This window comes from Vigna unguiculata, chromosome 11 (assembly GCF_037176805.1).
Source record: "Vigna unguiculata cultivar grain cowpea cultivar isolate G323 ecotype 2 chromosome 11, ASM3717680v1, whole genome shotgun sequence".
In the NCBI taxonomy this organism is placed as follows: Eukaryota; Viridiplantae; Streptophyta; class Magnoliopsida; order Fabales; family Fabaceae; genus Vigna; species Vigna unguiculata.
The window spans coordinates 22,909,765-22,981,853 of record NC_140802.1 but is presented as its reverse complement, the minus strand read 5'-3'; positions in this window follow the sequence as shown (position 1 = coordinate 22,981,853).

The window sequence follows — 72,089 nt, the reverse complement described above, 5'->3', positions numbered from 1 at the left end:
AAAGAAACTGCATCAACACGGCGCATTAGTCATCCACCATTTGACCCATATGCAATTCACATCATACCCTCCTTCTTCGAGAAGATTTGTCCCGAATCTTAAGACACTAGTTTTAAAGTAAGTTTTTATTACGATCTTGTGAAGGAATTTTATTTTTTCACAAGTTGAAACTAACTCTCTTCTTCCAGGATCAAATTCAACTTGATATTTGTTACTTTCCAATGGTTGCAATCCGTCGATAACATTTCTTGGCAACAGTACCCCACCTTGATATGTAACAATAAATAATTCCACGCGTTGTGTTTGACGAATTTGCTTCTTATCGACGGGCCAAATGCATGATAAAGCACTATGAACAAGCTTCCTTTTCAAACATGGAAGTTCGTGTATTTCCTTCACATGCTTATCCTTTTTGTTCCTGTAAAATGACATCACAAACTGTAGAAGAAAAAACATTGACGAATAAACTCTCTCTAGTTCCATTTCTTTTTCTTTATTTTCCCTTCCTTCTGCAGTTTCTATTACTTCTTTTTCTATTCTTTCTTTTTCTGTTTTCTCCTTCAGCCTACGTTGATCCTTACTGACTTGTCTTGGTGTCATAAACTTCTACTTCTTTTGATGTCCCTCATGCCTCAAATAAAGGGAACGTTCATCAAGATGGAGTGTTTTAAAATGAAGCCATGCCCATCCCAAAAGAAGATGACAAGAGTCCATGGGAGCAATATCACATAATACTTCTTTCACACATTGCCATGTACTGAATTTGATCCATGCTTGATCCAGATGAAAGGTTGCTGGTAAGTGGAGTTTCTCCACCAAACTTTGGTTCACAACATTGTTTTCGCTTCCGTAATCGAATGCAACTAAACATGGATGGCCTTCGGTTAAACACTTTGTGTAATAAACTTCCTTTCCTATTCCAAATCTAGATGGCCAGGCTGTGAATACCAAATGATGTGAATCCACAGCGTTCGATTCGTTTGACTGATCTATCGTTGTTGGAATGCTAACAAGCAAGAAATTTGAGAAATTATTTAAAACGAGAAAATGGAAACATAAAAGAAGATGGAATGAAAATTGATAGACATCACACTTCCAAGAATGGAAGATAAGCCTAAGAGTTGAAACACGCAAAGGGATAAAGGACCTTTGATTAATTAAACTCATGGATTCTTGAATCACTCAAGAACTTAGGAGAATCACTCTCACTAAGATAGATGAGATAAAACTCGTTTATTTTCTGAATAAAACTCAGCTTGCCTTCATTGACGAAAATGGTTCAACCTATATAGGAGCTTTAACCATTAGAATTACAAAAGACACATAAATTTCAATATCATCCCGCTTAAAGCTATTAATTAATGATCCACTCAAGCTAATAATGATCCGCTACTTAATGGTTGATTGTAACTGAATTTAAGGCTACCAAAAGTCATCCACAAACTTTGAGCAAAGGTCCTCTTGATCTTCCAAAGGTTGGTTCTTAAGTTGGCATATGGACCCTTATTTCAACTTGAAGATAAAGCAAAACTAAAGCCCATTAATTGGTTAAGCACAAACACAATTTGGTCAGCCAATTTTACAAAGCATTGGGCCCTTGTTTAAATAAAAGAAACTGCATCAACACGGCGCATTAGTCATCCACCATTTGACCCATATGCAATTCACATCATACCCTCCTTCTTCGAGAAGATTTGTCCCGAATCTTAAGACACTAGTTTTAAAGTAAGTTTTTATTACGATCTTGTGAAGGAATTTTATTTTTTCACAAGTTGAAACTAACTCTCTTCTTCCAGGATCAAATTCAACTTGATATTTGTTACTTTCCAATGGTTGCAATCCGTCGATAACATTTCTTGGCAACAGTACCCCACCTTGATATGTAACAATAAATAATTCCACGCGTTGTGTTTGACGAATTTGCTTCTTATCGACGGGCCAAATGCATGATAAAGCACTATGAACAAGCTTCCTTTTCAAACATGGAAGTTCGTGTATTTCCTTCACATGCTTATCCTTTTTGTTCCTGTAAAATGACATCACAAACTGTAGAAGAAAAAACATTGACGAATAAACTCTCTCTAGTTCCATTTCTTTTTCTTTATTTTCCCTTCCTTCTGCAGTTTCTATTACTTCTTTTTCTATTCTTTCTTTTTCTGTTTTCTCCTTCAGCCTACGTTGATCCTTACTGACTTGTCTTGGTGTCATAAACTTCTACTTCTTTTGATGTCCCTCATGCCTCAAATAAAGGGAACGTTCATCAAGATGGAGTGTTTTAAAATGAAGCCATGCCCATCCCAAAAGAAGATGACAAGAGTCCATGGGAGCAATATCACATAATACTTCTTTCACACATTGCCATGTACTGAATTTGATCCATGCTTGATCCAGATGAAAGGTTGCTGGTAACTGGAGTTTCTCCACCAAACTTTGGTTCACAACATTGTTTTCGCTTCCGTAATCGAATGCAACTAAACATGGATGGCCTTCGGTTAAACACTTTGTGTAATAAACTTCCTTTCCTATTCCAAATCTAGATGGCCAGGCTGTGAATACCAAATGATGTGAATCCACAGCGTTCGATTCGTTTGACTGATCTATCGTTGTTGGAATGCTAACAAGCAAGAAATTTGAGAAATTATTTAAAACGAGAAAATGGAAACATAAAAGAAGATGGAATGAAAATTGATAGACATCACACTTCCAAGAATGGAAGATAAGCCTAAGAGTTGAAACACGCAAAGGGATAAAGGACCTTTGATTAATTAAACTCATGGATTCTTGAATCACTCAAGAACTTAGGAGAATCACTCTCACTAAGATAGATGAGATAAAACTCGTTTATTTTCTGAATAAAACTCAGCTTGCCTTCATTGACGAAAATGGTTCAACCTATATAGGAGCTTTAACCATCAGAATTACAAAAGACACATAAATTTCAATATCATCCCGCTTAAAGCTATTAATTAATGATCCACTCAAGCTAATAATGATCCGCTACTTAATGGTTGATTGTAACTGAATTTAAGGCTACCAAAAGTCATCCACAAACTTTGAGCAAAGGTCCTCTTGATCTTCCAAAGGTTGGTTCTTAAGTTGGCATATGGACCCTTATTTCAACTTGAAGATAAAGCAAAACTAAAGCCCATTAATTGGTTAAGCACAAACACAATTTGGTCAGCCAATTTTACAAAGCATTGGGCCCTTGTTTAAATAAAAGAAACTGCATCAACACGGCGCATTAGTCATCCACCATTTGACCCATATGCAATTCACATCATACCCTCCTTCTTCGAGAAGATTTGTCCCGAATCTTAAGACACTAGTTTTAAAGTAAGTTTTTATTACGATCTTGTGAAGGAATTTTATTTTTTCACAAGTTGAAACTAACTCTCTTCTTCCAGGATCAAATTCAACTTGATATTTGTTACTTTCCAATGGTTGCAATCCGTCGATAACATTTCTTGGCAACAGTACCCCACCTTGATATGTAACAATAAATAATTCCACGCGTTGTGTTTGACGAATTTGCTTCTTATCGACGGGCCAAATGCATGATAAAGCACTATGAACAAGCTTCCTTTTCAAACATGGAAGTTCGTGTATTTCCTTCACATGCTTATCCTTTTTGTTCCTGTAAAATGACATCACAAACTGTAGAAGAAAAAACATTGACGAATAAACTCTCTCTAGTTCCATTTCTTTTTCTTTATTTTCCCTTCCTTCTGCAGTTTCTATTACTTCTTTTTCTATTCTTTCTTTTTCTGTTTTCTCCTTCAGCCTACGTTGATCCTTACTGACTTGTCTTGGTGTCATAAACTTCTACTTCTTTTGATGTCCCTCATGCCTCAAATAAAGGGAACGTTCATCAAGATGGAGTGTTTTAAAATGAAGCCATGCCCATCCCAAAAGAAGATGACAAGAGTCCATGGGAGCAATATCACATAATACTTCTTTCACACATTGCCATGTACTGAATTTGATCCATGCTTGATCCAGATGAAAGGTTGCTGGTAAGTGGAGTTTCTCCACCAAACTTTGGTTCACAACATTGTTTTCGCTTCCGTAATCGAATGCAACTAAACATGGATGGCCTTCGGTTAAACACTTTGTGTAATAAACTTCCTTTCCTATTCCAAATCTAGATGGCCAGGCTGTGAATACCAAATGATGTGAATCCACAGCGTTCGATTCGTTTGACTGATCTATCGTTGTTGGAATGCTAACAAGCAAGAAATTTGAGAAATTATTTAAAACGAGAAAATGGAAACATAAAAGAAGATGGAATGAAAATTGATAGACATCACACTTCCAAGAATGGAAGATAAGCCTAAGAGTTGAAACACGCAAAGGGATAAAGGACCTTTGATTAATTAAACTCATGGATTCTTGAATCACTCAAGAACTTAGGAGAATCACTCTCACTAAGATAGATGAGATAAAACTCGTTTATTTTCTGAATAAAACTCAGCTTGCCTTCATTGACGAAAATGGTTCAACCTATATAGGAGCTTTAACCATCAGAATTACAAAAGACACATAAATTTCAATATCATCCCGCTTAAAGCTATTAATTAATGATCCACTCAAGCTAATAATGATCCGCTACTTAATGGTTGATTGTAACTGAATTTAAGGCTACCAAAAGTCATCCACAAACTTTGAGCAAAGGTCCTCTTGATCTTCCAAAGGTTGGTTCTTAAGTTGGCATATGGACCCTTATTTCAACTTGAAGATAAAGCAAAACTAAAGCCCATTAATTGGTTAAGCACAAACACAATTTGGTCAGCCAATTTTACAAAGCATTGGGCCCTTGTTTAAATAAAAGAAACTGCATCAACACGGCGCATTAGTCATCCACCATTTGACCCATATGCAATTCACATCATACCCTCCTTCTTCGAGAAGATTTGTCCCGAATCTTAAGACACTAGTTTTAAAGTAAGTTTTTATTACGATCTTGTGAAGGAATTTTATTTTTTCACAAGTTGAAACTAACTCTCTTCTTCCAGGATCAAATTCAACTTGATATTTGTTACTTTCCAATGGTTGCAATCCGTCGATAACATTTCTTGGCAACAGTACCCCACCTTGATATGTAACAATAAATAATTCCACGCGTTGTGTTTGACGAATTTGCTTCTTATCGACGGGCCAAATGCATGATAAAGCACTATGAACAAGCTTCCTTTTCAAACATGGAAGTTCGTGTATTTCCTTCACATGCTTATCCTTTTTGTTCCTGTAAAATGACATCACAAACTGTAGAAGAAAAAACATTGACGAATAAACTCTCTCTAGTTCCATTTCTTTTTCTTTATTTTCCCTTCCTTCTGCAGTTTCTATTACTTCTTTTTCTATTCTTTCTTTTTCTGTTTTCTCCTTCAGCCTACGTTGATCCTTACTGACTTGTCTTGGTGTCATAAACTTCTACTTCTTTTGATGTCCCTCATGCCTCAAATAAAGGGAACGTTCATCAAGATGGAGTGTTTTAAAATGAAGCCATGCCCATCCCAAAAGAAGATGACAAGAGTCCATGGGAGCAATATCACATAATACTTCTTTCACACATTGCCATGTACTGAATTTGATCCATGCTTGATCCAGATGAAAGGTTGCTGGTAACTGGAGTTTCTCCACCAAACTTTGGTTCACAACATTGTTTTCGCTTCCGTAATCGAATGCAACTAAACATGGATGGCCTTCGGTTAAACACTTTGTGTAATAAACTTCCTTTCCTATTCCAAATCTAGATGGCCAGGCTGTGAATACCAAATGATGTGAATCCACAGCGTTCGATTCGTTTGACTGATCTATCGTTGTTGGAATGCTAACAAGCAAGAAATTTGAGAAATTATTTAAAACGAGAAAATGGAAACATAAAAGAAGATGGAATGAAAATTGATAGACATCACACTTCCAAGAATGGAAGATAAGCCTAAGAGTTGAAACACGCAAAGGGATAAAGGACCTTTGATTAATTAAACTCATGGATTCTTGAATCACTCAAGAACTTAGGAGAATCACTCTCACTAAGATAGATGAGATAAAACTCGTTTATTTTCTGAATAAAACTCAGCTTGCCTTCATTGACGAAAATGGTTCAACCTATATAGGAGCTTTAACCATCAGAATTACAAAAGACACATAAATTTCAATATCATCCCGCTTAAAGCTATTAATTAATGATCCACTCAAGCTAATAATGATCCGCTACTTAATGGTTGATTGTAACTGAATTTAAGGCTACCAAAAGTCATCCACAAACTTTGAGCAAAGGTCCTCTTGATCTTCCAAAGGTTGGTTCTTAAGTTGGCATATGGACCCTTATTTCAACTTGAAGATAAAGCAAAACTAAAGCCCATTAATTGGTTAAGCACAAACACAATTTGGTCAGCCAATTTTACAAAGCATTGGGCCCTTGTTTAAATAAAAGAAACTGCATCAACACGGCGCATTAGTCATCCACCATTTGACCCATATGCAATTCACATCATACCCTCCTTCTTCGAGAAGATTTGTCCCGAATCTTAAGACACTAGTTTTAAAGTAAGTTTTTATTACGATCTTGTGAAGGAATTTTATTTTTTCACAAGTTGAAACTAACTCTCTTCTTCCAGGATCAAATTCAACTTGATATTTGTTACTTTCCAATGGTTGCAATCCGTCGATAACATTTCTTGGCAACAGTACCCCACCTTGATATGTAACAATAAATAATTCCACGCGTTGTGTTTGACGAATTTGCTTCTTATCGACGGGCCAAATGCATGATAAAGCACTATGAACAAGCTTCCTTTTCAAACATGGAAGTTCGTGTATTTCCTTCACATGCTTATCCTTTTTGTTCCTGTAAAATGACATCACAAACTGTAGAAGAAAAAACATTGACGAATAAACTCTCTCTAGTTCCATTTCTTTTTCTTTATTTTCCCTTCCTTCTGCAGTTTCTATTACTTCTTTTTCTATTCTTTCTTTTTCTGTTTTCTCCTTCAGCCTACGTTGATCCTTACTGACTTGTCTTGGTGTCATAAACTTCTACTTCTTTTGATGTCCCTCATGCCTCAAATAAAGGGAACGTTCATCAAGATGGAGTGTTTTAAAATGAAGCCATGCCCATCCCAAAAGAAGATGACAAGAGTCCATGGGAGCAATATCACATAATACTTCTTTCACACATTGCCATGTACTGAATTTGATCCATGCTTGATCCAGATGAAAGGTTGCTGGTAACTGGAGTTTCTCCACCAAACTTTGGTTCACAACATTGTTTTCGCTTCCGTAATCGAATGCAACTAAACATGGATGGCCTTCGGTTAAACACTTTGTGTAATAAACTTCCTTTCCTATTCCAAATCTAGATGGCCAGGCTGTGAATACCAAATGATGTGAATCCACAGCGTTCGATTCGTTTGACTGATCTATCGTTGTTGGAATGCTAACAAGCAAGAAATTTGAGAAATTATTTAAAACGAGAAAATGGAAACATAAAAGAAGATGGAATGAAAATTGATAGACATCACACTTCCAAGAATGGAAGATAAGCCTAAGAGTTGAAACACGCAAAGGGATAAAGGACCTTTGATTAATTAAACTCATGGATTCTTGAATCACTCAAGAACTTAGGAGAATCACTCTCACTAAGATAGATGAGATAAAACTCGTTTATTTTCTGAATAAAACTCAGCTTGCCTTCATTGACGAAAATGGTTCAACCTATATAGGAGCTTTAACCATCAGAATTACAAAAGACACATAAATTTCAATATCATCCCGCTTAAAGCTATTAATTAATGATCCACTCAAGCTAATAATGATCCGCTACTTAATGGTTGATTGTAACTGAATTTAAGGCTACCAAAAGTCATCCACAAACTTTGAGCAAAGGTCCTCTTGATCTTCCAAAGGTTGGTTCTTAAGTTGGCATATGGACCCTTATTTCAACTTGAAGATAAAGCAAAACTAAAGCCCATTAATTGGTTAAGCACAAACACAATTTGGTCAGCCAATTTTACAAAGCATTGGGCCCTTGTTTAAATAAAAGAAACTGCATCAACACGGCGCATTAGTCATCCACCATTTGACCCATATGCAATTCACATCATACCCTCCTTCTTCGAGAAGATTTGTCCCGAATCTTAAGACACTAGTTTTAAAGTAAGTTTTTATTACGATCTTGTGAAGGAATTTTATTTTTTCACAAGTTGAAACTAACTCTCTTCTTCCAGGATCAAATTCAACTTGATATTTGTTACTTTCCAATGGTTGCAATCCGTCGATAACATTTCTTGGCAACAGTACCCCACCTTGATATGTAACAATAAATAATTCCACGCGTTGTGTTTGACGAATTTGCTTCTTATCGACGGGCCAAATGCATGATAAAGCACTATGAACAAGCTTCCTTTTCAAACATGGAAGTTCGTGTATTTCCTTCACATGCTTATCCTTTTTGTTCCTGTAAAATGACATCACAAACTGTAGAAGAAAAAACATTGACGAATAAACTCTCTCTAGTTCCATTTCTTTTTCTTTATTTTCCCTTCCTTCTGCAGTTTCTATTACTTCTTTTTCTATTCTTTCTTTTTCTGTTTTCTCCTTCAGCCTACGTTGATCCTTACTGACTTGTCTTGGTGTCATAAACTTCTACTTCTTTTGATGTCCCTCATGCCTCAAATAAAGGGAACGTTCATCAAGATGGAGTGTTTTAAAATGAAGCCATGCCCATCCCAAAAGAAGATGACAAGAGTCCATGGGAGCAATATCACATAATACTTCTTTCACACATTGCCATGTACTGAATTTGATCCATGCTTGATCCAGATGAAAGGTTGCTGGTAACTGGAGTTTCTCCACCAAACTTTGGTTCACAACATTGTTTTCGCTTCCGTAATCGAATGCAACTAAACATGGATGGCCTTCGGTTAAACACTTTGTGTAATAAACTTCCTTTCCTATTCCAAATCTAGATGGCCAGGCTGTGAATACCAAATGATGTGAATCCACAGCGTTCGATTCGTTTGACTGATCTATCGTTGTTGGAATGCTAACAAGCAAGAAATTTGAGAAATTATTTAAAACGAGAAAATGGAAACATAAAAGAAGATGGAATGAAAATTGATAGACATCACACTTCCAAGAATGGAAGATAAGCCTAAGAGTTGAAACACGCAAAGGGATAAAGGACCTTTGATTAATTAAACTCATGGATTCTTGAATCACTCAAGAACTTAGGAGAATCACTCTCACTAAGATAGATGAGATAAAACTCGTTTATTTTCTGAATAAAACTCAGCTTGCCTTCATTGACGAAAATGGTTCAACCTATATAGGAGCTTTAACCATCAGAATTACAAAAGACACATAAATTTCAATATCATCCCGCTTAAAGCTATTAATTAATGATCCACTCAAGCTAATAATGATCCGCTACTTAATGGTTGATTGTAACTGAATTTAAGGCTACCAAAAGTCATCCACAAACTTTGAGCAAAGGTCCTCTTGATCTTCCAAAGGTTGGTTCTTAAGTTGGCATATGGACCCTTATTTCAACTTGAAGATAAAGCAAAACTAAAGCCCATTAATTGGTTAAGCACAAACACAATTTGGTCAGCCAATTTTACAAAGCATTGGGCCCTTGTTTAAATAAAAGAAACTGCATCAACACGGCGCATTAGTCATCCACCATTTGACCCATATGCAATTCACATCATACCCTCCTTCTTCGAGAAGATTTGTCCCGAATCTTAAGACACTAGTTTTAAAGTAAGTTTTTATTACGATCTTGTGAAGGAATTTTATTTTTTCACAAGTTGAAACTAACTCTCTTCTTCCAGGATCAAATTCAACTTGATATTTGTTACTTTCCAATGGTTGCAATCCGTCGATAACATTTCTTGGCAACAGTACCCCACCTTGATATGTAACAATAAATAATTCCACGCGTTGTGTTTGACGAATTTGCTTCTTATCGACGGGCCAAATGCATGATAAAGCACTATGAACAAGCTTCCTTTTCAAACATGGAAGTTCGTGTATTTCCTTCACATGCTTATCCTTTTTGTTCCTGTAAAATGACATCACAAACTGTAGAAGAAAAAACATTGACGAATAAACTCTCTCTAGTTCCATTTCTTTTTCTTTATTTTCCCTTCCTTCTGCAGTTTCTATTACTTCTTTTTCTATTCTTTCTTTTTCTGTTTTCTCCTTCAGCCTACGTTGATCCTTACTGACTTGTCTTGGTGTCATAAACTTCTACTTCTTTTGATGTCCCTCATGCCTCAAATAAAGGGAACGTTCATCAAGATGGAGTGTTTTAAAATGAAGCCATGCCCATCCCAAAAGAAGATGACAAGAGTCCATGGGAGCAATATCACATAATACTTCTTTCACACATTGCCATGTACTGAATTTGATCCATGCTTGATCCAGATGAAAGGTTGCTGGTAACTGGAGTTTCTCCACCAAACTTTGGTTCACAACATTGTTTTCGCTTCCGTAATCGAATGCAACTAAACATGGATGGCCTTCGGTTAAACACTTTGTGTAATAAACTTCCTTTCCTATTCCAAATCTAGATGGCCAGGCTGTGAATACCAAATGATGTGAATCCACAGCGTTCGATTCGTTTGACTGATCTATCGTTGTTGGAATGCTAACAAGCAAGAAATTTGAGAAATTATTTAAAACGAGAAAATGGAAACATAAAAGAAGATGGAATGAAAATTGATAGACATCACACTTCCAAGAATGGAAGATAAGCCTAAGAGTTGAAACACGCAAAGGGATAAAGGACCTTTGATTAATTAAACTCATGGATTCTTGAATCACTCAAGAACTTAGGAGAATCACTCTCACTAAGATAGATGAGATAAAACTCGTTTATTTTCTGAATAAAACTCAGCTTGCCTTCATTGACGAAAATGGTTCAACCTATATAGGAGCTTTAACCATCAGAATTACAAAAGACACATAAATTTCAATATCATCCCGCTTAAAGCTATTAATTAATGATCCACTCAAGCTAATAATGATCCGCTACTTAATGGTTGATTGTAACTGAATTTAAGGCTACCAAAAGTCATCCACAAACTTTGAGCAAAGGTCCTCTTGATCTTCCAAAGGTTGGTTCTTAAGTTGGCATATGGACCCTTATTTCAACATGAAGATAAAGCAAAACTAAAGCCCATTAATTGGTTAAGCACAAACACAATTTGGTCAGCCAATTTTACAAAGCATTGGGCCCTTGTTTAAATAAAAGAAACTGCATCAACACGGCGCATTAGTCATCCACCATTTGACCCATATGCAATTCACATCATACCCTCCTTCTTCGAGAAGATTTGTCCCGAATCTTAAGACACTAGTTTTAAAGTAAGTTTTTATTACGATCTTGTGAAGGAATTTTATTTTTTCACAAGTTGAAACTAACTCTCTTCTTCCAGGATCAAATTCAACTTGATATTTGTTACTTTCCAATGGTTGCAATCCGTCGATAACATTTCTTGGCAACAGTACCCCACCTTGATATGTAACAATAAATAATTCCACGCGTTGTGTTTGACGAATTTGCTTCTTATCGACGGGCCAAATGCATGATAAAGCACTATGAACAAGCTTCCTTTTCAAACATGGAAGTTCGTGTATTTCCTTCACATGCTTATCCTTTTTGTTCCTGTAAAATGACATCACAAACTGTAGAAGAAAAAACATTGACGAATAAACTCTCTCTAGTTCCATTTCTTTTTCTTTATTTTCCCTTCCTTCTGCAGTTTCTATTACTTCTTTTTCTATTCTTTCTTTTTCTGTTTTCTCCTTCAGCCTACGTTGATCCTTACTGACTTGTCTTGGTGTCATAAACTTCTACTTCTTTTGATGTCCCTCATGCCTCAAATAAAGGGAACGTTCATCAAGATGGAGTGTTTTAAAATGAAGCCATGCCCATCCCAAAAGAAGATGACAAGAGTCCATGGGAGCAATATCACATAATACTTCTTTCACACATTGCCATGTACTGAATTTGATCCATGCTTGATCCAGATGAAAGGTTGCTGGTAACTGGAGTTTCTCCACCAAACTTTGGTTCACAACATTGTTTTCGCTTCCGTAATCGAATGCTACTAAACATGGATGGCCTTCGGTTAAACACTTTGTGTAATAAACTTCCTTTCCTATTCCAAATCTAGATGGCCAGGCTGTGAATACCAAATGATGTGAATCCACAGCGTTCGATTCGTTTGACTGATCTATCGTTGTTGGAATGCTAACAAGCAAGAAATTTGAGAAATTATTTAAAACGAGAAAATGGAAACATAAAAGAAGATGGAATGAAAATTGATAGACATCACACTTCCAAGAATGGAAGATAAGCCTAAGAGTTGAAACACGCAAAGGGATAAAGGACCTTTGATTAATTAAACTCATGGATTCTTGAATCACTCAAGAACTTAGGAGAATCACTCTCACTAAGATAGATGAGATAAAACTCGTTTATTTTCTGAATAAAACTCAGCTTGCCTTCATTGACGAAAATGGTTCAACCTATATAGGAGCTTTAACCATCAGAATTACAAAAGACACATAAATTTCAATATCATCCCGCTTAAAGCTATTAATTAATGATCCACTCAAGCTAATAATGATCCGCTACTTAATGGTTGATTGTAACTGAATTTAAGGCTACCAAAAGTCATCCACAAACTTTGAGCAAAGGTCCTCTTGATCTTCCAAAGGTTGGTTCTTAAGTTGGCATATGGACCCTTATTTCAACATGAAGATAAAGCAAAACTAAAGCCCATTAATTGGTTAAGCACAAACACAATTTGGTCAGCCAATTTTACAAAGCATTGGGCCCTTGTTTAAATAAAAGAAACTGCATCAACACGGCGCATTAGTCATCCACCATTTGACCCATATGCAATTCACATCATACCCTCCTTCTTCGAGAAGATTTGTCCCGAATCTTAAGACACTAGTTTTAAAGTAAGTTTTTATTACGATCTTGTGAAGGAATTTTATTTTTTCACAAGTTGAAACTAACTCTCTTCTTCCAGGATCAAATTCAACTTGATATTTGTTACTTTCCAATGGTTGCAATCCGTCGATAACATTTCTTGGCAACAGTACCCCACCTTGATATGTAACAATAAATAATTCCACGCGTTGTGTTTGACGAATTTGCTTCTTATCGACGGGCCAAATGCATGATAAAGCACTATGAACAAGCTTCCTTTTCAAACATGGAAGTTCGTGTATTTCCTTCACATGCTTATCCTTTTTGTTCCTGTAAAATGACATCACAAACTGTAGAAGAAAAAACATTGACGAATAAACTCTCTCTAGTTCCATTTCTTTTTCTTTATTTTCCCTTCCTTCTGCAGTTTCTATTACTTCTTTTTCTATTCTTTCTTTTTCTGTTTTCTCCTTCAGCCTACGTTGATCCTTACTGACTTGTCTTGGTGTCATAAACTTCTACTTCTTTTGATGTCCCTCATGCCTCAAATAAAGGGAACGTTCATCAAGATGGAGTTTTTAAAATGAAGCCATGCCCATCCCAAAAGAAGATGACAAGAGTCCATGGGAGCAATATCACATAATACTTCTTTCACACATTGCCATGTACTGAATTTGATCCATGCTTGATGCAGATGAAAGGTTGCTGGTAACTGGAGTTTCTCCACCAAACTTTGGTTCACAACATTGTTTTCGCTTCCGTAATCGAATGCAACTAAACATGGATGGCCTTCGGTTAAACACTTTGTGTAATAAACTTCCTTTCCTATTCCAAATCTAGATGGCCAGGCTGTGAATACCAAATGATGTGAATCCACAGCGTTCGATTCGTTTGACTGATCTATCGTTGTTGGAATGCTAACAAGCAAGAAATTTGAGAAATTATTTAAAACGAGAAAATGGAAACATAAAAGAAGATGGAATGAAAATTGATAGACATCACACTTCCAAGAATGGAAGATAAGCCTAAGAGTTGAAACACGCAAAGGGATAAAGGACCTTTGATTAATTAAACTCATGGATTCTTGAATCACTCAAGAACTTAGGAGAATCACTCTCACTAAGATAGATGAGATAAAACTCGTTTATTTTCTGAATAAAACTCAGCTTGCCTTCATTGACGAAAATGGTTCAACCTATATAGGAGCTTTAACCATCAGAATTACAAAAGACACATAAATTTCAATATCATCCCGCTTAAAGCTATTAATTAATGATCCACTCAAGCTAATAATGATCCGCTACTTAATGGTTGATTGTAACTGAATTTAAGGCTACCAAAAGTCATCCACAAACTTTGAGCAAAGGTCCTCTTGATCTTCCAAAGGTTGGTTCTTAAGTTGGCATATGGACCCTTATTTCAACATGAAGATAAAGCAAAACTAAAGCCCATTAATTGGTTAAGCACAAACACAATTTGGTCAGCCAATTTTACAAAGCATTGGGCCCTTGTTTAAATAAAAGAAACTGCATCAACACGGCGCATTAGTCATCCACCATTTGACCCATATGCAATTCACATCATACCCTCCTTCTTCGAGAAGATTTGTCCCGAATCTTAAGACACTAGTTTTAAAGTAAGTTTTTATTACGATCTTGTGAAGGAATTTTATTTTTTCACAAGTTGAAACTAACTCTCTTCTTCCAGGATCAAATTCAACTTGATATTTGTTACTTTCCAATGGTTGCAATCCGTCGATAACATTTCTTGGCAACAGTACCCCACCTTGATATGTAACAATAAATAATTCCACGCGTTGTGTTTGACGAATTTGCTTCTTATCGACGGGCCAAATGCATGATAAAGCACTATGAACAAGCTTCCTTTTCAAACATGGAAGTTCGTGTATTTCCTTCACATGCTTATCCTTTTTGTTCCTGTAAAATGACATCACAAACTGTAGAAGAAAAAACATTGACGAATAAACTCTCTCTAGTTCCATTTCTTTTTCTTTATTTTCCCTTCCTTCTGCAGTTTCTATTACTTCTTTTTCTATTCTTTCTTTTTCTGTTTTCTCCTTCAGCCTACGTTGATCCTTACTGACTTGTCTTGGTGTCATAAACTTCTACTTCTTTTGATGTCCCTCATGCCTCAAATAAAGGGAACGTTCATCAAGATGGAGTGTTTTAAAATGAAGCCATGCCCATCCCAAAAGAAGATGACAAGAGTCCATGGGAGCAATATCACATAATACTTCTTTCACACATTGCCATGTACTGAATTTGATCCATGCTTGATCCAGATGAAAGGTTGCTGGTAACTGGAGTTTCTCCACCAAACTTTGGTTCACAACATTGTTTTCGCTTCCGTAATCGAATGCTACTAAACATGGATGGCCTTCGGTTAAACACTTTGTGTAATAAACTTCCTTTCCTATTCCAAATCTAGATGGCCAGGCTGTGAATACCAAATGATGTGAATCCACAGCGTTCGATTCGTTTGACTGATCTATCGTTGTTGGAATGCTAACAAGCAAGAAATTTGAGAAATTATTTAAAACGAGAAAATGGAAACATAAAAGAAGATGGAATGAAAATTGATAGACATCACACTTCCAAGAATGGAAGATAAGCCTAAGAGTTGAAACACGCAAAGGGATAAAGGACCTTTGATTAATTAAACTCATGGATTCTTGAATCACTCAAGAACTTAGGAGAATCACTCTCACTAAGATAGATGAGATAAAACTCGTTTATTTTCTGAATAAAACTCAGCTTGCCTTCATTGACGAAAATGGTTCAACCTATATAGGAGCTTTAACCATCAGAATTACAAAAGACACATAAATTTCAATATCATCCCGCTTAAAGCTATTAATTAATGATCCACTCAAGCTAATAATGATCCGCTACTTAATGGTTGATTGTAACTGAATTTAAGGCTACCAAAAGTCATCCACAAACTTTGAGCAAAGGTCCTCTTGATCTTCCAAAGGTTGGTTCTTAAGTTGGCATATGGACCCTTATTTCAACATGAAGATAAAGCAAAACTAAAGCCCATTAATTGGTTAAGCACAAACACAATTTGGTCAGCCAATTTTACAAAGCATTGGGCCCTTGTTTAAATAAAAGAAACTGCATCAACACGGCGCATTAGTCATCCACCATTTGACCCATATGCAATTCACATCATACCCTCCTTCTTCGAGAAGATTTGTCCCGAATCTTAAGACACTAGTTTTAAAGTAAGTTTTTATTACGATCTTGTGAAGGAATTTTATTTTTTCACAAGTTGAAACTAACTCTCTTCTTCCAGGATCAAATTCAACTTGATATTTGTTACTTTCCAATGGTTGCAATCCGTCGATAACATTTCTTGGCAACAGTACCCCACCTTGATATGTAACAATAAATAATTCCACGCGTTGTGTTTGACGAATTTGCTTCTTATCGACGGGCCAAATGCATGATAAAGCACTATGAACAAGCTTCCTTTTCAAACATGGAAGTTCGTGTATTTCCTTCACATGCTTATCCTTTTTGTTCCTGTAAAATGACATCACAAACTGTAGAAGAAAAAACATTGACGAATAAACTCTCTCTAGTTCCATTTCTTTTTCTTTATTTTCCCTTCCTTCTGCAGTTTCTATTACTTCTTTTTCTATTCTTTCTTTTTCTGTTTTCTCCTTCAGCCTACGTTGATCCTTACTGACTTGTCTTGGTGTCATAAACTTCTACTTCTTTTGATGTCCCTCATGCCTCAAATAAAGGGAACGTTCATCAAGATGGAGTGTTTTAAAATGAAGCCATGCCCATCCCAAAAGAAGATGACAAGAGTCCATGGGAGCAATATCACATAATACTTCTTTCACACATTGCCATGTACTGAATTTGATCCATGCTTGATCCAGATGAAAGGTTGCTGGTAACTGGAGTTTCTCCACCAAACTTTGGTTCACAACATTGTTTTCGCTTCCGTAATCGAATGCTACTAAACATGGATGGCCTTCGGTTAAACACTTTGTGTAATAAACTTCCTTTCCTATTCCAAATCTAGATGGCCAGGCTGTGAATACCAAATGATGTGAATCCACAGCGTTCGATTCGTTTGACTGATCTATCGTTGTTGGAATGCTAACAAGCAAGAAATTTGAGAAATTATTTAAAACGAGAAAATGGAAACATAAAAGAAGATGGAATGAAAATTGATAGACATCACACTTCCAAGAATGGAAGATAAGCCTAAGAGTTGAAACACGCAAAGGGATAAAGGACCTTTGATTAATTAAACTCATGGATTCTTGAATCACTCAAGAACTTAGGAGAATCACTCTCACTAAGATAGATGAGATAAAACTCGTTTATTTTCTGAATAAAACTCAGCTTGCCTTCATTGACGAAAATGGTTCAACCTATATAGGAGCTTTAACCATCAGAATTACAAAAGACACATAAATTTCAATATCATCCCGCTTAAAGCTATTAATTAATGATCCACTCAAGCTAATAATGATCCGCTACTTAATGGTTGATTGTAACTGAATTTAAGGCTACCAAAAGTCATCCACAAACTTTGAGCAAAGGTCCTCTTGATCTTCCAAAGGTTGGTTCTTAAGTTGGCATATGGACCCTTATTTCAACTTGAAGATAAAGCAAAACTAAAGCCCATTAATTGGTTAAGCACAAACACAATTTGGTCAGCCAATTTTACAAAGCATTGGGCCCTTGTTTAAATAAAAGAAACTGCATCAACACGGCGCATTAGTCATCCACCATTTGACCCATATGCAATTCACATCATACCCTCCTTCTTCGAGAAGATTTGTCCCGAATCTTAAGACACTAGTTTTAAAGTAAGTTTTTATTACGATCTTGTGAAGGAATTTTATTTTTTCACAAGTTGAAACTAACTCTCTTCTTCCAGGATCAAATTCAACTTGATATTTGTTACTTTCCAATGGTTGCAATCCGTCGATAACATTTCTTGGCAACAGTACCCCACCTTGATATGTAACAATAAATAATTCCACGCGTTGTGTTTGACGAATTTGCTTCTTATCGACGGGCCAAATGCATGATAAAGCACTATGAACAAGCTTCCTTTTCAAACATGGAAGTTCGTGTATTTCCTTCACATGCTTATCCTTTTTGTTCCTGTAAAATGACATCACAAACTGTAGAAGAAAAAACATTGACGAATAAACTCTCTCTAGTTCCATTTCTTTTTCTTTATTTTCCCTTCCTTCTGCAGTTTCTATTACTTCTTTTTCTATTCTTTCTTTTTCTGTTTTCTCCTTCAGCCTACGTTGATCCTTACTGACTTGTCTTGGTGTCATAAACTTCTACTTCTTTTGATGTCCCTCATGCCTCAAATAAAGGGAACGTTCATCAAGATGGAGTGTTTTAAAATGAAGCCATGCCCATCCCAAAAGAAGATGACAAGAGTCCATGGGAGCAATATCACATAATACTTCTTTCACACATTGCCATGTACTGAATTTGATCCATGCTTGATCCAGATGAAAGGTTGCTGGTAACTGGAGTTTCTCCACCAAACTTTGGTTCACAACATTGTTTTCGCTTCCGTAATCGAATGCTACTAAACATGGATGGCCTTCGGTTAAACACTTTGTGTAATAAACTTCCTTTCCTATTCCAAATCTAGATGGCCAGGCTGTGAATACCAAATGATGTGAATCCACAGCGTTCGATTCGTTTGACTGATCTATCGTTGTTGGAATGCTAACAAGCAAGAAATTTGAGAAATTATTTAAAACGAGAAAATGGAAACATAAAAGAAGATGGAATGAAAATTGATAGACATCACACTTCCAAGAATGGAAGATAAGCCTAAGAGTTGAAACACGCAAAGGGATAAAGGACCTTTGATTAATTAAACTCATGGATTCTTGAATCACTCAAGAACTTAGGAGAATCACTCTCACTAAGATAGATGAGATAAAACTCGTTTATTTTCTGAATAAAACTCAGCTTGCCTTCATTGACGAAAATGGTTCAACCTATATAGGAGCTTTAACCATCAGAATTACAAAAGACACATAAATTTCAATATCATCCCGCTTAAAGCTATTAATTAATGATCCACTCAAGCTAATAATGATCCGCTACTTAATGGTTGATTGTAACTGAATTTAAGGCTACCAAAAGTCATCCACAAACTTTGAGCAAAGGTCCTCTTGATCTTCCAAAGGTTGGTTCTTAAGTTGGCATATGGACCCTTATTTCAACTTGAAGATAAAGCAAAACTAAAGCCCATTAATTGGTTAAGCACAAACACAATTTGGTCAGCCAATTTTACAAAGCATTGGGCCCTTGTTTAAATAAAAGAAACTGCATCAACACGGCGCATTAGTCATCCACCATTTGACCCATATGCAATTCACATCATACCCTCCTTCTTCGAGAAGATTTGTCCCGAATCTTAAGACACTAGTTTTAAAGTAAGTTTTTATTACGATCTTGTGAAGGAATTTTATTTTTTCACAAGTTGAAACTAACTCTCTTCTTCCAGGATCAAATTCAACTTGATATTTGTTACTTTCCAATGGTTGCAATCCGTCGATAACATTTCTTGGCAACAGTACCCCACCTTGATATGTAACAATAAATAATTCCACGCGTTGTGTTTGACGAATTTGCTTCTTATCGACGGGCCAAATGCATGATAAAGCACTATGAACAAGCTTCCTTTTCAAACATGGAAGTTCGTGTATTTCCTTCACATGCTTATCCTTTTTGTTCCTGTAAAATGACATCACAAACTGTAGAAGAAAAAACATTGACGAATAAACTCTCTCTAGTTCCATTTCTTTTTCTTTATTTTCCCTTCCTTCTGCAGTTTCTATTACTTCTTTTTCTATTCTTTCTTTTTCTGTTTTCTCCTTCAGCCTACGTTGATCCTTACTGACTTGTCTTGGTGTCATAAACTTCTACTTCTTTTGATGTCCCTCATGCCTCAAATAAAGGGAACGTTCATCAAGATGGAGTGTTTTAAAATGAAGCCATGCCCATCCCAAAAGAAGATGACAAGAGTCCATGGGAGCAATATCACATAATACTTCTTTCACACATTGCCATGTACTGAATTTGATCCATGCTTGATCCAGATGAAAGGTTGCTGGTAACTGGAGTTTCTCCACCAAACTTTGGTTCACAACATTGTTTTCGCTTCCGTAATCGAATGCTACTAAACATGGATGGCCTTCGGTTAAACACTTTGTGTAATAAACTTCCTTTCCTATTCCAAATCTAGATGGCCAGGCTGTGAATACCAAATGATGTGAATCCACAGCGTTCGATTCGTTTGACTGATCTATCGTTGTTGGAATGCTAACAAGCAAGAAATTTGAGAAATTATTTAAAACGAGAAAATGGAAACATAAAAGAAGATGGAATGAAAATTGATAGACATCACACTTCCAAGAATGGAAGATAAGCCTAAGAGTTGAAACACGCAAAGGGATAAAGGACCTTTGATTAATTAAACTCATGGATTCTTGAATCACTCAAGAACTTAGGAGAATCACTCTCACTAAGATAGATGAGATAAAACTCGTTTATTTTCTGAATAAAACTCAGCTTGCCTTCATTGACGAAAATGGTTCAACCTATATAGGAGCTTTAACCATCAGAATTACAAAAGACACATAAATTTCAATATCATCCCGCTTAAAGCTATTAATTAATGATCCACTCAAGCTAATAATGATCCGCTACTTAATGGTTGATTGTAACTGAATTTAAGGCTACCAAAAGTCATCCACAAACTTTGAGCAAAGGTCCTCTTGATCTTCCAAAGGTTGGTTCTTAAGTTGGCATATGGACCCTTATTTCAACTTGAAGATAAAGCAAAACTAAAGCCCATTAATTGGTTAAGCACAAACACAATTTGGTCAGCCAATTTTACAAAGCATTGGGCCCTTGTTTAAATAAAAGAAACTGCATCAACACGGCGCATTAGTCATCCACCATTTGACCCATATGCAATTCACATCATACCCTCCTTCTTCGAGAAGATTTGTCCCGAATCTTAAGACACTAGTTTTAAAGTAAGTTTTTATTACGATCTTGTGAAGGAATTTTATTTTTTCACAAGTTGAAACTAACTCTCTTCTTCCAGGATCAAATTCAACTTGATATTTGTTACTTTCCAATGGTTGCAATCCGTCGATAACATTTCTTGGCAACAGTACCCCACCTTGATATGTAACAATAAATAATTCCACGCGTTGTGTTTGACGAATTTGCTTCTTATCGACGGGCCAAATGCATGATAAAGCACTATGAACAAGCTTCCTTTTCAAACATGGAAGTTCGTGTATTTCCTTCACATGCTTATCCTTTTTGTTCCTGTAAAATGACATCACAAACTGTAGAAGAAAAAACATTGACGAATAAACTCTCTCTAGTTCCATTTCTTTTTCTTTATTTTCCCTTCCTTCTGCAGTTTCTATTACTTCTTTTTCTATTCTTTCTTTTTCTGTTTTCTCCTTCAGCCTACGTTGATCCTTACTGACTTGTCTTGGTGTCATAAACTTCTACTTCTTTTGATGTCCCTCATGCCTCAAATAAAGGGAACGTTCATCAAGATGGAGTGTTTTAAAATGAAGCCATGCCCATCCCAAAAGAAGATGACAAGAGTCCATGGGAGCAATATCACATAATACTTCTTTCACACATTGCCATGTACTGAATTTGATCCATGCTTGATCCAGATGAAAGGTTGCTGGTAAGTGGAGTTTCTCCACCAAACTTTGGTTCACAACATTGTTTTCGCTTCCGTAATCGAATGCAACTAAACATGGATGGCCTTCGGTTAAACACTTTGTGTAATAAACTTCCTTTCCTATTCCAAATCTAGATGGCCAGGCTGTGAATACCAAATGATGTGAATCCACAGCGTTCGATTCGTTTGACTGATCTATCGTTGTTGGAATGCTAACAAGCAAGAAATTTGAGAAATTATTTAAAACGAGAAAATGGAAACATAAAAGAAGATGGAATGAAAATTGATAGACATCACACTTCCAAGAATGGAAGATAAGCCTAAGAGTTGAAACACGCAAAGGGATAAAGGACCTTTGATTAATTAAACTCATGGATTCTTGAATCACTCAAGAACTTAGGAGAATCACTCTCACTAAGATAGATGAGATAAAACTCGTTTATTTTCTGAATAAAACTCAGCTTGCCTTCATTGACGAAAATGGTTCAACCTATATAGGAGCTTTAACCATCAGAATTACAAAAGACACATAAATTTCAATATCATCCCGCTTAAAGCTATTAATTAATGATCCACTCAAGCTAATAATGATCCGCTACTTAATGGTTGATTGTAACTGAATTTAAGGCTACCAAAAGTCATCCACAAACTTTGAGCAAAGGTCCTCTTGATCTTCCAAAGGTTGGTTCTTAAGTTGGCATATGGACCCTTATTTCAACTTGAAGATAAAGCAAAACTAAAGCCCATTAATTGGTTAAGCACAAACACAATTTGGTCAGCCAATTTTACAAAGCATTGGGCCCTTGTTTAAATAAAAGAAACTGCATCAACACGGCGCATTAGTCATCCACCATTTGACCCATATGCAATTCACATCATACCCTCCTTCTTCGAGAAGATTTGTCCCGAATCTTAAGACACTAGTTTTAAAGTAAGTTTTTATTACGATCTTGTGAAGGAATTTTATTTTTTCACAAGTTGAAACTAACTCTCTTCTTCCAGGATCAAATTCAACTTGATATTTGTTACTTTCCAATGGTTGCAATCCGTCGATAACATTTCTTGGCAACAGTACCCCACCTTGATATGTAACAATAAATAATTCCACGCGTTGTGTTTGACGAATTTGCTTCTTATCGACGGGCCAAATGCATGATAAAGCACTATGAACAAGCTTCCTTTTCAAACATGGAAGTTCGTGTATTTCCTTCACATGCTTATCCTTTTTGTTCCTGTAAAATGACATCACAAACTGTAGAAGAAAAAACATTGACGAATAAACTCTCTCTAGTTCCATTTCTTTTTCTTTATTTTCCCTTCCTTCTGCAGTTTCTATTACTTCTTTTTCTATTCTTTCTTTTTCTGTTTTCTCCTTCAGCCTACGTTGATCCTTACTGACTTGTCTTGGTGTCATAAACTTCTACTTCTTTTGATGTCCCTCATGCCTCAAATAAAGGGAACGTTCATCAAGATGGAGTGTTTTAAAATGAAGCCATGCCCATCCCAAAAGAAGATGACAAGAGTCCATGGGAGCAATATCACATAATACTTCTTTCACACATTGCCATGTACTGAATTTGATCCATGCTTGATCCAGATGAAAGGTTGCTGGTAACTGGAGTTTCTCCACCAAACTTTGGTTCACAACATTGTTTTCGCTTCCGTAATCGAATGCAACTAAACATGGATGGCCTTCGGTTAAACACTTTGTGTAATAAACTTCCTTTCCTATTCCAAATCTAGATGGCCAGGCTGTGAATACCAAATGATGTGAATCCACAGCGTTCGATTCGTTTGACTGATCTATCGTTGTTGGAATGCTAACAAGCAAGAAATTTGAGAAATTATTTAAAACGAGAAAATGGAAACATAAAAGAAGATGGAATGAAAATTGATAGACATCACACTTCCAAGAATGGAAGATAAGCCTAAGAGTTGAAACACGCAAAGGGATAAAGGACCTTTGATTAATTAAACTCATGGATTCTTGAATCACTCAAGAACTTAGGAGAATCACTCTCACTAAGATAGATGAGATAAAACTCGTTTATTTTCTGAATAAAACTCAGCTTGCCTTCATTGACGAAAATGGTTCAACCTATATAGGAGCTTTAACCATCAGAATTACAAAAGACACATAAATTTCAATATCATCCCGCTTAAAGCTATTAATTAATGATCCACTCAAGCTAATAATGATCCGCTACTTAATGGTTGATTGTAACTGAATTTAAGGCTACCAAAAGTCATCCACAAACTTTGAGCAAAGGTCCTCTTGATCTTCCAAAGGTTGGTTCTTAAGTTGGCATATGGACCCTTATTTCAACTTGAAGATAAAGCAAAACTAAAGCCCATTAATTGGTTAAGCACAAACACAATTTGGTCAGCCAATTTTACAAAGCATTGGGCCCTTGTTTAAATAAAAGAAACTGCATCAACACGGCGCATTAGTCATCCACCATTTGACCCATATGCAATTCACATCATACCCTCCTTCTTCGAGAAGACTTGTCCCGAATCTTAAGACACTAGTTTTAAAGTAAGTTTTTATTACGATCTTGTGAAGGAATTTTATTTTTTCACAAGTTGAAACTAACTCTCTTCTTCCAGGATCAAATTCAACTTGATATTTGTTACTTTCCAATGGTTGCAATCCGTCGATAACATTTCTTGGCAACAGTACCCCACCTTGATATGTAACAATAAATAATTCCACGCGTTGTGTTTGACGAATTTGCTTCTTATCGACGGGCCAAATGCATGATAATATGAACAAGCTTCCTTTTCAAACATGGAAGTTCGTGTATTTCCTTCACATGCTTATCCTTTTTGTTCCTGTAAAATGACATCACAAACTGTAGAAGAAAAAACATTGACGAATAAACTCTCTCTAGTTCCATTTCTTTTTCTTTATTTTCCCTTCCTTCTGCAGTTTCTATTACTTCTTTTTCTATTCTTTCTTTTTCTGTTTTCTCCTTCAGCCTACGTTGATCCTTACTGACTTGTCTTGGTGTCATAAACTTCTACTTCTTTTGATGTCCCTCATGCCTCAAATAAAGGGAACGTTCATCAAGATGGAGTGTTTTAAAATGAAGCCATGCCCATCCCAAAAGAAGATGACAAGAGTCCATGGGAGCAATATCACATAATACTTCTTTCACACATTGCCATGTACTGAATTTGATCCATGCTTGATCCAGATGAAAGGTTGCTGGTAACTGGAGTTTCTCCACCAAACTTTGGTTCACAACATTGTTTTCGCTTCCGTAATCGAATGCAACTAAACATGGATGGCCTTCGGTTAAACACTTTGTGTAATAAACTTCCTTTCCTATTCCAAATCTAGATGGCCAGGCTGTGAATACCAAATGATGTGAATCCACAGCGTTCGATTCGTTTGACTGATCTATCGTTGTTGGAATGCTAACAAGCAAGAAATTTGAGAAATTATTTAAAACGAGAAAATGGAAACATAAAAGAAGATGGAATGAAAATTGATAGACATCACACTTCCAAGAATGGAAGATAAGCCTAAGAGTTGAAACACGCAAAGGGATAAAGGACCTTTGATTAATTAAACTCATGGATTCTTGAATCACTCAAGAACTTAGGAGAATCACTCTCACTAAGATAGATGAGATAAAACTCGTTTATTTTCTGAATAAAACTCAGCTTGCCTTCATTGACGAAAATGGTTCAACCTATATAGGAGCTTTAACCATCAGAATTACAAAAGACACATAAATTTCAATATCATCCCGCTTAAAGCTATTAATTAATGATCCACTCAAGCTAATAATGATCCGCTACTTAATGGTTGATTGTAACTGAATTTAAGGCTACCAAAAGTCATCCACAAACTTTGAGCAAAGGTCCTCTTGATCTTCCAAAGGTTGGTTCTTAAGTTGGCATATGGACCCTTATTTCAACTTGAAGATAAAGCAAAACTAAAGCCCATTAATTGGTTAAGCACAAACACAATTTGGTCAGCCAATTTTACAAAGCATTGGGCCCTTGTTTAAATAAAAGAAACTGCATCAACACGGCGCATTAGTCATCCACCATTTGACCCATATGCAATTCACATCATACCCTCCTTCTTCGAGAAGACTTGTCCCGAATCTTAAGACACTAGTTTTAAAGTAAGTTTTTATTACGATCTTGTGAAGGAATTTTATTTTTTCACAAGTTGAAACTAACTCTCTTCTTCCAGGATCAAATTCAACTTGATATTTGTTACTTTCCAATGGTTGCAATCCGTCGATAACATTTCTTGGCAACAGTACCCCACCTTGATATGTAACAATAAATAATTCCACGCGTTGTGTTTGACGAATTTGCTTCTTATCGACGGGCCAAATGCATGATAAAGCACTATGAACAAGCTTCCTTTTCAAACATGGAAGTTCGTGTATTTCCTTCACATGCTTATCCTTTTTGTTCCTGTAAAATGACATCACAAACTGTAGAAGAAAAAACATTGACGAATAAACTCTCTCTAGTTCCATTTCTTTTTCTTTATTTTCCCTTCCTTCTGCAGTTTCTATTACTTCTTTTTCTATTCTTTCTTTTTCTGTTTTCTCCTTCAGCCTACGTTGATCCTTACTGACTTGTCTTGGTGTCATAAACTTCTACTTCTTTTGATGTCCCTCATGCCTCAAATAAAGGGAACGTTCATCAAGATGGAGTGTTTTAAAATGAAGCCATGCCCATCCCAAAAGAAGATGACAAGAGTCCATGGGAGCAATATCACATAATACTTCTTTCACACATTGCCATGTACTGAATTTGATCCATGCTTGATCCAGATGAAAGGTTGCTGGTAACTGGAGTTTCTCCACCAAACTTTGGTTCACAACATTGTTTTCGCTTCCGTAATCGAATGCAACTAAACATGGATGGCCTTCGGTTAAACACTTTGTGTAATAAACTTCCTTTCCTATTCCAAATCTAGATGGCCAGGCTGTGAATACCAAATGATGTGAATCCACAGCGTTCGATTCGTTTGACTGATCTATCGTTGTTGGAATGCTAACAAGCAAGAAATTTGAGAAATTATTTAAAACGAGAAAATGGAAACATAAAAGAAGATGGAATGAAAATTGATAGACATCACACTTCCAAGAATGGAAGATAAGCCTAAGAGTTGAAACACGCAAAGGGATAAAGGACCTTTGATTAATTAAACTCATGGATTCTTGAATCACTCAAGAACTTAGGAGAATCACTCTCACTAAGATAGATGAGATAAAACTCGTTTATTTTCTGAATAAAACTCAGCTTGCCTTCATTGACGAAAATGGTTCAACCTATATAGGAGCTTTAACCATCAGAATTACAAAAGACACATAAATTTCAATATCATCCCGCTTAAAGCTATTAATTAATGATCCACTCAAGCTAATAATGATCCGCTACTTAATGGTTGATTGTAACTGAATTTAAGGCTACCAAAAGTCATCCACAAACTTTGAGCAAAGGTCCTCTTGATCTTCCAAAGGTTGGTTCTTAAGTTGGCATATGGACCCTTATTTCAACTTGAAGATAAAGCAAAACTAAAGCCCATTAATTGGTTAAGCACAAACACAATTTGGTCAGCCAATTTTACAAAGCATTGGGCCCTTGTTTAAATAAAAGAAACTGCATCAACACGGCGCATTAGTCATCCACCATTTGACCCATATGCAATTCACATCATACCCTCCTTCTTCGAGAAGACTTGTCCCGAATCTTAAGACACTAGTTTTAAAGTAAGTTTTTATTACGATCTTGTGAAGGAATTTTATTTTTTCACAAGTTGAAACTAACTCTCTTCTTCCAGGATCAAATTCAACTTGATATTTGTTACTTTCCAATGGTTGCAATCCGTCGATAACATTTCTTGGCAACAGTACCCCACCTTGATATGTAACAATAAATAATTCCACGCGTTGTGTTTGACGAATTTGCTTCTTATCGACGGGCCAAATGCATGATAAAGCACTATGAACAAGCTTCCTTTTCAAACATGGAAGTTCGTGTATTTCCTTCACATGCTTATCCTTTTTGTTCCTGTAAAATGACATCACAAACTGTAGAAGAAAAAACATTGACGAATAAACTCTCTCTAGTTCCATTTCTTTTTCTTTATTTTCCCTTCCTTCTGCAGTTTCTATTACTTCTTTTTCTATTCTTTCTTTTTCTGTTTTCTCCTTCAGCCTACGTTGATCCTTACTGACTTGTCTTGGTGTCATAAACTTCTACTTCTTTTGATGTCCCTCATGCCTCAAATAAAGGGAACGTTCATCAAGATGGAGTGTTTTAAAATGAAGCCATGCCCATCCCAAAAGAAGATGACAAGAGTCCATGGGAGCAATATCACATAATACTTCTTTCACACATTGCCATGTACTGAATTTGATCCATGCTTGATCCAGATGAAAGGTTGCTGGTAACTGGAGTTTCTCCACCAAACTTTGGTTCACAACATTGTTTTCGCTTCCGTAATCGAATGCAACTAAACATGGATGGCCTTCGGTTAAACACTTTGTGTAATAAACTTCCTTTCCTATTCCAAATCTAGATGGCCAGGCTGTGAATACCAAATGATGTGAATCCACAGCGTTCGATTCGTTTGACTGATCTATCGTTGTTGGAATGCTAACAAGCAAGAAATTTGAGAAATTATTTAAAACGAGAAAATGGAAACATAAAAGAAGATGGAATGAAAATTGATAGACATCACACTTCCAAGAATGGAAGATAAGCCTAAGAGTTGAAACACGCAAAGGGATAAAGGACCTTTGATTAATTAAACTCATGGATTCTTGAATCACTCAAGAACTTAGGAGAATCACTCTCACTAAGATAGATGAGATAAAACTCGTTTATTTTCTGAATAAAACTCAGCTTGCCTTCATTGACGAAAATGGTTCAACCTATATAGGAGCTTTAACCATCAGAATTACAAAAGACACATAAATTTCAATATCATCCCGCTTAAAGCTATTAATTAATGATCCACTCAAGCTAATAATGATCCGCTACTTAATGGTTGATTGTAACTGAATTTAAGGCTACCAAAAGTCATCCACAAACTTTGAGCAAAGGTCCTCTTGATCTTCCAAAGGTTGGTTCTTAAGTTGGCATATGGACCCTTATTTCAACTTGAAGATAAAGCAAAACTAAAGCCCATTAATTGGTTAAGCACAAACACAATTTGGTCAGCCAATTTTACAAAGCATTGGGCCCTTGTTTAAATAAAAGAAACTGCATCAACACGGCGCATTAGTCATCCACCATTTGACCCATATGCAATTCACATCATACCCTCCTTCTTCGAGAAGACTTGTCCCGAATCTTAAGACACTAGTTTTAAAGTAAGTTTTTATTACGATCTTGTGAAGGAATTTTATTTTTTCACAAGTTGAAACTAACTCTCTTCTTCCAGGATCAAATTCAACTTGATATTTGTTACTTTCCAATGGTTGCAATCCGTCGATAACATTTCTTGGCAACAGTACCCCACCTTGATATGTAACAATAAATAATTCCACGCGTTGTGTTTGACGAATTTGCTTCTTATCGACGGGCCAAATGCATGATAAAGCACTATGAACAAGCTTCCTTTTCAAACATGGAAGTTCGTGTATTTCCTTCACATGCTTATCCTTTTTGTTCCTGTAAAATGACATCACAAACTGTAGAAGAAAAAACATTGACGAATAAACTCTCTCTAGTTCCATTTCTTTTTCTTTATTTTCCCTTCCTTCTGCAGTTTCTATTACTTCTTTTTCTATTCTTTCTTTTTCTGTTTTCTCCTTCAGCCTACGTTGATCCTTACTGACTTGTCTTGGTGTCATAAACTTCTACTTCTTTTGATGTCCCTCATGCCTCAAATAAAGGGAACGTTCATCAAGATGGAGTGTTTTAAAATGAAGCCATGCCCATCCCAAAAGAAGATGACAAGAGTCCATGGGAGCAATATCACATAATACTTCTTTCACACATTGCCATGTACTGAATTTGATCCATGCTTGATCCAGATGAAAGGTTGCTGGTAACTGGAGTTTCTCCACCAAACTTTGGTTCACAACATTGTTTTCGCTTCCGTAATCGAATGCAACTAAACATGGATGGCCTTCGGTTAAACACTTTGTGTAATAAACTTCCTTTCCTATTCCAAATCTAGATGGCCAGGCTGTGAATACCAAATGATGTGAATCCACAGCGTTCGATTCGTTTGACTGATCTATCGTTGTTGGAATGCTAACAAGCAAGAAATTTGAGAAATTATTTAAAACGAGAAAATGGAAACATAAAAGAAGATGGAATGAAAATTGATAGACATCACACTTCCAAGAATGGAAGATAAGCCTAAGAGTTGAAACACGCAAAGGGATAAAGGACCTTTGATTAATTAAACTCATGGATTCTTGAATCACTCAAGAACTTAGGAGAATCACTCTCACTAAGATAGATGAGATAAAACTCGTTTATTTTCTGAATAAAACTCAGCTTGCCTTCATTGACGAAAATGGTTCAACCTATATAGGAGCTTTAACCATCAGAATTACAAAAGACACATAAATTTCAATATCATCCCGCTTAAAGCTATTAATTAATGATCCACTCAAGCTAATAATGATCCGCTACTTAATGGTTGATTGTAACTGAATTTAAGGCTACCAAAAGTCATCCACAAACTTTGAGCAAAGGTCCTCTTGATCTTCCAAAGGTTGGTTCTTAAGTTGGCATATGGACCCTTATTTCAACTTGAAGATAAAGCAAAACTAAAGCCCATTAATTGGTTAAGCACAAACACAATTTGGTCAGCCAATTTTACAAAGCATTGGGCCCTTGTTTAAATAAAAGAAACTGCATCAACACGGCGCATTAGTCATCCACCATTTGACCCATATGCAATTCACATCATACCCTCCTTCTTCGAGAAGACTTGTCCCGAATCTTAAGACACTAGTTTTAAAGTAAGTTTTTATTACGATCTTGTGAAGGAATTTTATTTTTTCACAAGTTGAAACTAACTCTCTTCTTCCAGGATCAAATTCAACTTGATATTTGTTACTTTCCAATGGTTGCAATCCGTCGATAACATTTCTTGGCAACAGTACCCCACCTTGATATGTAACAATAAATAATTCCACGCGTTGTGTTTGACGAATTTGCTTCTTATCGACGGGCCAAATGCATGATAAAGCACTATGAACAAGCTTCCTTTTCAAACATGGAAGTTCGTGTATTTCCTTCACATGCTTATCCTTTTTGTTCCTGTAAAATGACATCACAAACTGTAGAAGAAAAAACATTGACGAATAAACTCTCTCTAGTTCCATTTCTTTTTCTTTATTTTCCCTTCCTTCTGCAGTTTCTATTACTTCTTTTTCTATTCTTTCTTTTTCTGTTTTCTCCTTCAGCCTACGTTGATCCTTACTGACTTGTCTTGGTGTCATAAACTTCTACTTCTTTTGATGTCCCTCATGCCTCAAATAAAGGGAACGTTCATCAAGATGGAGTGTTTTAAAATGAAGCCATGCCCATCCCAAAAGAAGATGACAAGAGTCCATGGGAGCAATATCACATAATACTTCTTTCACACATTGCCATGTACTGAATTTGATCCATGCTTGATCCAGATGAAAGGTTGCTGGTAACTGGAGTTTCTCCACCAAACTTTGGTTCACAACATTGTTTTCGCTTCCGTAATCGAATGCAACTAAACATGGATGGCCTTCGGTTAAACACTTTGTGTAATAAACTTCCTTTCCTATTCCAAATCTAGATGGCCAGGCTGTGAATACCAAATGATGTGAATCCACAGCGTTCGATTCGTTTGACTGATCTATCGTTGTTGGAATGCTAACAAGCGAGAAATTTGAGAAATTATTTAAAACGAGAAAATGGAAACATAAAAGAAGATGGAATGAAAATTGATAGACATCACACTTCCAAGAATGGAAGATAAGCCTAAGAGTTGAAACACGCAAAGGGATAAAGGACCTTTGATTAATTAAACTCATGGATTCTTGAATCACTCAAGAACTTAGGAGAATCACTCTCACTAAGATAGATGAGATAAAACTCGTTTATTTTCTGAATAAAACTCAGCTTGCCTTCATTGACGAAAATGGTTCAACCTATATAGGAGCTTTAACCATCAGAATTACAAAAGACACATAAATTTCAATATCATCCCGCTTAAAGCTATTAATTAATGATCCACTCAAGCTAATAATGATCCGCTACTTAATGGTTGATTGTAACTGAATTTAAGGCTACCAAAAGTCATCCACAAACTTTGAGCAAAGGTCCTCTTGATCTTCCAAAGGTTGGTTCTTAAGTTGGCATATGGACCCTTATTTCAACTTGAAGATAAAGCAAAACTAAAGCCCATTAATTGGTTAAGCACAAACACAATTTGGTCAGCCAATTTTACAAAGCATTGGGCCCTTGTTTAAATAAAAGAAACTGCATCAACACGGCGCATTAGTCATCCACCATTTGACCCATATGCAATTCACATCATACCCTCCTTCTTCGAGAAGACTTGTCCCGAATCTTAAGACACTAGTTTTAAAGTAAGTTTTTATTACGATCTTGTGAAGGAATTTTATTTTTTCACAAGTTGAAACTAACTCTCTTCTTCCAGGATCAAATTCAACTTGATATTTGTTACTTTCCAATGGTTGCAATCCGTCGATAACATTTCTTGGCAACAGTACCCCACCTTGATATGTAACAATAAATAATTCCACGCGTTGTGTTTGACGAATTTGCTTCTTATCGACGGGCCAAATGCATGATAAAGCACTATGAACAAGCTTCCTTTTCAAACATGGAAGTTCGTGTATTTCCTTCACATGCTTATCCTTTTTGTTCCTGTAAAATGACATCACAAACTGTAGAAGAAAAAACATTGACGAATAAACTCTCTCTAGTTCCATTTCTTTTTCTTTATTTTCCCTTCCTTCTGCAGTTTCTATTACTTCTTTTTCTATTCTTTCTTTTTCTGTTTTCTCCTTCAGCCTACGTTGATCCTTACTGACTTGTCTTGGTGTCATAAACTTCTACTTCTTTTGATGTCCCTCATGCCTCAAATAAAGGGAACGTTCATCAAGATGGAGTGTTTTAAAATGAAGCCATGCCCATCCCAAAAGAAGATGACAAGAGTCCATGGGAGCAATATCACATAATACTTCTTTCACACATTGCCATGTACTGAATTTGATCCATGCTTGATCCAGATGAAAGGTTGCTGGTAACTGGAGTTTCTCCACCAAACTTTGGTTCACAACATTGTTTTCGCTTCCGTAATCGAATGCAACTAAACATGGATGGCCTTCGGTTAAACACTTTGTGTAATAAACTTCCTTTCCTATTCCAAATCTAGATGGCCAGGCTGTGAATACCAAATGATGTGAATCCACAGCGTTCGATTCGTTTGACTGATCTATCGTTGTTGGAATGCTAACAAGCAAGAAATTTGAGAAATTATTTAAAACGAGAAAATGGAAACATAAAAGAAGATGGAATGAAAATTGATAGACATCACACTTCCAAGAATGGAAGATAAGCCTAAGAGTTGAAACACGCAAAGGGATAAAGGACCTTTGATTAATTAAACTCATGGATTCTTGAATCACTCAAGAACTTAGGAGAATCACTCTCACTAAGATAGATGAGATAAAACTCGTTTATTTTCTGAATAAAACTCAGCTTGCCTTCGTTGACGAAAATGGTTCAACCTATATAGGAGCTTTAACCATCAGAATTACAAAAGACACATAAATTTCAATATCATCCCGCTTAAAGCTATTAATTAATGATCCACTCAAGCTAATAATGATCCGCTACTTAATGGTTGATTGTAACTGAATTTAAGGCTACCAAAAGTCATCCACAAACTTTGAGCAAAGGTCCTCTTGATCTTCCAAAGGTTGGTTCTTAAGTTGGCATATGGACCCTTATTTCAACTTGAAGATAAAGCAAAACTAAAGCCCATTAATTGGTTAAGCACAAACACAATTTGGTCAGCCAATTTTACAAAGCATTGGGCCCTTGTTTAAATAAAAGAAACTGCATCAACACGGCGCATTAGTCATCCACCATTTGACCCATATGCAATTCACATCATACCCTCCTTCTTCGAGAAGACTTGTCCCGAATCTTAAGACACTAGTTTTAAAGTAAGTTTTTATTACGATCTTGTGAAGGAATTTTATTTTTTCACAAGTTGAAACTAACTCTCTTCTTCCAGGATCAAATTCAACTTGATATTTGTTACTTTCCAATGGTTGCAATCCGTCGATAACATTTCTTGGCAACAGTACCCCACCTTGATATGTAACAATAAATAATTCCACGCGTTGTGTTTGACGAATTTGCTTCTTATCGACGGGCCAAATGCATGATAAAGCACTATGAACAAGCTTCCTTTTCAAACATGGAAGTTCGTGTATTTCCTTCACATGCTTATCCTTTTTGTTCCTGTAAAATGACATCACAAACTGTAGAAGAAAAAACATTGACGAATAAACTCTCTCTAGTTCCATTTCTTTTTCTTTATTTTCCCTTCCTTCTGCAGTTTCTATTACTTCTTTTTCTATTCTTTCTTTTTCTGTTTTCTCCTTCAGCCTACGTTGATCCTTACTGACTTGTCTTGGTGTCATAAACTTCTACTTCTTTTGATGTCCCTCATGCCTCAAATAAAGGGAACGTTCATCAAGATGGAGTGTTTTAAAATGAAGCCATGCCCATCCCAAAAGAAGATGACAAGAGTCCATGGGAGCAATATCACATAATACTTCTTTCACACATTGCCATGTACTGAATTTGATCCATGCTTGATCCAGATGAAAGGTTGCTGGTAACTGGAGTTTCTCCACCAAACTTTGGTTCACAACATTGTTTTCGCTTCCGTAATCGAATGCAACTAAACATGGATGGCCTTCGGTTAAACACTTTGTGTAATAAACTTCCTTTCCTATTCCAAATCTAGATGGCCAGGCTGTGAATACCAAATGATGTGAATCCACAGCGTTCGATTCGTTTGACTGATCTATCGTTGTTGGAATGCTAACAAGCAAGAAATTTGAGAAATTATTTAAAACGAGAAAATGGAAACATAAAAGAAGATGGAATGAAAATTGATAGACATCACACTTCCAAGAATGGAAGATAAGCCTAAGAGTTGAAACACGCAAAGGGATAAAGGACCTTTGATTAATTAAACTCATGGATTCTTGAATCACTCAAGAACTTAGGAGAATCACTCTCACTAAGATAGATGAGATAAAACTCGTTTATTTTCTGAATAAAACTCAGCTTGCCTTCGTTGACGAAAATGGTTCAACCTATATAGGAGCTTTAACCATCAGAATTACAAAAGACACATAAATTTCAATATCATCCCGCTTAAAGCTATTAATTAATGATCCACTCAAGCTAATAATGATCCGCTACTTAATGGTTGATTGTAACTGAATTTAAGGCTACCAAAAGTCATCCACAAACTTTGAGTAAAGGTCCTCTTGATCTTCCAAAGGTTGGTTCTTAAGTTGGCATATGGACCCTTATTTCAACTTGAAGATAAAGCAAAACTAAAGCCCATTAATTGGTTAAGCACAAACACAATTTGGTCAGCCAATTTTACAAAGCATTGGGCCCTTGTTTAAATAAAAGAAACTGCATCAACACGGCGCATTAGTCATCCACCATTTGACCCATATGCAATTCACATCATACCCTCCTTCTTCGAGAAGATTTGTCCCGAATCTTAAGACACTAGTTTTAAAGTAAGTTTTCATTACGATCTTGTGAAGGAATTTTATTTTTTCACAAGTTGAAACTAACTCTCTTCTTCCAGGATCAAATTCAACTTGATATTTGTTACTTTCCAATGGTTGCAATCCGTCGATAACATTTCTTGGCAACAGTACCCCACCTTGATATGTAACAATAAATAATTCCACGCGTTGTGTTTGACGAATGTGCTTCTTATCGACGGGCCAAATGCATGATAAAGCACTATGAACAAGCTTCCTTTTCAAACATGGAAGTTCGTGTATTTCCTTCACATGCTTATCCTTTTTGTTCCTGTAAAATGACATCACAAACTGTAGAAGAAAAAACATTGACGAATAAACTCTCTCTAGTTCCATTTCTTTTTCTTTATTTTCCCTTCCTTCTGCAGTTTCTATTACTTCTTTTTCTATTCTTTCTTTTTCTGTTTTCTCCTTCAGCCTACGTTGATCCTTACTGACTTGTCTTGGTGTCATAAACTTCTACTTCTTTTGATGTCCCTCATGCCTCAAATAAAGGGAACGTTCATCAAGATGGAGTGTTTTAAAATGAAGCCATGCCCATCCCAAAAGAAGATGACAAGAGTCCATGGGAGCAATATCACATAATACTTCTTTCACACATTGCCATGTACTGAATTTGATCCATGCTTGATCCAGATGAAAGGTTGCTGGTAACTGGAGTTTCTCCACCAAACTTTGGTTCACAACATTGTTTTCGCTTCCGTAATCGAATGCAACTAAACATGGATGGCCTTCGGTTAAACACTTTGTGTAATAAACTTCCTTTCCTATTCCAAATCTAGATGGCCAGGCTGTGAATACCAAATGATGTGAATCCACAGCGTTCGATTCGTTTGACTGATCTATCGTTGTTGGAATGCTAACAAGCAAGAAATTTGAGAAATTATTTAAAACGAGAAAATGGAAACATAAAAGAAGATGGAATGAAAATTGATAGACATCACACTTCCAAGAATGGAAGATAAGCCTAAGAGTTGAAACACGCAAAGGGATAAAGGACCTTTGATTAATTAAACTCATGGATTCTTGAATCACTCAAGAACTTAGGAGAATCACTCTCACTAAGATAGATGAGATAAAACTCGTTTATTTTCTGAATAAAACTCAGCTTGCCTTCGTTGACGAAAATGGTTCAACCTATATAGGAGCTTTAACCATCAGAATTACAAAAGACACATAAATTTCAATATCATCCCGCTTAAAGCTATTAATTAATGATCCACTCAAGCTAATAATGATCCGCTACTTAATGGTTGATTGTAACTGAATTTAAGGCTACCAAAAGTCATCCACAAACTTTGAGCAAAGGTCCTCTTGATCTTCCAAAGGTTGGTTCTTAAGTTGGCATATGGACCCTTATTTCAACTTGAAGATAAAGCAAAACTAAAGCCCATTAATTGGTTAAGCACAAACACAATTTGGTCAGCCAATTTTACAAAGCATTGGGCCCTTGTTTAAATAAAAGAAACTGCATCAACACGGCGCATTAGTCATCCACCATTTGACCCATATGCAATTCACATCATACCCTCCTTCTTCGAGAAGATTTGTCCCGAATCTTAAGACACTAGTTTTAAAGTAAGTTTTTATTACGATCTTGTGAAGGAATTTTATTTTTTCACAAGTTGAAACTAACTCTCTTCTTCCAGGATCAAATTCAACTTGATATTTGTTACTTTCCAATGGTTGCAATCCGTCGATAACATTTCTTGGCAACAGTACCCCACCTTGATATGTAACAATAAATAATTCCACGCGTTGTGTTTGACGAATTTGCTTCTTATCGACGGGCCAAATGCATGATAAAGCACTATGAACAAGCTTCCTTTTCAAACATGGAAGTTCGTGTATTTCCTTCACATGCTTATCCTTTTTGTTCCTGTAAAATGACATCACAAACTGTAGAAGAAAAAACATTGACGAATAAACTCTCTCTAGTTCCATTTCTTTTTCTTTATTTTCCCTTCCTTCTGCAGTTTCTATTACTTCTTTTTCTATTCTTTCTTTTTCTGTTTTCTCCTTCAGCCTACGTTGATCCTTACTGACTTGTCTTGGTGTCATAAACTTCTACTTCTTTTGATGTCCCTCATGCCTCAAATAAAGGGAACGTTCATCAAGATGGAGTGTTTTAAAATGAAGCCATGCCCATCCCAAAAGAAGATGACAAGAGTCCATGGGAGCAATATCACATAATACTTCTTTCACACATTGCCATGTACTGAATTTGATCCATGCTTGATCCAGATGAAAGGTTGCTGGTAACTGGAGTTTCTCCACCAAACTTTGGTTCACAACATTGTTTTCGCTTCCGTAATCGAATGCAACTAAACATGGATGGCCTTCGGTTAAACACTTTGTGTAATAAACTTCCTTTCCTATTCCAAATCTAGATGGCCAGGCTGTGAATACCAAATGATGTGAATCCACAGCGTTCGATTCGTTTGACTGATCTATCGTTGTTGGAATGCTAACAAGCAAGAAATTTGAGAAATTATTTAAAACGAGAAAATGGAAACATAAAAGAAGATGGAATGAAAATTGATAGACATCACACTTCCAAGAATGGAAGATAAGCCTAAGAGTTGAAACACGCAAAGGGATAAAGGACCTTTGATTAATTAAACTCATGGATTCTTGAATCACTCAAGAACTTAGGAGAATCACTCTCACTAAGATAGATGAGATAAAACTCGTTTATTTTCTGAATAAAACTCAGCTTGCCTTCGTTGACGAAAATGGTTCAACCTATATAGGAGCTTTAACCATCAGAATTACAAAAGACACATAAATTTCAATATCATCCCGCTTAAAGCTATTAATTAATGATCCACTCAAGCTAATAATGATCCGCTACTTAATGGTTGATTGTAACTGAATTTAAGGCTACCAAAAGTCATCCACAAACTTTGAGCAAAGGTCCTCTTGATCTTCCAAAGGTTGGTTCTTAAGTTGGCATATGGACCCTTATTTCAACTTGAAGATAAAGCAAAACTAAAGCCCATTAATTGGTTAAGCACAAACACAATTTGGTCAGCCAATTTTACAAAGCATTGGGCCCTTGTTTAAATAAAAGAAACTGCATCAACACGGCGCATTAGTCATCCACCATTTGACCCATATGCAATTCACATCATACCCTCCTTCTTCGAGAAGATTTGTCCCGAATCTTAAGACACTAGTTTTAAAGTAAGTTTTTATTACGATCTTGTGAAGGAATTTTATTTTTTCACAAGTTGAAACTAACTCTCTTCTTCCAGGATCAAATTCAACTTGATATTTGTTACTTTCCAATGGTTGCAATCCGTCGATAACATTTCTTGGCAACAGTACCCCACCTTGATATGTAACAATAAATAATTCCACGCGTTGTGTTTGACGAATTTGCTTCTTATCGACGGGCCAAATGCATGATAAAGCACTATGAACAAGCTTCCTTTTCAAACATGGAAGTTCGTGTATTTCCTTCACATGCTTATCCTTTTTGTTCCTGTAAAATGACATCACAAACTGTAGAAGAAAAAACATTGACGAATAAACTCTCTCTAGTTCCATTTCTTTTTCTTTATTTTCCCTTCCTTCTGCAGTTTCTATTACTTCTTTTTCTATTCTTTCTTTTTCTGTTTTCTCCTTCAGCCTACGTTGATCCTTACTGACTTGTCTTGGTGTCATAAACTTCTACTTCTTTTGATGTCCCTCATGCCTCAAATAAAGGGAACGTTCATCAAGATGGAGTGTTTTAAAATGAAGCCATGCCCATCCCAAAAGAAGATGACAAGAGTCCATGGGAGCAATATCACATAATACTTCTTTCACACATTGCCATGTACTGAATTTGATCCATGCTTGATCCAGATGAAAGGTTGCTGGTAACTGGAGTTTCTCCACCAAACTTTGGTTCACAACATTGTTTTCGCTTCCGTAATCGAATGCAACTAAACATGGATGGCCTTCGGTTAAACACTTTGTGTAATAAACTTCCTTTCCTATTCCAAATCTAGATGGCCAGGCTGTGAATACCAAATGATGTGAATCCACAGCGTTCGATTCGTTTGACTGATCTATCGTTGTTGGAATGCTAACAAGCAAGAAATTTGAGAAATTATTTAAAACGAGAAAATGGAAACATAAAAGAAGATGGAATGAAAATTGATAGACATCACACTTCCAAGAATGGAAGATAAGCCTAAGAGTTGAAACACGCAAAGGGATAAAGGACCTTTGATTAATTAAACTCATGGATTCTTGAATCACTCAAGAACTTAGGAGAATCACTCTCACTAAGATAGATGAGATAAAACTCGTTTATTTTCTGAATAAAACTCAGCTTGCCTTCATTGACGAAAATGGTTCAACCTATATAGGAGCTTTAACCATCAGAATTACAAAAGACACATAAATTTCAATATCATCCCGCTTAAAGCTATTAATTAATGATCCACTCAAGCTAATAATGATCCGCTACTTAATGGTTGATTGTAACTGAATTTAAGGCTACCAAAAGTCATCCACAAACTTTGAGCAAAGGTCCTCTTGATCTTCCAAAGGTTGGTTCTTAAGTTGGCATATGGACCCTTATTTCAACTTGAAGATAAAGCAAAACTAAAGCCCATTAATTGGTTAAGCACAAACACAATTTGGTCAGCCAATTTTACAAAGCATTGGGCCCTTGTTTAAATAAAAGAAACTGCATCAACACGGCGCATTAGTCATCCACCATTTGACCCATATGCAATTCACATCATACCCTCCTTCTTCGAGAAGATTTGTCCCGAATCTTAAGACACTAGTTTTAAAGTAAGTTTTTATTACGATCTTGTGAAGGAATTTTATTTTTTCACAAGTTGAAACTAACTCTCTTCTTCCAGGATCAAATTCAACTTGATATTTGTTACTTTCCAATGGTTGCAATCCGTCGATAACATTTCTTGGCAACAGTACCCCACCTTGATATGTAACAATAAATAATTCCACGCGTTGTGTTTGACGAATTTGCTTCTTATCGACTGGCCAAATGCATGATAAAGCACTATGAACAAGCTTCCTTTTCAAACATGGAAGTTCGTGTATTTCCTTCACATGCTTATCCTTTTTGTTCCTGTAAAATGACATCACAAACTGTAGAAGAAAAAACATTGACGAATAAACTCTCTCTAGTTCCATTTCTTTTTCTTTATTTTCCCTTCCTTCTGCAGTTTCTATTACTTCTTTTTCTATTCTTTCTTTTTCTGTTTTCTCCTTCAGCCTACGTTGATCCTTACTGACTTGTCTTGGTGTCATAAACTTCTACTTCTTTTGATGTCCCTCATGCCTCAAATAAAGGGAACGTTCATCAAGATGGAGTGTTTTAAAATGAAGCCATGCCCATCCCAAAAGAAGATGACAAGAGTCCATGGGAGCAATATCACATAATACTTCTTTCACACATTGCCATGTACTGAATTTGATCCATGCTTGATCCAGATGAAAGGTTGCTGGTAACTGGAGTTTCTCCACCAAACTTTGGTTCACAACATTGTTTTCGCTTCCGTAATCGAATGCAACTAAACATGGATGGCCTTCGGTTAAACACTTTGTGTAATAAACTTCCTTTCCTATTCCAAATCTAGATGGCCAGGCTGTGAATACCAAATGATGTGAATCCACAGCGTTCGATTCGTTTGACTGATCTATCGTTGTTGGAATGCTAACAAGCAAGAAATTTGAGAAATTATTTAAAACGAGAAAATGGAAACATAAAAGAAGATGGAATGAAAATTGATAGACATCACACTTCCAAGAATGGAAGATAAGCCTAAGAGTTGAAACACGCAAAGGGATAAAGGACCTTTGATTAATTAAACTCATGGATTCTTGAATCACTCAAGAACTTAGGAGAATCACTCTCACTAAGATAGATGAGATAAAACTCGTTTATTTTCTGAATAAAACTCAGCTTGCCTTCATTGACGAAAATGGTTCAACCTATATAGGAGCTTTAACCATCAGAATTACAAAAGACACATAAATTTCAATATCATCCCGCTTAAAGCTATTAATTAATGATCCACTCAAGCTAATAATGATCCGCTACTTAATGGTTGATTGTAACTGAATTTAAGGCTACCAAAAGTCATCCACAAACTTTGAGCAAAGGTCCTCTTGATCTTCCAAAGGTTGGTTCTTAAGTTGGCATATGGACCCTTATTTCAACTTGAAGATAAAGCAAAACTAAAGCCCATTAATTGGTTAAGCACAAACACAATTTGGTCAGCCAATTTTACAAAGCATTGGGCCCTTGTTTAAATAAAAGAAACTGCATCAACACGGCGCATTAGTCATCCACCATTTGACCCATATGCAATTCACATCATACCCTCCTTCTTCGAGAAGATTTGTCCCGAATCTTAAGACACTAGTTTTAAAGTAAGTTTTTATTACGATCTTGTGAAGGAATTTTATTTTTTCACAAGTTGAAACTAACTCTCTTCTTCCAGGATCAAATTCAACTTGATATTTGTTACTTTCCAATGGTTGCAATCCGTCGATAACATTTCTTGGCAACAGTACCCCACCTTGATATGTAACAATAAATAATTCCACGCGTTGTGTTTGACGAATTTGCTTCTTATCGACGGGCCAAATGCATGATAAAGCACTATGAACAAGCTTCCTTTTCAAACATGGAAGTTCGTGTATTTCCTTCACATGCTTATCCTTTTTGTTCCTGTAAAATGACATCACAAACTGTAGAAGAAAAAACATTGACGAATAAACTCTCTCTAGTTCCATTTCTTTTTCTTTATTTTCCCTTCCTTCTGCAGTTTCTATTACTTCTTTTTCTATTCTTTCTTTTTCTGTTTTCTCCTTCAGCCTACGTTGATCCTTACTGACTTGTCTTGGTGTCATAAACTTCTACTTCTTTTGATGTCCCTCATGCCTCAAATAAAGGGAACGTTCATCAAGATGGAGTGTTTTAAAATGAAGCCATGCCCATCCCAAAAGAAGATGACAAGAGTCCATGGGAGCAATATCACATAATACTTCTTTCACACATTGCCATGTACTGAATTTGATCCATGCTTGATCCAGATGAAAGGTTGCTGGTAACTGGAGTTTCTCCACCAAACTTTGGTTCACAACATTGTTTTCGCTTCCGTAATCGAATGCAACTAAACATGGATGGCCTTCGGTTAAACACTTTGTGTAATAAACTTCCTTTCCTATTCCAAATCTAGATGGCCAGGCTGTGAATACCAAATGATGTGAATCCACAGCGTTCGATTCGTTTGACTGATCTATCGTTGTTGGAATGCTAACAAGCAAGAAATTTGAGAAATTATTTAAAACGAGAAAATGGAAACATAAAAGAAGATGGAATGAAAATTGATAGACATCACACTTCCAAGAATGGAAGATAAGCCTAAGAGTTGAAACACGCAAAGGGATAAAGGACCTTTGATTAATTAAACTCATGGATTCTTGAATCACTCAAGAACTTAGGAGAATCACTCTCACTAAGATAGATGAGATAAAACTCGTTTATTTTCTGAATAAAACTCAGCTTGCCTTCATTGACGAAAATGGTTCAACCTATATAGGAGCTTTAACCATCAGAATTACAAAAGACACATAAATTTCAATATCATCCCGCTTAAAGCTATTAATTAATGATCCACTCAAGCTAATAATGATCCGCTACTTAATGGTTGATTGTAACTGAATTTAAGGCTACCAAAAGTCATCCACAAACTTTGAGCAAAGGTCCTCTTGATCTTCCAAAGGTTGGTTCTTAAGTTGGCATATGGACCCTTATTTCAACTTGAAGATAAAGCAAAACTAAAGCCCATTAATTGGTTAAGCACAAACACAATTTGGTCAGCCAATTTTACAAAGCATTGGGCCCTTGTTTAAATAAAAGAAACTGCATCAACACGGCGCATTAGTCATCCACCATTTGACCCATATGCAATTCACATCATACCCTCCTTCTTCGAGAAGATTTGTCCCGAATCTTAAGACACTAGTTTTAAAGTAAGTTTTTATTACGATCTTGTGAAGGAATTTTATTTTTTCACAAGTTGAAACTAACTCTCTTCTTCCAGGATCAAATTCAACTTGATATTTGTTACTTTCCAATGGTTGCAATCCGTCGATAACATTTCTTGGCAACAGTACCCCACCTTGATATGTAACAATAAATAATTCCACGCGTTGTGTTTGACGAATTTGCTTCTTATCGACGGGCCAAATGCATGATAAAGCACTATGAACAAGCTTCCTTTTCAAACATGGAAGTTCGTGTATTTCCTTCACATGCTTATCCTTTTTGTTCCTGTAAAATGACATCACAAACTGTAGAAGAAAAAACATTGACGAATAAACTCTCTCTAGTTCCATTTCTTTTTCTTTATTTTCCCTTCCTTCTGCAGTTTCTATTACTTCTTTTTCTATTCTTTCTTTTTCTGTTTTCTCCTTCAGCCTACGTTGATCCTTACTGACTTGTCTTGGTGTCATAAACTTCTACTTCTTTTGATGTCCCTCATGCCTCAAATAAAGGGAACGTTCATCAAGATGGAGTGTTTTAAAATGAAGCCATGCCCATCCCAAAAGAAGATGACAAGAGTCCATGGGAGCAATATCACATAATACTTCTTTCACACATTGCCATGTACTGAATTTGATCCATGCTTGATCCAGATGAAAGGTTGCTGGTAACTGGAGTTTCTCCACCAAACTTTGGTTCACAACATTGTTTTCGCTTCCGTAATCGAATGCAACTAAACATGGATGGCCTTCGGTTAAACACTTTGTGTAATAAACTTCCTTTCCTATTCCAAATCTAGATGGCCAGGCTGTGAATACCAAATGATGTGAATCCACAGCGTTCGATTCGTTTGACTGATCTATCGTTGTTGGAATGCTAACAAGCAAGAAATTTGAGAAATTATTTAAAACGAGAAAATGGAAACATAAAAGAAGATGGAATGAAAATTGATAGACATCACACTTCCAAGAATGGAAGATAAGCCTAAGAGTTGAAACACGCAAAGGGATAAAGGACCTTTGATTAATTAAACTCATGGATTCTTGAATCACTCAAGAACTTAGGAGAATCACTCTCACTAAGATAGATGAGATAAAACTCGTTTATTTTCTGAATAAAACTCAGCTTGCCTTCATTGACGAAAATGGTTCAACCTATATAGGAGCTTTAACCATCAGAATTACAAAAGACACATAAATTTCAATATCATCCCGCTTAAAGCTATTAATTAATGATCCACTCAAGCTAATAATGATCCGCTACTTAATGGTTGATTGTAACTGAATTTAAGGCTACCAAAAGTCATCCACAAACTTTGAGCAAAGGTCCTCTTGATCTTCCAAAGGTTGGTTCTTAAGTTGGCATATGGACCCTTATTTCAACTTGAAGATAAAGCAAAACTAAAGCCCATTAATTGGTTAAGCACAAACACAATTTGGTCAGCCAATTTTACAAAGCATTGGGCCCTTGTTTAAATAAAAGAAACTGCATCAACACGGCGCATTAGTCATCCACCATTTGACCCATATGCAATTCACATCATACCCTCCTTCTTCGAGAAGATTTGTCCCGAATCTTAAGACACTAGTTTTAAAGTAAGTTTTTATTACGATCTTGTGAAGGAATTTTATTTTTTCACAAGTTGAAACTAACTCTCTTCTTCCAGGATCAAATTCAACTTGATATTTGTTACTTTCCAATGGTTGCAATCCGTCGATAACATTTCTTGGCAACAGTACCCCACCTTGATATGTAACAATAAATAATTCCACGCGTTGTGTTTGACGAATTTGCTTCTTATCGACGGGCCAAATGCATGATAAAGCACTATGAACAAGCTTCCTTTTCAAACATGGAAGTTCGTGTATTTCCTTCACATGCTTATCCTTTTTGTTCCTGTAAAATGACATCACAAACTGTAGAAGAAAAAACATTGACGAATAAACTCTCTCTAGTTCCATTTCTTTTTCTTTATTTTCCCTTCCTTCTGCAGTTTCTATTACTTCTTTTTCTATTCTTTCTTTTTCTGTTTTCTCCTTCAGCCTACGTTGATCCTTACTGACTTGTCTTGGTGTCATAAACTTCTACTTCTTTTGATGTCCCTCATGCCTCAAATAAAGGGAACGTTCATCAAGATGGAGTGTTTTAAAATGAAGCCATGCCCATCCCAAAAGAAGATGACAAGAGTCCATGGGAGCAATATCACATAATACTTCTTTCACACATTGCCATGTACTGAATTTGATCCATGCTTGATCCAGATGAAAGGTTGCTGGTAACTGGAGTTTCTCCACCAAACTTTGGTTCACAACATTGTTTTCGCTTCCGTAATCGAATGCAACTAAACATGGATGGCCTTCGGTTAAACACTTTGTGTAATAAACTTCCTTTCCTATTCCAAATCTAGATGGCCAGGCTGTGAATACCAAATGATGTGAATCCACAGCGTTCGATTCGTTTGACTGATCTATCGTTGTTGGAATGCTAACAAGCAAGAAATTTGAGAAATTATTTAAAACGAGAAAATGGAAACATAAAAGAAGATGGAATGAAAATTGATAGACATCACACTTCCAAGAATGGAAGATAAGCCTAAGAGTTGAAACACGCAAAGGGATAAAGGACCTTTGATTAATTAAACTCATGGATTCTTGAATCACTCAAGAACTTAGGAGAATCACTCTCACTAAGATAGATGAGATAAAACTCGTTTATTTTCTGAATAAAACTCAGCTTGCCTTCATTGACGAAAATGGTTCAACCTATATAGGAGCTTTAACCATCAGAATTACAAAAGACACATAAATTTCAATATCATCCCGCTTAAAGCTATTAATTAATGATCCACTCAAGCTAATAATGATCCGCTACTTAATGGTTGATTGTAACTGAATTTAAGGCTACCAAAAGTCATCCACAAACTTTGAGCAAAGGTCCTCTTGATCTTCCAAAGGTTGGTTCTTAAGTTGGCATATGGACCCTTATTTCAACTTGAAGATAAAGCAAAACTAAAGCCCATTAATTGGTTAAGCACAAACACAATTTGGTCAGCCAATTTTACAAAGCATTGGGCCCTTGTTTAAATAAAAGAAACTGCATCAACACGGCGCATTAGTCATCCACCATTTGACCCATATGCAATTCACATCATACCCTCCTTCTTCGAGAAGATTTGTCCCGAATCTTAAGACACTAGTTTTAAAGTAAGTTTTTATTACGATCTTGTGAAGGAATTTTATTTTTTCACAAGTTGAAACTAACTCTCTTCTTCCAGGATCAAATTCAACTTGATATTTGTTACTTTCCAATGGTTGCAATCCGTCGATAACATTTCTTGGCAACAGTACCCCACCTTGATATGTAACAATAAATAATTCCACGCGTTGTGTTTGACGAATTTGCTTCTTATCGACGGGCCAAATGCATGATAAAGCACTATGAACAAGCTTCCTTTTCAAACATGGAAGTTCGTGTATTTCCTTCACATGCTTATCCTTTTTGTTCCTGTAAAATGACATCACAAACTGTAGAAGAAAAAACATTGACGAATAAACTCTCTCTAGTTCCATTTCTTTTTCTTTATTTTCCCTTCCTTCTGCAGTTTCTATTACTTCTTTTTCTATTCTTTCTTTTTCTGTTTTCTCCTTCAGCCTACGTTGATCCTTACTGACTTGTCTTGGTGTCATAAACTTCTACTTCTTTTGATGTCCCTCATGCCTCAAATAAAGGGAACGTTCATCAAGATGGAGTGTTTTAAAATGAAGCCATGCCCATCCCAAAAGAAGATGACAAGAGTCCATGGGAGCAATATCACATAATACTTCTTTCACACATTGCCATGTACTGAATTTGATCCATGCTTGATCCAGATGAAAGGTTGCTGGTAACTGGAGTTTCTCCACCAAACTTTGGTTCACAACATTGTTTTCGCTTCCGTAATCGAATGCAACTAAACATGGATGGCCTTCGGTTAAACACTTTGTGTAATAAACTTCCTTTCCTATTCCAAATCTAGATGGCCAGGCTGTGAATACCAAATGATGTGAATCCACAGCGTTCGATTCGTTTGACTGATCTATCGTTGTTGGAATGCTAACAAGCAAGAAATTTGAGAAATTATTTAAAACGAGAAAATGGAAACATAAAAGAAGATGGAATGAAAATTGATAGACATCACACTTCCAAGAATGGAAGATAAGCCTAAGAGTTGAAACACGCAAAGGGATAAAGGACCTTTGATTAATTAAACTCATGGATTCTTGAATCACTCAAGAACTTAGGAGAATCACTCTCACTAAGATAGATGAGATAAAACTCGTTTATTTTCTGAATAAAACTCAGCTTGCCTTCATTGACGAAAATGGTTCAACCTATATAGGAGCTTTAACCATCAGAATTACAAAAGACACATAAATTTCAATATCATCCCGCTTAAAGCTATTAATTAATGATCCACTCAAGCTAATAATGATCCGCTACTTAATGGTTGATTGTAACTGAATTTAAGGCTACCAAAAGTCATCCACAAACTTTGAGCAAAGGTCCTCTTGATCTTCCAAAGGTTGGTTCTTAAGTTGGCATATGGACCCTTATTTCAACTTGAAGATAAAGCAAAACTAAAGCCCATTAATTGGTTAAGCACAAACACAATTTGGTCAGCCAATTTTACAAAGCATTGGGCCCTTGTTTAAATAAAAGAAACTGCATCAACACGGCGCATTAGTCATCCACCATTTGACCCATATGCAATTCACATCATACCCTCCTTCTTCGAGAAGATTTGTCCCGAATCTTAAGACACTAGTTTTAAAGTAAGTTTTTATTACGATCTTGTGAAGGAATTTTATTTTTTCACAAGTTGAAACTAACTCTCTTCTTCCAGGATCAAATTCAACTTGATATTTGTTACTTTCCAATGGTTGCAATCCGTCGATAACATTTCTTGGCAACAGTACCCCACCTTGATATGTAACAATAAATAATTCCACGCGTTGTGTTTGACGAATTTGCTTCTTATCGACGGGCCAAATGCATGATAAAGCACTATGAACAAGCTTCCTTTTCAAACATGGAAGTTCGTGTATTTCCTTCACATGCTTATCCTTTTTGTTCCTGTAAAATGACATCACAAACTGTAGAAGAAAAAACATTGACGAATAAACTCTCTCTAGTTCCATTTCTTTTTCTTTATTTTCCCTTCCTTCTGCAGTTTCTATTACTTCTTTTTCTATTCTTTCTTTTTCTGTTTTCTCCTTCAGCCTACGTTGATCCTTACTGACTTGTCTTGGTGTCATAAACTTCTACTTCTTTTGATGTCCCTCATGCCTCAAATAAAGGGAACGTTCATCAAGATGGAGTGTTTTAAAATGAAGCCATGCCCATCCCAAAAGAAGATGACAAGAGTCCATGGGAGCAATATCACATAATACTTCTTTCACACATTGCCATGTACTGAATTTGATCCATGCTTGATCCAGATGAAAGGTTGCTGGTAACTGGAGTTTCTCCACCAAACTTTGGTTCACAACATTGTTTTCGCTTCCGTAATCGAATGCAACTAAACATGGATGGCCTTCGGTTAAACACTTTGTGTAATAAACTTCCTTTCCTATTCCAAATCTAGATGGCCAGGCTGTGAATACCAAATGATGTGAATCCACAGCGTTCGATTCGTTTGACTGATCTATCGTTGTTGGAATGCTAACAAGCAAGAAATTTGAGAAATTATTTAAAACGAGAAAATGGAAACATAAAAGAAGATGGAATGAAAATTGATAGACATCACACTTCCAAGAATGGAAGATAAGCCTAAGAGTTGAAACACGCAAAGGGATAAAGGACCTTTGATTAATTAAACTCATGGATTCTTGAATCACTCAAGAACTTAGGAGAATCACTCTCACTAAGATAGATGAGATAAAACTCGTTTATTTTCTGAATAAAACTCAGCTTGCCTTCATTGACGAAAATGGTTCAACCTATATAGGAGCTTTAACCATCAGAATTACAAAAGACACATAAATTTCAATATCATCCCGCTTAAAGCTATTAATTAATGATCCACTCAAGCTAATAATGATCCGCTACTTAATGGTTGATTGTAACTGAATTTAAGGCTACCAAAAGTCATCCACAAACTTTGAGCAAAGGTCCTCTTGATCTTCCAAAGGTTGGTTCTTAAGTTGGCATATGGACCCTTATTTCAACTTGAAGATAAAGCAAAACTAAAGCCCATTAATTGGTTAAGCACAAACACAATTTGGTCAGCCAATTTTACAAAGCATTGGGCCCTTGTTTAAATAAAAGAAACTGCATCAACACGGCGCATTAGTCATCCACCATTTGACCCATATGCAATTCACATCATACCCTCCTTCTTCGAGAAGATTTGTCCCGAATCTTAAGACACTAGTTTTAAAGTAAGTTTTTATTACGATCTTGTGAAGGAATTTTATTTTTTCACAAGTTGAAACTAACTCTCTTCTTCCAGGATCAAATTCAACTTGATATTTGTTACTTTCCAAGGTTGCAATCCGTCGATAACATTTCTTGGCAACAGTACCCCACCTTGATATGTAACAATAAATAATTCCACGCGTTGTGTTTGACGAATTTGCTTCTTATCGACGGGCCAAATGCATGATAAAGCACTATGAACAAGCTTCCTTTTCAAACATGGAAGTTCGTGTATTTCCTTCACATGCTTATCCTTTTTGTTCCTGTAAAATGACATCACAAACTGTAGAAGAAAAAACATTGACGAATAAACTCTCTCTAGTTCCATTTCTTTTTCTTTATTTTCCCTTCCTTCTGCAGTTTCTATTACTTCTTTTTCTATTCTTTCTTTTTCTGTTTTCTCCTTCAGCCTACGTTGATCCTTACTGACTTGTCTTGGTGTCATAAACTTCTACTTCTTTTGATGTCCCTCATGCCTCAAATAAAGGGAACGTTCATCAAGATGGAGTGTTTTAAAATGAAGCCATGCCCATCCCAAAAGAAGATGACAAGAGTCCATGGGAGCAATATCACATAATACTTCTTTCACACATTGCCATGTACTGAATTTGATCCATGCTTGATCCAGATGAAAGGTTGCTGGTAACTGGAGTTTCTCCACCAAACTTTGGTTCACAACATTGTTTTCGCTTCCGTAATCGAATGCAACTAAACATGGATGGCCTTCGGTTAAACACTTTGTGTAATAAACTTCCTTTCCTATTCCAAATCTAGATGGCCAGGCTGTGAATACCAAATGATGTGAATCCACAGCGTTCGATTCGTTTGACTGATCTATCGTTGTTGGAATGCTAACAAGCAAGAAATTTGAGAAATTATTTAAAACGAGAAAATGGAAACATAAAAGAAGATGGAATGAAAATTGATAGACATCACACTTCCAAGAATGGAAGATAAGCCTAAGAGTTGAAACACGCAAAGGGATAAAGGACCTTTGATTAATTAAACTCATGGATTCTTGAATCACTCAAGAACTTAGGAGAATCACTCTCACTAAGATAGATGAGATAAAACTCGTTTATTTTCTGAATAAAACTCAGCTTGCCTTCATTGACGAAAATGGTTCAACCTATATAGGAGCTTTAACCATCAGAATTACAAAAGACACATAAATTTCAATATCATCCCGCTTAAAGCTATTAATTAATGATCCACTCAAGCTAATAATGATCCGCTACTTAATGGTTGATTGTAACTGAATTTAAGGCTACCAAAAGTCATCCACAAACTTTGAGCAAAGGTCCTCTTGATCTTCCAAAGGTTGGTTCTTAAGTTGGCATATGGACCCTTATTTCAACTTGAAGATAAAGCAAAACTAAAGCCCATTAATTGGTTAAGCACAAACACAATTTGGTCAGCCAATTTTACAAAGCATTGGGCCCTTGTTTAAATAAAAGAAACTGCATCAACACGGCGCATTAGTCATCCACCATTTGACCCATATGCAATTCACATCATACCCTCCTTCTTCGAGAAGATTTGTCCCGAATCTCAAGACACTAGTTTTAAAGTAAGTTTTTATTACGATCTTGTGAAGGAATTTTATTTTTTCACAAGTTGAAACTAACTCTCTTCTTCCAGGATCAAATTCAACTTGATATTTGTTACTTTCCAATGGTTGCAATCCGTCGATAACATTTCTTGGCAACAGTACCCCACCTTGATATGTAACAATAAATAATTCCACGCGTTGTGTTTGACGAATTTGCTTCTTATCGACGGGCCAAATGCATGATAAAGCACTATGAACAAGCTTCCTTTTCAAACATGGAAGTTCGTGTATTTCCTTCACATGCTTATCCTTTTTGTTCCTGTAAAATGACATCACAAACTGTAGAAGAAAAAACATTGACGAATAAACTCTCTCTAGTTCCATTTCTTTTTCTTTATTTTCCCTTCCTTCTGCAGTTTCTATTACTTCTTTTTCTATTCTTTCTTTTTCTGTTTTCTCCTTCAGCCTACGTTGATCCTTACTGACTTGTCTTGGTGTCATAAACTTCTACTTCTTTTGATGTCCCTCATGCCTCAAATAAAGGGAACGTTCATCAAGATGGAGTGTTTTAAAATGAAGCCATGCCCATCCCAAAAGAAGATGACAAGAGTCCATGGGAGCAATATCACATAATACTTCTTTCACACATTGCCATGTACTGAATTTGATCCATGCTTGATCCAGATGAAAGGTTGCTGGTAACTGGAGTTTCTCCACCAAACTTTGGTTCACAACATTGTTTTCGCTTCCGTAATCGAATGCAACTAAACATGGATGGCCTTCGGTTAAACACTTTGTGTAATAAACTTCCTTTCCTATTCCAAATCTAGATGGCCAGGCTGTGAATACCAAATGATGTGAATCCACAGCGTTCGATTCGTTTGACTGATCTATCGTTGTTGGAATGCTAACAAGCAAGAAATTTGAGAAATTATTTAAAACGAGAAAATGGAAACATAAAAGAAGATGGAATGAAAATTGATAGACATCACACTTCCAAGAATGGAAGATAAGCCTAAGAGTTGAAACACGCAAAGGGATAAAGGACCTTTGATTAATTAAACTCATGGATTCTTGAATCACTCAAGAACTTAGGAGAATCACTCTCACTAAGATAGATGAGATAAAACTCGTTTATTTTCTGAATAAAACTCAGCTTGCCTTCATTGACGAAAATGGTTCAACCTATATAGGAGCTTTAACCATCAGAATTACAAAAGACACATAAATTTCAATATCATCCCGCTTAAAGCTATTAATTAATGATCCACTCAAGCTAATAATGATCCGCTACTTAATGGTTGATTGTAACTGAATTTAAGGCTACCAAAAGTCATCCACAAACTTTGAGCAAAGGTCCTCTTGATCTTCCAAAGGTTGGTTCTTAAGTTGGCATACGGACCCTTATTTCAACTTGAAGATAAAGCAAAACTAAAGCCCATTAATTGGTTAAGCACAAACACAATTTGGTCAGCCAATTTTACAAAGCATTGGGCCCTTGTTTAAATAAAAGAAACTGCATCAACACGGCGCATTAGTCATCCACCATTTGACCCATATGCAATTCACATCATACCCTCCTTCTTCGAGAAGATTTGTCCCGAATCTCAAGACACTAGTTTTAAAGTATGTTTTTATTACGATCTTGTGAAGGAATTTTATTTTTTCACAAGTTGAAACTAACTCTCTTCTTCCAGGATCAAATTCAACTTGATATTTGTTACTTTCCAATGGTTGCAATCCGTCGATAACATTTCTTGGCAACAGTACCCCACCTTGATATGTAACAATAAATAATTCCACGCGTTGTGTTTGACGAATTTGCTTCTTATCGACGGGCCAAATGCATGATAAAGCACTATGAACAAGCTTCCTTTTCAAACATGGAAGTTCGTGTATTTCCTTCACATGCTTATCCTTTTTGTTCCTGTAAAATGACATCACAAACTGTAGAAGAAAAAACATTGACGAATAAACTCTCTCTAGTTCCATTTCTTTTTCTTTATTTTCCCTTCCTTCTGCAGTTTCTATTACTTCTTTTTCTATTCTTTCTTTTTCTGTTTTCTCCTTCAGCCTACGTTGATCCTTACTGACTTGTCTTGGTGTCATAAACTTCTACTTCTTTTGATGTCCCTCATGCCTCAAATAAAGGGAACGTTCATCAAGATGGAGTGTTTTAAAATGAAGCCATGCCCATCCCAAAAGAAGATGACAAGAGTCCATGGGAGCAATATCACATAATACTTCTTTCACACATTGCCATGTACTGAATTTGATCCATGCTTGATCCAGATGAAAGGTTGCTGGTAACTGGAGTTTCTCCACCAAACTTTGGTTCACAACATTGTTTTCGCTTCCGTAATCGAATGCAACTAAACATGGATGGCCTTCGGTTAAACACTTTGTGTAATAAACTTCCTTTCCTATTCCAAATCTAGATGGCCAGGCTGTGAATACCAAATGATGTGAATCCACAGCGTTCGATTCGTTTGACTGATCTATCGTTGTTGGAATGCTAACAAGCAAGAAATTTGAGAAATTATTTAAAACGAGAAAATGGAAACATAAAAGAAGATGGAATGAAAATTGATAGACATCACACTTCCAAGAATGGAAGATAAGCCTAAGAGTTGAAACACGCAAAGGGATAAAGGACCTTTGATTAATTAAACTCATGGATTCTTGAATCACTCAAGAACTTAGGAGAATCACTCTCACTAAGATAGATGAGATAAAACTCGTTTATTTTCTGAATAAAACTCAGCTTGCCTTCATTGACGAAAATGGTTCAACCTATATAGGAGCTTTAACCATCAGAATTACAAAAGACACATAAATTTCAATATCATCCCGCTTAAAGCTATTAATTAATGATCCACTCAAGCTAATAATGATCCGCTACTTAATGGTTGATTGTAACTGAATTTAAGGCTACCAAAAGTCATCCACAAACTTTGAGCAAAGGTCCTCTTGATCTTCCAAAGGTTGGTTCTTAAGTTGGCATACGGACCCTTATTTCAACTTGAAGATAAAGCAAAACTAAAGCCCATTAATTGGTTAAGCACAAACACAATTTGGTCAGCCAATTTTACAAAGCATTGGGCCCTTGTTTAAATAAAAGAAACTGCATCAACACGGCGCATTAGTCATCCACCATTTGACCCATATGCAATTCACATCATACCCTCCTTCTTCGAGAAGATTTGTCCCGAATCTCAAGACACTAGTTTTAAAGTATGTTTTTATTACGATCTTGTGAAGGAATTTTATTTTTTCACAAGTTGAAACTAACTCTCTTCTTCCAGGATCAAATTCAACTTGATATTTGTTACTTTCCAATGGTTGCAATCCGTCGATAACATTTCTTGGCAACAGTACCCCACCTTGATATGTAACAATAAATAATTCCACGCGTTGTGTTTGACGAATTTGCTTCTTATCGACGGGCCAAATGCATGATAAAGCACTATGAACAAGCTTCCTTTTCAAACATGGAAGTTCGTGTATTTCCTTCACATGCTTATCCTTTTTGTTCCTGTAAAATGACATCACAAACTGTAGAAGAAAAAACATTGACGAATAAACTCTCTCTAGTTCCATTTCTTTTTCTTTATTTTCCCTTCCTTCTGCAGTTTCTATTACTTCTTTTTCTATTCTTTCTTTTTCTGTTTTCTCCTTCAGCCTACGTTGATCCTTACTGACTTGTCTTGGTGTCATAAACTTCTACTTCTTTTGATGTCCCTCATGCCTCAAATAAAGGGAACGTTCATCAAGATGGAGTGTTTTAAAATGAAGCCATGCCCATCCCAAAAGAAGATGACAAGAGTCCATGGGAGCAATATCACATAATACTTCTTTCACACATTGCCATGTACTGAATTTGATCCATGCTTGATCCAGATGAAAGGTTGCTGGTAACTGGAGTTTCTCCACCAAACTTTGGTTCACAACATTGTTTTCGCTTCCGTAATCGAATGCAACTAAACATGGATGGCCTTCGGTTAAACACTTTGTGTAATAAACTTCCTTTCCTATTCCAAATCTAGATGGCCAGGCTGTGAATACCAAATGATGTGAATCCACAGCGTTCGATTCGTTTGACTGATCTATCGTTGTTGGAATGCTAACAAGCAAGAAATTTGAGAAATTATTTAAAACGAGAAAATGGAAACATAAAAGAAGATGGAATGAAAATTGATAGACATCACACTTCCAAGAATGGAAGATAAGCCTAAGAGTTGAAATACGCAAAGGGATAAAGGACCTTTGATTAATTAGACTCATGGATTCTTGAATCACTCAAGAACTTAGGAGAATCACTCTCACTAAGATAGATGAGATAAAACTCGTTTATTTTTTGAATAAAACTCAGCTTGCCTTCATTGACGAAAATGGTTCAACCTATATAGGAGCTTTAACCATCAGAATTACAAAAGACACATAAATTTCAATATCATCCCGCTTAAAGCTATTAATTAATGATCCACTCAAGCTAATAATGATCCGCTACTTAATGGTTGATTGTAACTGAATTTAAGGCTACCAAAAGTCATCCACAAACTTTGAGCAAAGGTCCTCTTGATCTTCCAAAGGTTGGTTCTTAAGTTGGCAAATGGACCCTTATTTCAACTTGAAGATAAAGCAAAACTAAAGCCCATTAATTGGTTAAGCACAAACACAATTTGGTCAGCCAATTTTACAAAGCATTGGGACCTTGTTTAAATAAAAGAAACTGCATCAACACGGCGCATTAGTCATCCTCCATTTGACCCATACGCAATTCACATCATACCCTCCTTCTTCGAGAAGATTTGTCCCGAATCTTAAGACACTAGTTTTAAAGTAAGTTTTTATTACGATCTTGTGAAGGAATTTTATTTTTTCACAAGTTGAAACTAACTCTCTTCTTCCAGGATCAAATTCAACTTGATATTTGTTACTTTCCAATGGTTGCAACCCGTCGATAACATTTCTTGGCAACAGTACCCCACCTTGATATGTAACAATAAATAATTCCACGCGTTGTGTTTGACGAATTTGCTTCTTATCGACGGACCAAATGCATGATAAAGCACTATGAACAAGCTTCCTTTTCAAACATGGAAGTTCGGTGTATTTCCTTCACATGCTTATCCTTTTTGTTCCTGTAAAATGACATCACAAACTGTAGAAGAAAAAACATTGACGAATAAACTCTCTCTAGTTCCATTTCTTTTTCTTTATTTTCCCTTCCTTCTGCAGTTTCTATTACTTCTTTTTCTATTCTTTCTTTTTCTGTTTTCTCCTTCAGCCTACGTTGATCCTTACTGACTTGTCTTGGTGTCATAAACTTCTACTTCTTTTGATGTCCCCCATGCCTCAAATAAAGGGAACGTTCATCAAGATGGATTGTTTTAAAATGAAGCCATGCCCATCCCAAAAGAAGATGACAAGAGTCCATGGGAGCAATATCACATAATACTTCTTTCACACATTGCCATGTACTGAATTTGATCCATGCTTGATCCAGATGAAAGGTTGCTGGTAACTGGAGTTTCTCCACCAAACTTTGGTTCACAACATTGTTTTCGCTTCCGTAATCGAATGCAACTAAACATGGATGGCCTTCGGTTAAACACTTTGTGTAATAAACTTCCTTTCCTATTCCAAATCTAGATGGCCAGGCTGTGAATACCAAATGATGTGAATCCACAGCGTTCGATTCGTTTGACTGATCTATCGTTGTTGGAATGCTAACAAGCAAGAAATTTGAGAAATTATTTAAAACGATAAAAGAAGATGGAATGAAAATTGATAGACATCAAACTTCCAAGAATGGAAGATAAGCCTAAGAGTTGAAACACGCAAAGGGATAAAGGACCTTTGATTAATTAGACTCATGGATTCTTGAATCACTCAAGAACTTAGGAGAATCACTCTCACTAAGATAGATGAGATAAAACTCGTTTATTTTCTGAATAAAACTCAGCTTGCCTTCATTAACGAAAATGGTTCAACCTATATAGGAGCTTTAACCATCAGAATTACAAAAGACACATAAATTTCAATATCATCCCGCTTAAAGCTATTAATTAATGATCCACTCAAGCTAATAATGATCCGCTACTTAATGGTTGATTGTAACTGAATTTAAGGCTACCAAAAGTCATCCACAAACTTTGAGCAAAGGTCCTCTTGATCTTCCAAAGGTTGGTTCTTAAGTTGGCATATGGACCCTTATTTCAACTTGAAGATAAAGCAAAACTAAAGCCCATTAATTGGTTAAGCACAAACACAATTTGGTCAGCCAATTTTACAAAGCATTGGGACCTTGTTTAAATAAAAGAAACTGCATCAACACGGCGCATTAGTCATCCTCCATTTGACCCATACGCAATTTACATCATACACTCCTTCTTCGAGAAGATTTGTCCCGAATCTTAAGACACTAGTTTTAAAGTAAGTTTTTATTACGATCTTGTGAAGGAATTTTATTTTTTCACAAGTTGAAACTAACTCTCTTCTTCCAGGATCAAATTCAACTTGATATTTGTTACTTTCCAATGGTTGCAACCCGTCGATAACATTTCTTGGCAACAGTACCCCACCTTGATATGTAACAATAAATAATTCCACGCGTTGTGTTTGACGAATTTGCTTCTTATCGACGGACCAAATGCATGATAAAGCACTATGAACAAGCTTCCTTTTCAAACATGGAAGTTCGGTGTATTTCCTTCACATGCTTATCCTGTTGTTCCTGTAAAATGACATCACAAACTGTAGAAGAAAAAACATTGACGAATAAACTCTCTCTAGTTCCATTTCTTTTTCTTTATTTTCCCTTCCTTCTGCAGTTTCTATTACTTCTTTTTCTATTCTTTCTTTTTCTGTTTTCTCCTTCAGCCTACGTTGATCCTTACTGACTTGTCTTGGTGTCATAAACTTCTACTTCTTTTGATGTCCCCCATGCCTCAAATAAAGGGAACGTTCATCAAGATGGATTGTTTTAAAATGAAGCCATGCCCATCCCAAAAGAAGATGACAAGAGTCCATGGGAGCAATATCACATAATACTTCTTTCACACATTGCCATGTACCGAATTTGATCCATGCTTGATCCAGATGAAAGGTTGCTGGTAACTGGAGTTTCTCCACCAAACTTTGGTTCACAACATTGTTTTCGCTTCCGTAATCGAATGCAACTAAACATGGATGGCCTTCGGTTAAACACTTTGTGTAATAAACTTCCTTTCCTATTCCAAATCTAGATGGCCAGGCTGTGAATACCAAATGATGTGAATCCACAGCGTTCGATTCGTTTGACTGATCTATCGTTGTTGGAATGCTAACAAGCAAGAAATTTGAGAAATTATTTAAAACGATAAAAGAAGATGGAATGAAAATTGATAGACATCACACTTCCAAGAATGGAAGATAAGCCTAAGAGTTGAAACACGCAAAGGGATAAAGGACCTTTGATTAATTAGACTCATGGATTCTTGAATCACTCAAGAACTTAGGAGAATCACTCTCACTAAGATAGATGAGATAAAACTCGTTTATTTTCTGAATAAAACTCAGCTTGCCTTCATTGACGAAAATGGTTCAACCTATATACGAGCTTTAACCATCAGAATTACAAAAGACACATAAATTTCAATATCATCCCGCTTAAAGCTATTAATTAATGATCCACTCAAGCTAATAATGATCCGCTACTTAATGGTTGATTGTAACTGAATTTAAGGCTACCAAAAGTCATCCACAAACTTTGAGCAAAGGTCCTCTTGATCTTCCAAAGGTTGGTTCTTAAGTTGGCAAATGGACCCTTATTTCAACTTGAAGATAAAGCAAAACTAAAGCCCATTAATTGGTTAAGCACAAACACAATTTGGTCAGCCAATTTTACAAAGCATTGGGACCTTGTTTAAATAAAAGAAACTGCATCAACACGACGCATTAGTCATCCTCCATTTGACCCATACGCAATTCACATCATACCCTCCTTCTTCGAGAAGATTTGTCCCGAATCTTAAGACACTAGTTTTAAATCAAGTTTTTATTACGATCTTGTGAAGGAATTTTATTTTTTCACAAGTTGAAACTAACTCTCTTCTTCCAGGATCAAATTCAACTTGATATTTGTTACTTTCCAATGGTTGCAACCCGTCGATAACATTTCTTGGCAACAGTACCCCACCTTGATATGTAACAATAAATAATTCCACGCGTTGTGTTTGACGAATTTGCTTCTTATCGACGGACCAAATGCATGATAAAGCACTATGAACAAGCTTCCTTTTCAAACATGGAAGTTCGGTGTATTTCCTTCACATGCTTATCCTGTTGTTCCTGTAAAATGACATCACAAACTGTAGAAGAAAAAACATTGACGAATAAACTCTCTCTAGTTCCATTTCTTTTTCTTTATTTTCCCTTCCTTCTGCAGTTTCTATTACTTCTTTTTCTATTCTTTCTTTTTCTGTTTTCTCCTTCAGCCTACGTTGATCCTTACTGACTTGTCTTGGTGTCATAAACTTCTACTTCTTTTGATGTCCCCCATGCCTCAAATAAAGGGAACGTTCATCAAGATGGATTGTTTTAAAATGAAGCCATGCCCATCCCAAAAGAAGATGACAAGAGTCCATGGGAGCAATATCACATAATACTTCTTTCACACATTGCCATGTACCGAATTTGATCCATGCTTGATCCAGATGAAAGGTTGCTGGTAACTGGAGTTTCTCCACCAAACTTTGGTTCACAACATTGTTTTCGCTTCCGTAATCGAATGCAACTAAACATGGATGGCCTTCGGTTAAACACTTTGTGTAATAAACTTCCTTTCCTATTCCAAATCTAGATGGCCAGGCTGTGAATACCAAATGATGTGAATCCACAGCGTTCGATTCGTTTGACTGATCTATCGTTGTTGGAATGCTAACAAGCAAGAAATTTGAGAAATTATTTAAAACGATAAAAGAAGATGGAATGAAAATTGATAGACATCACACTTCCAAGAATGGAAGATAAGCCTAAGAGTTGAAACACGCAAAGGGATAAAGGACCTTTGATTAATTAGACTCATGGATTCTTGAATCACTCAAGAACTTAGGAGAATCACTCTCACTAAGATAGATGAGATAAAACTCGTTTATTTTCTGAATAAAACTCAGCTTGCCTTCATTGACGAAAATGGTTCAACCTATATAGGAGCTTTAACCATCAGAATTACAAAAGACACATAAATTTCAATATCATCCCGCTTAAAGCTATTAATTAATGATCCACTCAAGCTAATAATGATCCGCTACTTAATGGTTGATTGTAACTGAATTTAAGGCTACCAAAAGTCATCCACAAACTTTGAGCAAAGGTCCTCTTGATCTTCCAAAGGTTGGTTCTTAAGTTGGCATATGGACCCTTATTTCAACTTGAAGATAAAGCAAAACTAAAGCCCATTAATTGGTTAAGCACAAACACAATTTGGTCAGCCAATTTTACAAAGCATTGGGACCTTGTTTAAATAAAAGAAACTGCATCAACACGGCGCATTAGTCATCCTCCATTTGACCCATACGCAATTCACATCATACCCTCCTTCTTCGAGAAGATTTGTCCCGAATCTTAAGACACTAGTTTTAAAGTATGTTTTTATTACGATCTTGTGAAGGAATTTTATTTTTTCACAAGTTGAAACTAACTCTCTTCTTCCAGGATCAAATTCAACTTGATATTTGTTACTTTCCAATGGTTGCAACCCGTCGATAACATTTCTTGGCAACAGTACCCCACCTTGATATGTAACAAACGCGTTGTGTTTGACGAATTTGCTTCTTATCGACGGACCAAATGCATGATAAAGCACTATGAACAAGCTTCCTTTTCAAACATGGAAGTTCGGTGTATTTCCTTCACATGCTTATCCTGTTGTTCTTGTAAAATGACATCACAAACTGTAGAAGAAAAAACATTGACGAATAAACTCTCTCTAGTTCCATTTCTTTTTCTTTATTTTCCCTTCCTTCTGCAGTTTCTATTACTTCTTTTTCTATTCTTTCTTTTTCTGTTTTCTCCTTCAGCCTACGTTGATCCTTACTGACTTGTCTTGGTGTCATAAACTTCTACTTCTATTGATGTCCCCCATGCCTCAAATAAAGGGAACGTTCATCAAGATGGATTGTTTTAAAATGAAGCCATGCCCATCCCAAAAGAAGATGACAAGAGTCCATGGGAGCAATATCACATAATACTTCTTTCACACATTGCCATGTACCGAATTTGATCCATGCTTGATCCAGATGAAAGGTTGCTGGTAACTGGAGTTTCTCCACCAAACTTTGGTTCACAACATTGTTTTCGCTTCTGTAATCGAATGCAACTAAACATGGATGGCCTTCGGTTAAACACTTTGTGTAATAAACTTCCTTTCCTATTCCAAATCTAGATGGCCAGGCTGTGAAATGATGTGAATCCACAGCGTTCGATTCGTTTGACTGATCTATCGTTGTTGGAATGCTAACAAGCAAGAAATTTGAGAAATTATTTAAAACGATAAAAGAAGATGGAATGAAAATTGATAGACATCACACTTCCAAGAATGGAAGATAAGCCTAAGAGTTGAAACACGCAAAGGGATAAAGGACCTTTGATTAATTAGACTCATGGATTCTTGAATCACTCAAGAACTTAGGAGAATCACTCTCACTAAGATAGATGAGATAAAACTCGTTTATTTTCTGAATAAAACTCAGCTTGCCTTCATTGACGAAAATGGTTCAACCTATATAGGAGCTTTAACCATCAGAATTACAAAAGACACATAAATTTCAATATCATCCCGCTTAAAGCTATTAATTAATGATCCACTCAAGCTAATAATGATCCGCTACTTAATGGTTGATTGTAACTGAATTTAAGGCTACCAAAAGTCATCCACAAACTTTGAGCAAAGGTCCTCTTGATCTTCCAAAGGTTGGTTCTTAAGTTGGCATATGGACCCTTATTTCAACTTGAAGATAAAGCAAAACTAAAGCCCATTAATTGGTTAAGCACAAACACAATTTGGTCAGCCAATTTTACAAAGCATTGGGACCTTGTTTAAATAAAAGAAACTGTATCAACACGGCGCATTAGTCATCCTCCATTTGACCCACACGCAATTCACAACATACCCTCCTTCTTCGAGAAGATTTGTCCCGAATCTTAAGACACTAGTTTTAAAGTAAGTTTTTATTACGATCTTGTGAAGGAATTTTATTTTTTCACAAGTTGAAACTAACTCTCTTCTTCCAGGATCAAATTCAACTTGATATTTGTTACTTTCCAATGGTTGCAACCCGTCGATAACATTTCTTGGCAACAGTACCCCACCTTGATATGTAACAATAAATAATTCCACGCGTTGTGTTTGACGAATTTGCTTCTTATCGACGGACCAAATGCATGATAAAGCACTATGAACAAGCTTCCTTTTCAAACATGGAAGTTCGTGTATTTTCTTCACATGCTTATCCTGTTGTTCCTGTAAAATGACATCACAAACTGTAGAAGAAAAAACATTGACGAATAAACTCTCTCTAGTTCCATTTCTTTATCTTTATTTTCCCTTCCTTCTGCAGTTTCTATTACTTCTTTTTCTATTCTTTCTTTTTCTGTTTTCTCCTTCAGCCTACGTTGATCCTTACTGACTTGTCTTGGTGTCATAAACTTCTACTTCTTTTGATGTCCCCCATGCCTCAAATAAAGGGAACGTTCATCAAGATGGATTGTTTTAAAATGAAGCCATGCCCATCCCAAAAGAAGATGACAAGAGTCCATGGGAGCAATATCACATAATACTTCTTTCACACATTGCCATGTACCGAATTTGATCCATGCTTGATCCAGATGAAAGGTTGCTGGTAACTGGAGTTTCTCCACCAAACTTTGGTTCACAACATTGTTTTCGCTTCCGTAATCGAATGCAACTAAACATGGATGGCCTTCGGTTAAACACTTTGTGTAATAAACTTCCTTTCCTATTCCAAATCTAGATGGCCAGGCTGTGAATACCAAATGATGTGAATCCACAGCGTTCGATTCGTTTGACTGATCTATCGTTGTTGGAATGCTAACAAGCAAGAAATTTGAGAAATTATTTAAAACGATAAAAGAAGATGGAATGAAAATTGATAGACATCACACTTCCAAGAATGGAAGATAAGCCTAAGAGTTGAAACACGCAAAGGGATAAAGGACCTTTGATTAATTAGACTCATGGATTCTTGAATCACTCAAGAACTTAGGAGAATCACTCTCACTAAGATAGATGAGATAAAACTCGTTTATTTTCTGAATAAAACTCAGCTTGCCTTCATTGACGAAAATGGTTCAACCTATATAGGAGCTTTAACCATCAGAATTACAAAAGACACATAAATTTCAATATCATCCCGCTTAAAGCTATTAATTAATGATCCACTCAAGCTAATAATGATCCGCTACTTAATGGTTGATTGTAACTGAATTTAAGGCTACCAAAAGTCATCCACAAACTTTGAGCAAAGGTCCTCTTGATCTTCCAAAGGTTGGTTCTTAAGTTGGCATATGGACCCTTATTTCAACTTGAAGATAAAGCAAAACTAAAGCCCATTAATTGGTTAAGCACAAACACAATTTGGTCAGCCAATTTTACAAAGCATTGGGACCTTGTTTAAATAAAAGAAACTGTATCAACACGGCGCATTAGTCATCCTCCATTTGACCCACACGCAATTCACAACATACCCTCCTTCTTCGAGAAGATTTGTCCCGAATCTTAAGACACTAGTTTTAAAGTAAGTTTTTATTACGATCTTGTGAAGGAATTTTATTTTTTCACAAGTTGAAACTAACTCTCTTCTTCCAAGATCAAATTCAACTTGATATTTGTTACTTTCCAATGGTTGCAACCCGTCGATAACATTTCTTGGCAACAGTACCCCACCTTGATATGTAACAATAAATAATTCCACGCGTTGTGTTTGACGAATTTGCTTCTTATCGACGGACCAAATGCATGATAAAGCACTATGAACAAGCTTCCTTTTCAAACATGGAAGTTCGTGTATTTTCTTCACATGCTTATCCTGTTGTTCCTGTAAAATGACATCACAAACTGTAGAAGAAAAAACATTGACGAATAAACTCTCTCTAGTTCCATTTCTTTATCTTTATTTTCCCTTCCTTCTGCAGTTTCTATTACTTCTTTTTCTATTCTTTCTTTTTCTGTTTTCTCCTTCAGCCTACGTTGATCCTTACTGACTTGTCTTGGTGTCATAAACTTCTACTTCTTTTGATGTCCCCCATGCCTCAAATAAAGGGAACGTTCATCAAGATGGATTGTTTTAAAATGAAGCCATGCCCATCCCAAAAGAAGATGACAAGAGTCCATGGGAGCAATATCACATAATACTTCTTTCACACATTGCCATGTACCGAATTTGATCCATGCTTGATCCAGATGAAAGGTTGCTGGTAACTGGAGTTTCTCCACCAAACTTTGGTTCACAACATTGTTTTCGCTTCCGTAATCGAATGCAACTAAACATGGATGGCCTTCGGTTAAACACTTTGTGTAATAAACTTCCTTTCCTATTCCAAATCTAGATGGCCAGGCTGTGAATACCAAATGATGTGAATCCACAGCGTTCGATTCGTTTGACTGATCTATCGTTGTTGGAATGCTAACAAGCAAGAAATTTGAGAAATTATTTAAAACGATAAAAGAAGATGGAATGAAAATTGATAGACATCACACTTCCAAGAATGGAAGATAAGCCTAAGAGTTGAAACACGCAAAGGGATAAAGGACCTTTGATTAATTAGACTCATGGATTCTTGAATCACTCAAGAACTTAGGAGAATCACTCTCACTAAGATAGATGAGATAAAACTCGTTTATTTTCTGAATAAAACTCAGCTTGCCTTCATTGACGAAAATGGTTCAACCTATATAGGAGCTTTAACCATCAGAATTACAAAAGACACATAAATTTCAATATCATCCCGCTTAAAGCTATTAATTAATGATCCACTCAAGCTAATAATGATCCGCTACTTAATGGTTGATTGTAACTGAATTTAAGGCTACCAAAAGTCATCCACAAACTTTGAGCAAAGGTCCTCTTGATCTTCCAAAGGTTGGTTCTTAAGTTGGCATATGGACCCTTATTTCAACTTGAAGATAAAGCAAAACTAAAGCCCATTAATTGGTTAAGCACAAACACAATTTGGTCAGCCAATTTTACAAAGCATTGGGACCTTGTTTAAATAAAAGAAACTGTATCAACACGGCGCATTAGTCATCCTCCATTTGACCCACACGCAATTCACAACATACCCTCCTTCTTCGAGAAGATTTGTCCCGAATCTTAAGACACTAGTTTTAAAGTAAGTTTTTATTACGATCTTGTGAAGGAATTTTATTTTTTCACAAGTTGAAACTAACTCTCTTCTTCCAGGATCAAATTCAACTTGATATTTGTTACTTTCCAATGGTTGCAACCCGTCGATAACATTTCTTGGCAACAGTACCCCACCTTGATATGTAACAATAAATAATTCCACGCGTTGTGTTTGACGAATTTGCTTCTTATCGACGGACCAAATGCATGATAAAGCACTATGAACAAGCTTCCTTTTCAAACATGGAAGTTCGGTGTATTTCCTTCACATGCTTATCCTGTTGTTCCTGTAAAATGACATCACAAACTGTAGAAGAAAAAACATTGACGAATAAACTCTCTCTAGTTCCATTTCTTTATCTTTATTTTCCCTTCCTTCTGCAGTTTCTATTACTTCTTTTTCTATTCTTTCTTTTTCTGTTTTCTCCTTCAGCCTACGTTGATCCTTACTGACTTGTCTTGGTGTCATAAACTTCTACTTCTTTTGATGTCCCCCATGCCTCAAATAAAGGGAACGTTCATCAAGATGGATTGTTTTAAAATGAAGCCATGCCCATCCCAAAAGAAGATGACAAGAGTCCATGGGAGCAATATCACATAATACTTCTTTCACACATTTCCACGTACCGAATTTGATCCATGCTTGATCCAGATGAAAGGTTGGTGGTAACTGGAGTTTCTCCACCAAACTTTGGTTCACAACATTGTTTTCGCTTCCGTAATCGAATGCAACTAAACATGGATGGCCTTCGGTTAAACACTTTGTGTAATAAACTTCCTTTCCTATTCCAAATCTAGATGGCCAGGCTGTGAATACCAAATGATGTGAATCCACAGCGTTCGATTCGTTTGACTGATCTATCGTTGTTGGAATGCTAACAAGCAAGAAATTTGAGAAATTATTTAAAACGATAAAAGAAGATGGAATGAAAATTGATAGACATCACACTTCCAAGAATGGAAGATAAGCCTAAGAGTTGAAACACGCAAAGGGATAAAGGACCTTTGATTAATTAAGCTCGTGGATTCTTGAATCACTCAAGAACTTAGGAGAATCACTCTCACTAAGATAGATGAGATAAAACTCGTTTATTTTCTGAATAAAACTCAGCTTGCCTTCATTGACGAAAATGGTTCAACCTATATAGGAGCTTTAACCATCAGAATTACAAAAGACACATAAATTTCAATATCATCCCGCTTAAAGCTATTAATTAATGATCCACTCAAGCTAATAATGATCCGCTACTTAATGGTTGATTGTAACTGAATCTAAGGCTACCAAAAGTCATCCACAAACTTTGAGCAAAGGTCCTCTTGATCTTCCAAAGGTTGGTTCTTAAGTTGGCATATGGACCCTTATTTCAACTTGAAGATAAAGCAAAACTAAAGCCCATTAATTGGTTAAGCACAAACACAATTTGGTCAGCCAATTTTACAAAGCATTGGGACCTTGTTTAAATAAAAGAAACTGCATCAAAACGGCGCATTAGTCATCCTCCATTTGACCCATACGCAATTCACATCATACCCTCCTTCTTCGAGAAGATTTGTCCCGAATCTTAAGACACTAGTTTTAAAGTAAGTTTTTATTACGATCTTGTGAAGGAATTTTATTTTTTCACAAGTTGAAACTAACTCTCTTCTTCCAGGATCAAATTCAACTTGATATTTGTTACTTTCCAATGATTGCAACCCGTCGATAACATTTCTTGGCAACAGTACCCCACCTTGATATGTAACAATAAATAATTCCACGCGTTGTGTTTGACGAATTTGCTTCTTATCGACGGACCAAATGCATTATAAAGCACTATGAACAAGCTTCCTTTTCAAACATGGAAGTTCGTGTATTTCCTTCACATGCTTATCCTTTTGTTCCTGTAAAATGACATCACAAACTGTAGAAGAAAAAACATTGACGAATAAACTCTCTATAGTTCTATTTCTTTTTCTTTATTTTCCCTTCCTTCTGCAGTTTCTATTACTTCTTTTTCTATTCTTTCTTTTTCTGTTTTCACCTTCAGCCTACGTTGATCCTTACTGACTTGTCTTGGTGTCATAAACTTCTACTTCTTTTGATGTCCCTCATGCCTCAAATAAAGGGAACGTTCATCAAGATGGATTGTTTTAAAATGAAGCCATGCACATCCCAAAAGAAGATGACAAGAGTCCATGGGAGCAATATCACATAATACTTCTTTCACACATTCCCATGTACTGAATTTGATCCTTGCTTGATCCAGATGAAAGGTTGCTGGTAACTGGAGTTTCTCCACCAAACTTTGGTTCACAACATTGTTTTCGCCCCCGTAATCGAATGCAACTAAACATGGATGGCCTGCGGTTAAACAAATTGTGTAATAAACTTCCTTTCCTATTCCAAATCTAGATGGCCATGCTGTGAATACCAAATGATGTGAATCCACAGTGTTCGATTCGTTTGACTGATCTATCGTTGTTGGAATGCTAACAAGCACGAAATTAGAGAAATTATTTAAAACGAGAAAATGGAAACATAAAAGAAGATGGAATGAAAATTGATAGACATCACACTTCCAAGAATGGAAGATAAGCCTAAGAGTTGAAACACACAAAGGGATAAAGGACTTTTGATTAATTAAACTCGTGGATTCTTGAATCACTCAAGAACTTAGGAGAATCACTCTCACTAAGATAGATGAGATAAAACTCATTTATTTTCTGAATAAAACTCAGCTTGCCTTCATTGACGAAAATGGTTCAACTTATATAGGAGCTTTAACCATCAAAATTAAAAAAGACACATAAATTTCAATATCATCCCGCTTAAAGCTATTAATTAATGATCCACTCAAGCTAATAATGATCCGCTACTTAATGGTTGGTTGTAACTGAATTTAAGGCTACCAAAAGTCATCCACAAACTTTGAGCAAAGGTCCTCTTGATCTTCCAAAGGTTGGTTCTTAAGTTGGCATATGGACCGTTATTTCAACTTGAAGATAAAGCAAAACTAAAGCCCATTAATTGGTTAAGCACAAACACAATTTGGTCAGCCAATTTTACAAAGCATTGGGACCTTGTTTAAATAAAAGAAACTGTATCAACACGGCGCATTAGTCATCCTCCATTTGACCCACACGCAATTCACATCATACCCTCCTTCTTCGAGAAGATTTGTCCCGAATCTTAAGACACTAGTTTTAAAGTAAGTTTTTATTACGATCTTGTGAAGGAATTTTATTTTTTCACAAGTTGAAACTAACTCTCTTCTTCCAGGATCAAATTCAACTTGATATTTGTTACTTTCCAATGGTTGCAACCCGTCGATAACATTTCTTGGCAACAGTACCCCACCTTGATATGTAACAATAAATAATTCCACGCGTTGTGTTTGCCGAATTTGCTTCTTATCGACGGACCAAATGCATGATAAAGCACTATGAACAAGCTTCCTTTTCAAACATGGAAGTTCGTGTATTTCCTTCACATGCTTATCCTGTTGTTCCTGTAAAATGACATCACAAACTGTAGAAGAAAAAACATTGACGAATAAACTCTCTCTAGTTCCATTTCTTTTTCTTTATTTTCCCTTCCTTCTGCAGTTTCTATTACTTCTTTTTCTATTCTTTCTTTTTCTGTTTTCTCCTTCAGCCTACGTTGATCCTTACTGACTTGTCTTGGTGTCATAAACTTCTACTTCTTTTGATGTCCCTCATGCCTCAAATAAAGGGAACGTTCATCAAGATGGAGTGTTTTAAAATGAAGCCATGCACATCCCAAAAGAAGATGACAAGAGTCCATGGGAGCAATATCACATCATACTTCTTTCACACATTGCCATGCACTGAATTTGATCCATGCTTGATCCAGATGAAAGGTTGCTGGTAACTGGAGTTTCTCCACCAAACTTTGGTTCACAACATTGTTTTCGCCCCCGTAATCGAATGCAACTAAACATGGATGGCCTTCGGTTAAACACTTTGTGTAATAAACTTCCTTTCCTATTCCAAATCTAGATGGCCAGGCTGTGAATACCAAATGATGTGAATCCACAGCGTTCGATTCGTTTGACTGATCTATCGTTGTTGGAATGCTAACAAGCAAGAAATTTGAGAAATTATTTAAAACGATAAAAGAAGATGGAATGAAAATTGATAGACATCACACTTCCAAGAATGGAAGATAAGCCTAAGAGTTGAAACACGCAAAGGGATAAAGGACCTTTGATTAATTAGACTCATGGATTCTTGAATCACTCAAGAACTTAGGAGAATCACTCTCACTAAGATAGATGAGATAAAACTCGTTTATTTTCTGAATAAAACTCAGCTTGCCTTCATTGACGAAAATGGTTCAACCTATATAGGAGCTTTAACCATCAGAATTACAAAAGATACATAAATTTCAATATCATCCTGCTTAAAGATATTAATTAATGATCCACTCAAGCTAATAATGATCCGCTACTTAATGGTTGATTGTAACTGAATTTAAGGCTACCAAAAGTCATCCACAAACTTTGAGCAAAGGTCCTCTTGATCTTCCAAAGGTTGGTTCTTAAGTTGGCATATGGACCGTTATTTCAACTTGAAGATAAAGCAAAACTAAAGCCCATTAATTGGTTAAGCACAAACACAATTTGGTCAGCCAATTTTACAAAGCATTGGGACCTTGTTTAAATAAAAGAAACTGTATCAACACGGCGCATTAGTCATCCTCCATTTGACCCACAGGCAATTCACATCATACCCTCCTTCTTCGAGAAGATTTGTCCCGAATCTTAAGACACTAGTTTTAAAGTAAGTTTTTATTACGATCTTGTGAAGGAATTTTATTTTTTCACAAGTTGAAACTAACTCTCTTCTTCCAGGATCAAATTCAACTTGATATTTGTTACTTTCCAATGGTTGCAACCCGTCGATAACATTTCTTGGCAACAGTACCCCACCTTGATATGTAACAATAAATAATTCCACGCGTTGTGTTTGCCGAATTTGCTTCTTATCGACGGACCAAATGCATGATAAAGCACTATGAACAAGCTTCCTTTTCAAACATGGAAGTTCGTGTATTTCCTTCACATGCTTATCCTGTTGTTCCTGTAAAATGACATCACAAACTGTAGAAGAAAAAACATTGACGAATAAACTCTCTCTAGTTCCATTTCTTTTTCTTTATTTTCCCTTCCTTCTGCAGTTTCTATTACTTCTTTTTCTATTCTTTCTTTTTCTGTTTTCTCCTTCAGCCTACGTTGATCCTTACTGACTTGTCTTGGTGTCATAAACTTCTACTTCTTTTGATGTCCCTCATGCCTCAAATAAAGGGAACGTTCATCAAGATGGAGTGTTTTAAAATGAAGCCATGCACATCCCAAAAGAAGATGACAAGAGTCCATGGGAGCAATATCACATCATACTTCTTTCACACATTGCCATGCACTGAATTTGATCCATGCTTGATCCAGATGAAAGGTTGCTGGTAACTGGAGTTTCTCCACCAAACTTTGGTTCACAACATTGTTTTCGCCCCCGTAATCGAATGCAACTAAACATGGATGGCCTGCGGTTAAACAGATTGTGTAATAAACTTCCTTTCCTATTCCAAATCTAGATGGCCATGCTGTGAATACCAAATGATGTGAATCCACAGTGTTCGATTCGTTTGACTGATCTATCGTTGTTGGAATGCTAACAAGCACGAAATTAGAGAAATTATTTAAAACGAGAAAATGGAAACATAAAAGAAGATGGAATGAAAATTGATAGACATCACACTTCCAAGAATGGAAGATAAGCCTAAGAGTTGAAACACACAAAGGGATAAAGGACTTTTGATTAATTAAACTCGTGGATTCTTGAATCACTCAAGAACTTAGGAGAATCACTCTCACTAAGATAGATGAGATAAAACTCATTTATTTTCTGAATAAAACTCAGCTTGCCTTCATTGACGAAAATGGTTCAACTTATATAGGAGCTTTAACCATCAAAATTAAAAAAGACACATAAATTTCAATATCATCCCGCTTAAAGCTATTAATTACTGATCCACTCAAGCTAATAATGATCCGCTACTTAATGGTTGGTTGTAACTGAATTTAAGGCTACCAAAAGTCATCCACAAACTTTGAGCAAAGGTCCTCTTCATCTT